This window comes from Echeneis naucrates, chromosome 22 (assembly GCF_900963305.1).
Source record: "Echeneis naucrates chromosome 22, fEcheNa1.1, whole genome shotgun sequence".
NCBI classification, from domain to species: domain Eukaryota; kingdom Metazoa; phylum Chordata; class Actinopteri; order Carangiformes; family Echeneidae; genus Echeneis; species Echeneis naucrates.
The window spans coordinates 312374-384462 of record NC_042532.1 but is presented as its reverse complement, the minus strand read 5'-3'; the positions used below and the strand labels follow the sequence as shown (position 1 = coordinate 384462).

At 41.2% G+C, this 72089-nt stretch overlaps 3 protein-coding genes across 4 annotated transcripts in view; 1 reads left to right on the top strand and 2 right to left on the bottom strand.

Moving 5' to 3' along the window:
• The window catches only part of gpr135 (G protein-coupled receptor 135), a 6504-nt gene extending 4848 nt beyond the window's left edge, over window positions 1-1656 (bottom strand). Inside the window, exons 1-2 of the mRNA XM_029494129.1 lie at window positions 1192-1656; window positions 314-489 (exon numbers count right to left, since the gene is read on the bottom strand). Of these exons, the coding sequence (XP_029349989.1) occupies window positions 314-429 (116 nt within the window). The 5' untranslated portion in view covers window positions 430-489; window positions 1192-1656. The remainder of the gene's footprint in view (window positions 1-313; window positions 490-1191) is intronic.
• A 21197-nt stretch (window positions 1657-22853) lies between these two features.
• On the top strand, window positions 22854-29772 carry jkamp (jnk1/mapk8 associated membrane protein). 2 transcript variants are annotated; one of them, XM_029494401.1, is made up of 7 exons: window positions 22854-22977; window positions 23546-23625; window positions 24122-24276; window positions 24629-24835; window positions 24945-25126; window positions 28084-28160; window positions 28248-29772. In XM_029494401.1, exons 1-7 carry the CDS (start codon window positions 22974-22976, stop codon window positions 28464-28466), a joined length of 924 nt encoding a protein of 307 aa, XP_029350261.1. In that variant the 5' UTR covers window positions 22854-22973; the 3' UTR covers window positions 28467-29772. The 2 variants fall into 2 exon arrangements, with proteins under 2 accessions (XP_029350261.1, XP_029350262.1); XM_029494402.1 differs by lacking the exon at window positions 22854-22977 and having other exon boundaries at window positions 23546-23647.
• Window positions 29773-45012: 15240 nt separating this feature from the next.
• fam241a (family with sequence similarity 241 member A) lies at window positions 45013-59144 on the bottom strand. The gene is made up of 2 exons (XM_029494493.1): window positions 58933-59144; window positions 45013-47731 (listed from the first exon to the last, which is right to left on the bottom strand). The coding sequence occupies exons 1-2, from the start codon at window positions 59077-59079 to the stop codon at window positions 47435-47437; spliced, it is 444 nt and encodes a 147-aa protein (XP_029350353.1). The 5' UTR covers window positions 59080-59144; the 3' UTR covers window positions 45013-47434.
• Between the last annotated feature and the right edge of the window lie 12945 nt (window positions 59145-72089).

The following is a 72089-nucleotide window of genomic DNA, read 5'->3' as shown; positions in this document are numbered from 1 at the left end:
AAGCCTCAGACCTGACTGGTTCAAAATGAAATTCTTAACTGTTCAGAGGAGGTGATACAGTTACACAATAAAATGAGGGGAAAAAAGAATTAAGGATTTACCAAGAGAATGATGGCAGACAGAAGCATCTGAAGGAAATCATCAATAAAATTTTGATAGACATGGGTCTTAATATGAACGGTATAACAAGAGAAAAGGTCTCAAATAAATTTTGCAGAAATAGAAAATAAAATGTGCAAAATACAGGTTGTCTCCTGGTCTTCCATTAGATATTCATACTGACAGGTGAATCAAAGTTAAAAAGATGAATTACCTTGGCACAACAGGTGAGGCAGTGGCCAACTGGTTGGTGAGGACTGGCTGAGATTTTTCAGTTGTGGAGTTGATGGCACCACTGCCCCACAGGGCTGTGCTAACAGATGAGTCCATCGATGACGCACAAAAACAATCCAGCAAAACTCAGCCGTGTACATTTAATGTTTTCTCCATCTTAAAATCCATCAACAGAGAAAATTAAAAGGTAGAGTAATGAGATCTGTATAGTATAGAATATAATGTGATTTGCACCACTAAAGAGAGTCAGTGTGTTTGGGCTATATTCAAAATGCAATATCTCAATACAGTCAAAATTTACAATATTATTGTGGAGGAGGGATATACATTTATGTTTTTTTAGTTTAATCTGTTAGAGACACATACTAGAAATTTTATTTTAATTTATACACTATACATTTGCAGGAAGATTTTATGGAAAATACTTCATATGGCAGGAAATACCCTGTTTGCTATTCGTGAATATCAGCTCACAAATCACATGCAATCTCATATGCAAACAGTGTTTTGTGGCTATAACAGTGAGTATTCCTGTGTGGGAACAGTGTTGATTCTGTGGCACTTTTCCAATAACGTTAATCTTGAAGAGGTCATTGTCTGACATCATGACTGACCCACAGGTCTTCAAATTATGTCAGAAGATATTTTAGCCTTAAATTTCATCTGAATACTTGTGGAAGAATAAATTGAATTCGTTTTTATGCATTTTAGGTCAGTGATTTTGTGGCTACATAACTGTATCTGTTTTATGAGCACTGTAGTTAGGCCTACACGTTATTTAAAATACTAACAATAAAGTCACTGATTTTTTGCTCGTCAGTAAGTTACAATTCACCTGGAAGTCAGGTATTGACTTACCTTGTTTGAAATTTAATCACGGGGGTCGTAACCACATTTTTACGACCGTTCTTCGTAAGAACCACACAGTTCATTTATTCTTTCTTCGGACTTTGTTGCAGTCACTTCTTCTCCACACAAACGAACCTTTTCCCAAATCAATCGTTTCCAAATGGTCAGCTTTGCTCAGAGACCAATGAACCGTTTGCTCCCATTGACTACAGGCTCCATATCCAGGAGAGGAACGACACGTTCGGATCAAAGCACCATACACTGGTTGTCCAGGTTTCGGCTTCTGAAATCCTTAATACGCGGAAAAATAAAGTCGACCCATTTCCTCATGTCCGCCTTGGATCAGCGCTACTGGGTGGAGAAAAACATCTAGACAGTGAGCTCCCGCCCTGCCGATCTGAGAGAAAAAGCTCGCCTTGAGCCTGCTTCACTGTGTGTACCAGTAATCGAAGTCTCAGGTGAGGCAGAGCGTGGGCTGCTCTGTCTTCCTTTAAGGCTGCAGGCCGAGGACCCTCTTCACCCTCTGAAACCACGCCTTTCCGATGAACATGCTCACACTTTTGTATGACGTTTAATCCAGTTACCATGGTAACTGTGGAAAGATTGTACATACATGTCTTTAAAAAATCATATCATGACCAGTCTGCAAAATACACTAATCTAAACTGACTAAATTGTCCCACGTCACTGAATGTACACATACACCACATCCAGAGGGATGTGCCCAGTGGTATCGAAAAGAGAAGATCAGCATCGTGGAGAAGATTCCAAACGCCATCCACAGTGTATGTGAGGATGTGTAATGGACCACCATTACTTCCATGTTATGCACATTAACAGTTTAAATAAAAGATTTTAATCAAACGGAAAATCTACTTTTCATTACCATGTACTTATGACTCAAGACAAACTTAATATTTCATTTAGAATCTAGATGAATCAAGCTTTTAATTAACTCAATTCAATTAATTTACCACAAAGGATGATCGAAATTATTCAGTAATCATAATATTTGTGTGATGTGAAAAGGATAAACTCGCTTTCATGTGCGGGCTAGTACTTAATTGTGCTGGATTATCTCAGGGGTGTCACTACACAGTGCACATGGGATCCTGCCAAGTGTTGTTGACCCCAGCCTCAATTACTCTTCTGCTGAGGGCCTGTTCCTTTCCTGCCATTATAAGTGCCTCTCTGCTGTCTTTCAGTCCAGCATTTTTCAGGAAGTGGTAGGAATTTTTTATACTGGCCACCTCTTTTGTCCTCAGGTGGTATGAATCATGTAGTTGTTTGTCTTCCTGTGATGGTTCTTCTTGTGCCTTCTGTCTGAGGTATTCATTCAGCAGTTTGTCACTTTGGACCATCTCTCTGGTACACTAATGGAGCTTTTCTGTGTCATCCTGGATAGTGGCTCTTCCATGCAACAGTCCTTGGCCTCATTCCTTTCCTATAGTGTGCAGTCATCTCCAGGGCCTAAACCTGTCCCGAGATTTTGTTTGTGACCCTGAAACACATCCAGCACAACCACAAAATCACACACACCTGTCACAGGTGAATGAACATGAACAGACACACACACGCAAGAGATGGACAAATTTATTAGAAACAAATGTCTTACTTTATTTTAACACAATGTATCTGAAAACTATCACTATTTAGTCAAAAAGAAGATAATGTGCACATAATTAAAACTTGCACATAGCAATAAGGAAAGAAAATGAAAACATCAATAAAAATAAAAATATAAAAAATATAAAAAATGTACAAAGAAAGTAAAAAATCTGATACATAACAAGGCTTTTAACTAAATACTAGGACGCCTGATACTTAGTAAAGACAATGACAAATGAACACCAATAAAACTCCAAATATTTTGACAAATAAATAACAAAAATAAATCAATTTGTGTTGAGTGCAATATATTCATAAAAATGTGAAGTCTCAAATGGCATCAATGGCATTAGAAGGCAGTGAACTACTACATGTCTACTACATGTGGCTTGCTCACATTGGGCTAGGGCACAGTAAACCCTGGACAGGTCACCAGTTAGTGATGGGAAACTCTATTCCTTTCACTAACTTGAATTTATATTAATCACTCATTGGAGTCATTGAGTCAGTGCGCATAGAGGCTTCACTTAGTCCTGTTTCCACTGATTTCATGTTTTTAAAACCACTGATTTGAAACAATAACATTATCAACTTCAAGGACATTTTTTATTTAGCGTCCTAATTACCTTTATAAAATATGTAATATAAATATATTACAATACATATTATCTTGTATTTATCTGAGTGAATATGTGTGCATACATGTGCGCAGGGATGGTGATGTGGCCTGGGTGGGGTATATTGTCTTGATTTTTTATTTTTTTTATTTTTTTTTTTTTTGGAAAAGTGCTCTATACATATACATATACATATTATCTCCACCTCTTCTATTTCTCCCTCCTACCCAAACTAGGGTCTGTATCCCCACCCCGCTTTCACTGATGCAGTTGGTGAGAGGTCAGAGTAGTTGACGGTAGTGCTGTGTGATATAGTTGTCTTTGTGTGTGAGGAGCAGTGATGGCTGGCATTAGGGGGTGACTCTGGGATGCCAGTGATCACTATTTAGCCTACTGGAGGTGTCATGGGCCTAACTACATGAAACACTGGTGAAAGGAGGTTCCCACCTGATGACCCCAAAGACAAATTAGCTATCACTGCTCACTGGCCTAGTTAGATATTGTCTGCAGGATAGTTTGCTGTTAGCAGCTGTTAACAGCAGTTTGCTGTAAGGGAGTTAGACACTGAGTCTGGCCCATTTTTTGTCGCACAAGTTCTTGTGTTTACTCAAAATAAAGTTTGATTGGATGATTGATTGATTGTTTGATATAGTGAATAATTTCCTTTCAATGGTCTTCGACTGGACTTACAACTCAAGTAGTGCTGAGTGATTGAATGTGCTACTGCTGAACTGGGAAGGAGAGGCAGAGGACTTTGACTCCAAGTAACGAGTCATGAATAATGAGTTTTACTCCAAGTGGGTTCCGCAAGAGGCGTCATGAATTACAAGTTTGATTCTGAATGGGTTCTTGCAGGAGGATTTAGGATTCATGCAGTCAATGAGTTTGACTCCTCTCAGAAAGAGAGAGGGTCGGGTACATCCTGAACAGGTTGCCAGTCCATGACATGGCAAACAAGGCAAACTCACACTCACATTCAGACCTACAGGCAATTTAGAGTCAACAATTAACCTAAACATGTATGTCTTTGGACTGTTGGACGAAATCAGAATACCCTTAGGAAACCCATGCAGGCATGGGGAGAACATGCAAACTCTGCACAGAGAGGCCCTAGGCCCGAGAACTTTAACCCACAACCTTTTTATTGTGGGGCAACAGCACTAATCACTATGCCCACTGCTTTTCCAAATATAGTAAGCTAATATAGTGATTAATTTCAGACCCTGACATCAGCGTCACACAATTGTGGCCAAACCATAGAGACAGAGGAACAACCACTCACACCTCAGGGCATTCTAGAGGCACCAATGAACGAACCTCTTTAAATTGTGGGAGGAAACCTCCGTACATAAACAGGAGACCCTGGGCAGGTAAATGGAACATAGCAAAAACTCAATTACAAAATACACAATGCTTCTGCAAAAGGCTATGGCACCTCACGTAAGGTCCCTTTAGACGCAGTCGTGTCAAAGGATGTTGTAGAATCCTGCAGTACCTCAGTTTTGATTTTTGCTGGCTCAGTGATGTCAGAGGATGATGTAGAAGCCTGTAGTAAAGCGTGAGCTGGTAATTATAAGGTTCTATCTCCATATAGGGTAGTTCAGAGATATTGAGCATCAAAGTTTTCATATCCCAGCAGATAAAACTCTTCTGTAGTTATGATCTTCTATTATAGCTCAACAAGACCATTACCCAGCATGAACTTATAGGATATCAAATTTCTGGCACATTTGGAAATTGGATTTTTTTAGATGGCCCAAACGGCGATAGAACCTTATAATTCTGAGAGCTCTGATTCTGTTCATAATTATAAGGTTCTATCTCTATTTTCACAAATGTAACCATACATTTTAAAGAATAGCTGTATATAATTATTGATTTGAATTTATGTGTATTGAATGAATAATAATGAATTTATTTATGTGTAGCTAAGCTGCAAGCCAGCTGTATGTGTATCAAATGAACGGATAGCAAGCTAAACTATGTCAATGTTAGCATACAAGCAAACATTTGTAAACTAGCTAGGTATCGCATATGTTTATGTTTTGATAGAACCTTTTAATTTTATGAACAACTCACTAAAACCTTCGAAATTTAAAAAATAACACCACACAGGCATTAACAGACTATTAATGGATGAGATTATGCAAAAAAAAAAAAAAAAAACTCAAATTTATAATTCTAAGCTCACAAAAGGTCAGTTGTGAACTTTGCTGTCTGTTTTAAAAGCAATTAGAGCAGGGGTTAATCTGTACACTGTAATGAATTTCACTGTAAAATTACAATAAAATACTGGCAGCAGGGACGCCAGTAATTTACTGTTATTTACTGTTACAGCATATTACTGTATTTTGGATTACAGTATATGACTGTAGAATAACGGTGGGCGTTGTGGTTATTTTACAACACATCTACCGCAATTAATTGACAGTATAATACCGTTTTTTGGATTGCAGTACATGCCAGTAGGATAACTGTGGGTTATGGTAATTTTACAGTATATGACAGCGTGTTATAAAATCAGCTATTTTTGCATTTAATTTGTACAAATCCTCACCAATTAAAAAAAGTATGCAGGGCAGTCAACATCCAAAAGTCCTACAATAAACACACAGCTTGACTTTCCTAGTAGCTATTTAACAAAGTTTTTTGGATTGCAGTACATGTCAGTAGGATGACTGTGGGTTATGGTAATTTTACAGTATATGACAGCGTGTTATAAAATCAGCTATTTTTGCATTTAATTTGTACAAATCCTCACTAATTAAAAAAAGTATGCAGGGCAGTCAACATACAAAAGTCCTACAATAAACACACAGCTTGACTTTCCTAGTAGCTATTTAACAAAGGTCTTGCCCTCTAGTGTTGATACCTTGAGTGGATCAGAAACACATTCAGCAACAACACGTATTCACCACTGTTCACCTGTCTGTGCTCAAATAAAGAAAAGTAGGAGGTTAAGCTAAAGGCTTAAGTACAGTACAACGAGTGCTCACTCTGACCCTGTTTTCAAGAACCAAGAACCACAACTTGACAGAGCAAAGAACTCATTGTAACACAGTTTCCCAGAAACGACAGCAAAGAGCTTTTACTTATATAACTTATTTCACTTAATAACTTAACTTTAAAGCACAGTAACATTTTCTATTTTCGAATAAATTTTTTAGCAAATTGTCTGAATTGTGTCTGCCTCACTCATCAACATAAGTGTTGAATCTTGTGTGTGTGGGAGTGACAGTCCGTGGCTTTAAATAAACTTGTTTTATTACCGATGTGCAACCACACAGAACAATAGACCCAAGCTAAGGCCTAACAAAAACTAACAAAACCTTATCATTACTGTGCATGCGCACTCCTGTGTCTGCGGTGTCTGCCGAGGCACAAACACCAGAATGGTCTACATCCTCCCTCTTTAGTTTGCGCTTCTATTAGGGAGGCAAAATAAAACCATTAAACATACACAGTGAAGGAAATTGATGACTGCTTTAACTGATTGTATTTATGTAACCTATGGAACTAAGCAGTAATTTCAACAATATTCTGGATATACATTCAACCAGATAAATTATATTTTCATATTGTGAAATGTTCACTTCCTGTATGCACACATCAACAAACAGATAGTGGATAAATCACTTGTGAAAAACTCTGTCCCAAGTTTTCTTATTTTTTTTTTCATATAGTCCTTTAAACTCCAGTGTATTTTCTTGTCTCTTCTTTAATAAAGAGTGTCACTGGTGTGTGTGAGTGGACCTTTAATACCCAGAGTTCAATGTTCATATTTCGGGTTTGGCTTGCAAACCCGTCCTGCCCGTGTCACATATGGTGTGTTAGTGTGTGTTACTTTGGCAGAAGAGCTGACTGCAGGTGTCTGCTGCCTGCTGGTTGAGTGCTGGAGCATCATCTGAGGTGGTTGTGGTGTCTGCAGCTTCTGTGGTGTGGAAGGGCCAATGTTCGGCTGGGCTGAATCAGCCAACTGTCGATCAGAGTCTGCAGCATCGACCTGTGGTAGTGGTGGCTCAGTGACAGAAAGGATATGGTGGCAATTTCTCCTGTAGACACCCCTGTCAGATTGGATGATGTAAGAGCATGGTTCTTTGCACACCACCTTCACAACGCCCAGGCGGTTGTGCCCCTTGGTTGTCTGCATCCTGACGACCTGTCCTTCTGCCAGCGGTTGTAGTGGGTGACTTGAGGCATCGTAGTGCTGCTTTTGAATGACATGAAGAAAATCCCACTGTTAAGCAAACTCTTTGAAGTGTTGACTTGTGTAGTATCTTTCATTATCAGTGAGGGTGTGATGTGCTCCATGAACAGAGAAGTGTCGCTTGAGCATTGTGATCACAGCTGCTGAGGACGTGTTGCGGAGGAGGTCAATCTCAAACCACCCTGAGAATGAGTCGACCAGCACCATGTATTGTTGTCCATGCCACTCAAATACATCAGTTGCAACTGTGGACCAGGGCAAAACTGGAACTGGGTGTGGTTGTAGGGGTTCCTTTTGCTGGTGTGCTCTGGTGCTGTGACAGACTGAGCATGGCAGCATCTCTTCTATAATGTCTCTGTTCATATTTGGCCAGAAAACTGTCATCCTGGCCCTGCACCTGGTTGCAAGCCTGGGTGACCTCTGCGCATGATGTTGATGTATTCTTTGTGTAGGGAGTGTGAAATTACAGTTCTGAGACCTTTAACAATAATGGCATCCTCCATTGCTAGCTCATCTCTGTAGTGAAAAAACAGATGAATGGAGGGGGGGAAGCTGGCACTCTTTGTCAGGCCAGCCGTGCTGAATCACAGTACTGAGAGTCTGCAAGTCTTTCTTGTGCTGTGTGTGCACGTAGCTCCTCTTGTTGGGTAGTTTACATGTAGCTGACAGCCATTACTTCAAACGTGTCATTTGTAACTGATGCTTGGGAACTGCTTGTGTCTGGGGAACATGACAGGGTGTCGGCTAGGTACATTTGCTTACCCTTCTTGTAGATCAGTGTGATGTCATAGGCTTGGAACTGCAGCAACATTCTTTGCAGGCGGGTAGGAGCTGTGTGGATCGTGTGGATTGCTTTAAGATTGTGATGAGAGGTTGGTGATCAGTTTCAACCACTGTTACTTTCCCATAGTTTTAGTCTTTGAACTTGGTGCAGGTAAACACCACTGCCAGTAGCAGGTTTCAGTGTTGGTGAGCGTTTGAGATGCATAAGCTAAGCCCTCCCATCCTGTAGACATGCAGCTCCAAGACCGTAACGTGATGCATCACAAGTCCGTCTGCCTTAATCACGTCATAGTAGGATAGAACAGGAGGATTGGATGAGCAGGCTTTGAGGTGGTCAAACACTTGCTGGTGCTGTGGGAGTCATCTCACGCCAGTTACTTTTTATGTGAGTCGTCTCAGAGGTGCAGCAAGCTTGCTGAGTTTTGGGATGAACTTCCCTAGATAATTCACATGCTGAGGAACCGCTGTATTGCAGGAACGTCCTCTGGGACTGGCATTTTTGTGATCACCTCTGTCTTTGTGGGATCAGCCTTCAGGTCTTCTTTTGTGAACACATGACCCACATAGCAGACTTGGTCAAGGTGGAACGTGCACTTGAGAGGGTTGAGTCTGAGTTTTATCTCACGTGCTCGGTCGAGCACTTTTTTTAAATTTGCATCATGCTCTGCAGTGTCCCAACCTCCAACAATGATGTCATCTACTATGATGGCACATGGATAACCTGCAAACAGCTGCTCCATTGAGTGTTGGAAAACCTCACTCACTGAACTTATGCCAAATGGCATGCGGAGGAATCAATAGCGACCAAAGGGTGTGCTGAATGTTGTGAGCATGGATGACTCATGATCAAGCTTTATCTGCCAGAATGAGCTCTTTGCATCAAGCACTGAAAATAGTGCTGCACCTGACATCGGGCTGGCATCTTCTTCAACACTGTGCATCAGGTAGTGGGGTCTCTTTAAGGCGGTGTTTAAATATTTGGGGTTAATGCACAACCTTATTTCTTGTTTGTCCCTTTTATGTGCGACGACCATGGATGAAACCCAGTCAGTAGGTTCAGACGCCGTGGTTATGATGCCTCTGTGTGTCATGCTGTCAAGCTCTGCCTTAACTCGTTCTTGCATTGCCAGGGGAACCGGTGTGCTGGGTGGACGAAAGGCTGCACTGCTGGATGAAGGGTCATAGAGTATGTGATTGGGAGTTCTCCCAGCTCATCACTGAATGTCTTCATACTTTTAAAAAATGTCTTTGGTAAAGTCCTCATTAGTTTCAGTGTTGATCTGGTGAACATGTGGGCTCAATGTGACAAGTGCCAGGTGCACACATGCGCTGCTGTCCATCCAGATGGCTTGGCAGTGTGACTGAACCAGCAGTCTGTATTCTGCTGCCTCCTAGGGTGGTGGTTTTGCTGCATTTTGCTGTTTGCCCTTTTGAGAGTTGTTAGAAAGTGTCTTTTGATATAACACTGCATTTTGCTCCTATGTCAACTTTCATGTCGATGGGCTTGTTGTGCACTTGCAATGTGAAAAATCCTTCATCTCGGTCCTCTGCCCGAGGATTGACAGTGTCCACGTCAATTAACTTGACGCCATCCATGTAGAAAGTCTCATCTGTGTCAGTGTATTCTGGCTGCTCAGGCTCTAACTGGTGCACTGATTGTCTTTCTTGGTTCCTCTTTGCATGGCTTTTCTTTTCGTGAGCTTGAACATGTGGCATGGACTTGCAGAATTTTTTATAGTGATTAAATTTTTTGCAGTTATGGCATTGCTGGCCAAATGCGGGACATTTGCTTCTCTGTACAACATGACTATTTTCACAATTGCCACAGTTTGAAAATAGCCTTGTTGTTCCCTTTATTTGTTTGGGGTCTGTGTATTGTCTTTTTGTATTCCCAACTGTAGCCTGGTTTAACTGCATCAATAGTGGTAGCTGTCTGTTGGTTTGCTAGGGCCTTTGTGTTCACCTCAGTTATTTCATATATCCGATATATATCAGATTGAAATAGCTTTAGCTAAGGTTAAGTCAGTGTCACGTAGCAAAGTCTTCCTTATGCTGTCATTACTGATCCCACACACTATTCTGTCACATACCAGTTCATCTGTTAGGTCTCCAAAATTTCAGTTTTTTGCCTTAATCTTCAAGTCACTGATGAAATATTCTATTGTCTCACCTTGCTTCTGGTTTTGTGAGTGGAACTTGTGTCTCTCCACAGTTTTGTTGTTTTGAGGGTTGCACATTTCCCGAAATTTGTGTTTCAGACACTCAGGATCCTCTCTGGACTCCGCTGGACTGATGACTGCTCCGGCTTCTCCTGGTGTCCGCACCTCTGCTGCGGAAACAAACAAACGCTCCTGTTCAATGGCTTCCGCTCCTGTGAGATCGGGGAGGATATATGTCTGTGTTTTCGCAGGCTTGTCTGAGTGTCTATGAAGATGTACTCTTGTTCAAATTTCCAGCAATATTCCTGCCGAAAATGAGAGGGTCGGGTACATACCTGTCAAGTATCCCGGATTTTCCCGTATTTTACCCTCCTTTCACGGCCCCCTCCCGTATTAGTCTTTTCCCGTAAATTTCCCGTATTTAACCTGCATTTATTAAAAATAATAATAGTAGCCCGGGGCGAGCCGCCCATTTCCAGTCTGACCTCTGCCACCCGCTACAGTAACTTACTGCATGTACAGTAGGTGGCAGTTGTCGCGAGGTTAGTGTGACATTGCCAGACAAGAGTGACAACAACGCGAGAGAAAAAAATAACGGCTGGGGAAAACAAAGATGGATAATGGACGGCACCGCCATGAAGAAGGCACTCCTGCAAAAAAAAAAAAGAAAAAAAAAAAAGAAAGAAAACCTCTTGCAAATATCAAGATCAATGGGACAATGAGTTTGATTTTCTTAGGCGGAGTAGGCTGGGGGATTGTCACGCCTATTGTAAAATCTGTAATTGCGACTTCTGCGTCTCACACGGGGGACAGAACGACGTCAGCCAACACGCAAATACAGTGAAGCACAAGCGCGGGCTAGAGGCGCAAAAGCATGCCCAAGCGATGTCGGCATTTGTGACCAGAGGCACCACCGAGGCAGACCAGGTCACACGTGCGGAGGTGAAAATGGCGCCATGTTTTGCACCAAGAATAACATTCCTTTCACCTTCCACAACGAGTTCAACAGGAGTGTTGCTGACACGTTCCCGGACTCTGCTGCTGCCCGAAAACTAAGGCGAGTCAATTGATAAAAGGTAAGTTAGCTACCTATCTCACTGGTAGGTCATTATAAGGTTGCTCAAACAGTATAAAATGTGTTTGAATTAGAGGTGCAAGAATTAATAATCAAGTTTTAAACAAATCGTCAACTATTTTGATAAACTATATTCTCTGAATACAGCTTCTTGAATATTTCTGGTTTCTCTGTTCCTTTATGAAAATAAAATTATTATCTATTTGATTTATGAACAAAACAAGACATTTAGGGACATCATCTTGTGGTTTGGGAAACACTGGTTACTATTTTTGTTGCAGCCCCAATTTGAATATTTGAACATTTGAGCATTAATAGTGTATAGACCTAATTGATGATGTGCTGATTACTGGACACTCAACAGGTGCCATTGCAGCGGAACTGGTTGATGTGTTGGCCAAAAAAATGCCTATCTCAGCCCTTTTCATTGATGTGCGATGAATCAAACAACAGAAAAACATATAAAGATTTTTTTCATCCTGGCTAGACTCTATGATGAGGAGACTCTGCAGATCGCTACAAGATTCCTGGACATGCCTACACTGTAAAATGTAATTGTAAATGTATATCTTACTTATAATAAAAAGTGCCCCTAACTCATTTCAGCTTACTCTGTTGACTCTCCTCACTTAAATTTAGTAAAGACAATTTTCTACTGAGGCAAGTAAACAAACTTGTCAGCTGCAAGTTACCTATACTTAGAAGTATGAGTGAGCAAGAAGCGTCTGCAAAACCCGGAGAAACTCGGCATCTCTCGGCAGCATTCGGCATCTCTCGTTGCGCAGGTGCTCACTGACGACAAGTTGAGGCAGTCAAACCTCATTAAGCGGGAAGAGACATGAGAGACGGTTGCTGCGTAGTGTTACGGTAAGTTTAACTGGTTTTATACGTAGCAAACATATAGTCGGTATTTTTGTCATGTAATTTATTCGTTAGTCCAAATTTGGAGGTGAACTTTATGTTTAGCTGACGTGTAAAGATTAAAATTAGCATGTGAAAGCTAAAGTTAACTTTAGCATGTGAAAGCTAACGTTAACCAGCCCTTCACGTAACGATACGCGTGCAAAACTCTGTAAGGAAACTGTACATTTAGAGATAACTGGACTTTCAGTAAACACAGCGCGCTCATTAACGGTTGAAAAAGCAACTCTGCTGATTTTTCAGGGCCACTCTTCAACTCGGCAGCATGTAGGCCTAATTCATTTCTCATCTTACTTAAACAAAAAATGACTTTGTCGTTGTCCATGGCTCCTTCTATATATTCTTTTTAAACACGGCGGAGATGCTTTTAGTTTAACTACAGTTGTTCCTTTCTATACCTACTGGTCACATATGTAGCACATATGTTAGTTACCAGTTTTCCTCTTTCCCTTCATAATAAAGAACACGAAAGTAAAATAATGTTAACTGAGAAGTTTGGACAATTTCCATTCAAAACATAGTAATCCAGGCGAGTGTCATGCTTCAGCCAACTCTGTTTACCTGCGCAAAATCACACCACACAGTGTGACAAGTTGAAAATATTAGACATTGATGTTTTGTTATAAATATTATAAATTCATGTTCTTTCATTGTTAAGCTGTATAGTGAGGATAAAGGTATAAATACATTTAAACTAAAAGTCTTAAAAACAGTTAAAAATCTGTTACATGGTTAAGAAATGATAAAATGTTGTTAAAGTGTTTGCGTTGTTGTTAAAATGTTTGCGTTAGTCTGTTATCGATACAGCATCTTAGAACTGTTATTCTGAGATCGATTGGTTATGGCTCCACCCACTGCCTGGGGAAATTCGCGGTACTTTTCTCATTGTAGTAAAACACTGCTTAGGAAATACCATACTTATCACTCTCGTGATTATTTAATCCCTTTTCAGGTATGTGGTGGGTCATAAACAATGTGAACACACAAAACGTGACAATAAAATTTTGGGAGTTTTTCAGAGGTTGGTAATGTGATATTGAGTATGTTGTACCGACGTTTTGTGAAGGATATTTTGCGCTGAAATAACGCAGCGTTATCCTGTTAAGCGAGTACTCCACCTAGTGTCGAAATTGTGAATAGTATTGATGTTTAAATAAGTTGTGTCTACCGCTCTACTTACCTGTAAACGTATTGTTTGGAAGTTGTTATCTTTATGTAAATTCATACTAGTAAAGCACTGCTTAGGAAATACCATACTTATCACTCTCGTGATTATTTCATGCCTTTTCAGGGGTGTAACAACAGCATATTGGCGTTATCAGCTGTGGCCCACATAACCAATCGTCCTCGTCAGAATAGGAAGCAAAAGCATCATAGGAAATTGAGTCCATATTTCTCATAACAGTAGAAAGCAAAAACTTTTGGATAAAAGAGTGTAGAGATGCAACTATCAACTATTTTCATTATAGACTAATATGTACAGTATTTTATTTTCTGCATTAATCAATTGTTTTTCTCCTGAAAATGTTATTTTTTTTAAAGAAATCATTCTGAAAATGATATTCTGTACAGCCCTAATATGTGCTTGTGCTATGAGTTAATAACAGTTTAACTAATTGGTTTTGTTGTTTCTTTTGTAGGTCGCAGACACCTAGCTATGCATTGGAAGTGTAAGTACTGCTTGTTTTCTTCTGAAAAGAGGGCTCAACTATTCAAGCACTACCGCTTAAAACATGGAAGCTATGCCAGAACTACTCCAATTCCATGCCTCCACACTGATTGTCTGTGTTCATTCAAGTCATTTAATGCCCTAAAAGTGCATCTAACAAGAAATCACTCCCATGAAGTACATAATGGGCAGATGAGTGGAGCTGATGAAATCCCTGTGATATTCCATTGTCCTCTTTGCAATTTTGAAGAACCCTGCACAGAACTAACTTTTTTTTCCCATTTGCGCCAACATCTTAAAAATAAGGAAACTGTGAAGTGTCCATATGAAAACTGCATTTTTGAGAGCAATGTCTACTCAACATTTAATGCTCATAAAAGCAAAGAGCATCGGCTTCCCAGTCAGAAGCGGTTGAAGCCTGACATTGCCTTGCGCAGCACACCTCAGGATTCAGATCCAGATGTGTCACAAGATGTACAAGAAGTTGAGGATTTTTCTAGTGATCCTACAGACCAAGACAAAAATGAAGGAGAAGCTCAAATCGAAAATTTGGATCACTTACAACATGAACTTGAGCATAATTTAGCCTCACTCTTTTTTAAACTACAGACAGTCTTGCATTTATCTGATATGGCAGTACAGGAGGTAATTCAACAGCTAAATCAGCTTGTTCTTCTGTCAGAGCCCCTCTTGCATAATGCCATTCAGCAAATTCTCAATCAACATGGTGTCAGTGACAATTCAGTCGTGAGAAAAATTGTGAATGCTGTCAAAGAGAATAACTTGTTCTTGAAAATGACTTATGCTGGCCAGTCACTCTCCACAGCCAGTAAAAGAGCCTCATATTTTCAGAGAGAATTTCCTATGGTCGTGCCAGTTGAATACAAGCTTGAAAAAGACTTACAATCACTCTCTTATGTGCCAATTCTGAAAATGTTACAAAAACTATTAAACAGAGCTGATGTTCTAGATAAAATTCTCACACACAAGTGCACCGTTGATGGATTCAACACTTACAGAGATGGCACTCACTATCGTGGGAATTATTTTTTTAAGACTGAGACCTTAAGGATCGTGCTTGGCCTTTACATTGATGAGTTTGAGATAGCCAATCCTCTGGGCACTTCCAAAAAGAAACACAAACTGTGTGGTATTTATTGGGTTCTTGCCAATCTTCCCTCAAAACATCGCTCCTGTCTCCACTCCATTCAGCAATATTATGCAGAGCAAGTGCAATCAAACAGCATGGCTATGCAGCTGTCCTTCACCCACTTCTTCAAGACCTGGTGACTCTTGAAAAACATGGTGTCTATGTTGAGCACTTAGGCGAGTGTTTGAAGGGAACTGTGCTCTATGTGTCAGCCGATAACCTGGGTGCTCATTCTTTTGCTGGCTTTCAGGAGAGTTTCACGGTGGATCACCCCTGTCGATTTTGCATGGTAAAGAGGAGTGACATCCAGCAGAGAGAGGTCCGATCAGGAGCATTTGAGTGCAGAACCAGCCAGGATCATGACAGGCAAGTTTCTCAAGTTTTAGAGAATCCAAATCTGGTGAAAGAGTATGGTGTGAAAGGTCCTTGTGTTTTAAGCAACAATTTGGAACATTTCCACACTGTCACTGGGTTTCCACCTGACATAATGCATGACCTCTTGGAAGGTATCATCCCTGTTGAGATGTCTTTGTGCATTAATAACTTGATCTCCAAGAAGTACATCACCCTTGAGTCCTTGAACAAAGTCATCAAACAGTTTCCCTACAAATTCACTGACAGGACTGATCAGCCTCGGATTATCCCAGCCACATTTGCCTCTAGAGGTACGATTGGCGGTAACGGCCACGAAAACTGGGCATTCATAAGACTTCTTCCATTCATGATTGGTTTTAATGTCCCAGAGAATGATCCAACATGGGAAATTTTAATGCTTTTGAAGGACATCTTAGAACTGTCAGCATCATTCAGACTAACAGAAGATTCTCTTGACTTCCTTGATACAAAGATCTCAGAGCACAGAGGTTTACTTTTAACAGTATTTCCTCACTTCACATTGCGCCCAAAGCACCATTTTGTGGAACACTATCCACAGTTGATGAGGATGTATGGACCGCTCAGAGATATGTGGACAATGCGCTTTGAAGGAAAGCATAAATTCTTCAAACAAGTCATTCACTACACAAAAAACTTCAAAAATGTCCCACAAACTCTGGCTGTCCGGCATCAGAGACTGATGGCATACCATGTAGACTCCTCCTCATTTTTCAAGCCATCCATCCAAATGGACAAGGTGACACTTTCTTTGGTTTCATCTTTACCTGAGAATATTCAGAACTTGTTGAAACAGAGGTATGCATCTCAGAACACTGTCCTTGTAGCATCATCTGTGAGCGTTGATGGCATCAAATACAATCCAGATATGATTGTGTCTGTTGGTGCTTGTTCATGCCTACCTGAGTTTAGGCAAATTCACAACATCCTTGTCATTAACAGTGATGTTTTGTTTCTGTGCAAACATATGACATCATGGTATAATGAGCATCTGCGTTCTTATGAGCTATGCAGTCATGTGTCATCAATGTCTGTCAACATGCTCTCTGATCTGAATGACCATTTTCCTCTGGCAGCATACAGAATCAGGGGCAGGACATTTGTTACCCTTAGACATTATATTTTGTGCTGATTGGATGCTGAATATTTTGATGTCAAGTGTCATGAAGTAGCTAAACTGATTTTTTTATTGTATTTTTTTAAAGCCTCTGTAGAATCACAACCAACAATGGAGATGAAGACTACACTAAGGATAATTGTCCATGACAATGACATCAGGAAAATTACACTCTTTGGGAAACCACAGACACTTGACTCACTTGTTGAACAGCTTGAGGAGAAGCTGGGACTTCAGTACAAATTCTCCCTGCAGTATGAGGATCCTGATTTTCATAATGCCCTCGTCAACCTCACTGACATTACAGACCTGCCTGACAAACCCACCCTAAAGGTAATTGCTCTGGTTCCAACTCCCACACCAAGCACAGCCAGCACAGATGACACTGAGCTCCTCTCTGTTTCCTCCCCTGGAAGTCGGTCATCTCTTGCTCGGTCTCCATGGCCAGACACCTTTGAAATTCCTTATTTTCCTGTGGACATCGAATACAGACTACGGCAGGGGAATCTTCTGTATATGAGAGACAAGACATACCTGCAAGTACCCAGGGACATGAAGCACGAGATACTTGAAAAACTTGCAGAGGCAATTTACAGCTTCAAGGCATATCCCTGCGATGAAGAATTCAATGATGTTGCAACTGCACTGATTCAAAAACATCCATGCCTCATTGAGCCAGGCTCTGTCAATGGATGTAACGGGTGGAAAAATAGCTTAAAATTCAAAATGGGAAACTATCGCACCAAACTGCGTCGAGCTGGCTGTACAGATGTGGCCGTAAATCAAGGGAAGAGAAAAGGCCAAGCTCCGCAGAGAAGCATCAAAAGACCCAAACGATTTGAAATCGATTTCCTAACCAATTTCCCTGATGGTGAAGATGAGACCAGTATGGAGTCCAAACGAAAGGAACTTGTAGAGGAGATGAAGAAACGTCGTCCAACTGCTGCTCTGATAACCAAAAACATGGACTCTACTTTTGCCTTGAGAAGACAAGAGTTGGTGAACCTGGAGCCTCCAGTGAAAGACACAATGGAAAGGTGGCCAGCACTCTTTTCCAGAGGCTCAGGCAATTTAAAACTCTTCCTAAAAAACGCTTTTATCCATTTTAGTTCTCATGTAATTCATTATTTGTCATATCTTTAATGAACTTACAGAATTAGCTTCAGTGTCCTGCCAGTGAAAAGTAGTCCTAAGATTTTAAAGATCCCCTCCAAACATGTTTTAAGATGTATATAAAATATTAATATATAATGACGACATCTTGAATACTAATTTGTCATACTTTTCCCATAGATTTGGGCAGAGTTCTGTCGCTTGTCAAGCAAAAACTTGAACACAGAATTCTTCGAAGAACTTGACAAATACACTCCTCGCTTCTTGGAGATTTTCAAGACCAAGGGGGGAAGTGTTGGCCAGAAACTTCAGAAGTATCTGCAACAAGTCACAACAGAGGTAAGTTTCTCAGATACAAAGTAATTCATTTTTTTTATCATGTGGGGAACAAAAAATACAACCCCATTGTGTATGCAGAGCTATTAATTGATTGTCCTTTACCACAGGAGTTATATGTGTTTGTGATTTTTCAGAGTACAGATGTTACTGCGAAGAGAACAGCAGTCCTCCGTGGCCTTCCTGTCATCCTTGGAGATGAAAACACAGACTTTTTCAAGACATGCTTTGTAAGTCGTCTTTATTACTGAGTTTTTATTCCACACCACAGGATGTCCACTCTGGTACCCTCTCAAAAAAGTTACAAATTTACCCTTAAGGACATAAATGTCCCCTCAAAACAACTTCTCTAAAAATGTATCAGATTAATATATTTTTCAGATTTTTTTTCACGGATCATTCCGTCAACCACTGTTCTTTCCAAAAATACTAAATATTTATTGGCAATTAAATAAAGTGTGCTCCAGATTTTTGGAAAAAAAGACAGAAAAAGGCTAATTTTCCATATAAGAAGTGATCGGAGGCTAGAGATTTTTTACGTGGTATCAGACCCTTGGATATGTCAAAGATTAGTAACAAAACTGATTTTGATGCATTATTAGTTTTTTTGTAGTTTAAAAAAAAAACCAAAGACCTCACACTTATACCCATAGCAGACATTTTTGTCCCTTAGACTCCCATTACAACTTTTGATTGCAGGGCTATAACAGAAAAAAACATGCATTCTGCACTAACAGTGCCTTGTCCTCTTCAGAAGGGGCCACTTTGGCAGTTCTTACTGTTCGTCACCAGTTTGCAAAATCTAGATTCTATCCGGGCCTGCTTCTCCTCCACTCAGCCTGCATCTTCCTTCTTGATGCACTGATGACCTATCATCATGAATGAATGAAACAATCTGTTAATTATTTATGCATGTGCCATATTTACTTGAATATCTAATATCAGAATATAGCTTACTTTTAGTGGCTGTTTTGTGTTTTCTGCCATAGAAAATTAAGGTGAAATCTGATATGTAATTGGGGCTGTATTGCTGCTATTGGTTTTAGGACAGCGATGACCCAGGCATGTCTCACATCCCCATTGGAATCATGACCATCGTTCCTGAGGACAAACCGATGTCCCTCGACTCACTGCACCTTCAGTCTTCAGGTACCGCAATCATTTTGGAAGGAAGAATTGTGATGGATGGCCTTGAAAATCTACCACATGCAATGTGCTTGCTCTTTGGACTTACTTACGCCCTGAATTTGGAGTACCCTCAACAACTGAAGAACACCTTTGACTTCATCCAAAGGGTGCTTCTCTCACTTGGACATAAAGCCCTAAAACCAAAAATACAATCACTCAAAAATCTTCTGATGCACTGAGTGAATGTAATCACAATGTGAATGTGATTCAGTTAAAATGGGATTTTATTTTTCAGAGTTGAGATATATCTGCTGTTCATTATTGATGTTAAGATAAATGTAAAGCTTTTTTGACTTGTGGGGCTACAAGCCAAAAAAGGTTGTTTTAACTGTTAGTTAAAAACTGTATTGGAATTGTATTTCATGTCACCTTTACTCAGTGGGTCACCAGAAACGTCTCTGAGGGCCACCATTGACCCACAGACTGTACTTTTAAGAACCACCTGGACCCTATTTTTCCATGTGTTCGGAACAAAAAAGGTTAAAGTATTAAACTTTGTTTTCCATTTAAACTGTTGTCTTTCTTTGTTTCAATAGCTTATCACTTTAAGTTCAGCTTACTTGAACATATCAAGGCACTTGTAAGGAAAACTTATTTTATATTTTATTTTTACGAGTACAGCTTAATTAGCATAACTCACAAGTTTAAGTAGTCAAAACTGACATTTTATAGTCAACCTAACTAATAATTTTGAGTAATCTATACTCAAGTTTACTGACATTATCTGAGTTGTCTGAATTTATATTTCATAGTAAACCTTATTAATGATTTTGAGTTAACTTCACTTATGTTTACTCCCATTATCTAAGTTGTCTAAACAGAGTTATTTTCAGCTTTAACAACTTAAAATGAGTTATCTACTTAACTTGGGAATTTTGAGGCAATCGGTTTCCTGACTTTTCTTAAGTAAAGTGAACTTATTACAATTTACAGTGTACATGCAACGTAGGAAATGCTGAAAATCTGTATGGGAAGCTAAGTGAAGCATTAAGGTAAGGGGAACTGCACTGTGTTGTCAACGTGTTTAGTAGTTTGCATTTAATTATAACGTGAGACATTTTGTGGCATTTTCTTCCTGTTTCCAATAGAAAAAGAGGCATCCCCTGGGATAACTTGATTGCCTTTAATTCTGATAATGCAAGTTTTATGAAAGGCAGACATGACTCAGTCATCAGCAGACTGAAGAACAGCCAGCTCCATGTCCAGGACCTTGACTGCATCTGCCACCTGGTACAGCTGGCCACTGGCTGTGGCATCAGAGCATCACAGGTACCAGTGGCAGACATCCTGGTGGGCAGCTACACTCAATTTGATAAAAGGTAAAGGTGCACATATAGGTCTGCTATTTCTCTCACCTAATGTTTTGTGTGTTACAATGTAACAACACTGGATGTGGCTAACTCATGAACAAGGTAGCCTAGTAGGCCTGCAGTTCATATTCTTTATTTACTCACTCACTCACTAACAGAGTAATTTTCCATCTCTCAGTGCAAAAAGATGCGAAATCTACAAAGAGTTTGTAGACTTCACTGATTTAGACCACCTGAAGCTAATCAGGTACTGCAGCACCAGATGGCTAAGTCTGTTAACCTGCATCCAGTGGGTGTTGAACCAGTGGGATGCACTACAGGTAAGATAGTAACTCCACTCAGTAGACATCTAGTTTACTATGCTACATTTCCATTTTCACCATGTACTACCACCCTGTATCCCTATGTACTGTAGGCCCACTTTAACAGTCATGAGGAGGTGGAGAGGAGTGTTAAAGTGCGTGATTGGTAAGCCATCTGCGTGATCCAATCGTCAAGACCTACTTTCTGTTTCTGAGTGCTGCCCTTAAGCCTTTATCTGAATTTAACATTGCCTTCCAGGTGATTGTCAATGAATGAGTGAATAATAATCTATAATTAAATGTTTGTGCTGATTGTATTATTGTTATTTCACTGTTAATATGTCTTGACCATTGATATTATCTGCAGTCAGAGGGAGTACAAATTCACAGACCCGAAGAGGAGATGTGCAGACTGATGAAGAGGATACTGGGCTACCTTATACCAGCCAGGACAATCGTGAGTGTACCTCTCAGGGAGGTGGAGTATGGAGATGGACATCAGTTGGCTGATGAAGACCTCTTTATTGGAGCAGAAACAAAGGCATTCATGAGAAGTGCAGAGCTCCCTGTGTCAGCCAAGAAGAAAATCTTTCAGTGAGTATATTACTCAGTAGTTATATTATGATATCATCTTTTGACAGCATGACAGCATAGACTGTAGTGTGCCTAAAATATCGCCACTAATGTATTTTTTCACTCTTATGCTGTTTTAAAACTGTGAGAAGCTTCTATGTCGCAGTACTGAGGAAAATGTTATTCATTTTAATGAATAAACAGTTGAAAATGAACCAGGTGAAATAACAAACCCAACCTAATGTATGTTACACAGGTGGTTAAGATAACTTCAAGGCCTACAAAATAACACTAGACACTACCAATTTCACGAGATAAGCATAACATTACCTGCTCTGTTGAACTCCACATGGACTTCTCTGGATGGAATGATGACAAAGCTGTGCTCTCCAAAGTCAAGTTCAGGAATGGCTAGTTAGGCTACATCTTGTCACTCAAAAATGAATAGTTTGAGGAGTTTGATCAATTAAGAAGTGTTATCAGCAAAACAGAAACATAGGACCGCAATCATCAGCAAGATGCTGATGGATAATGACTGGACCTGAGAAGGGACACACGTCTCCACTGCTTGACAGAAAATACTGTATAATGCTGTTAAATTACAGTTTCTCGTTGTTAACTGAGCAATAACTGTTAATTTACATGTAAACATGGCTATTAAACAGTAGTTTACAATTCTTATAAAATACAGTAAAATACAGTTGTAATCCACCGTAAATGCACGGCAATTCAGATATATTCAGATGCATTCACACGAATTGAGGGAGGTGTGTTTATGTGTGGACGGGGAGTATTTACATTTTAAACATGGTATAACAGATGGAGAGACTTAAATAGAACAGAAAATTATACATTTCAATTTGTTAAATAGAGCCACTATCATGACGAAATTATGAATAGATTGACCTATAATTAAAAATACAGGATACATTTCGAACAGGACACATACCTACCGGGAATTCATTTCGTACGAACGAACAAGAGACTCGTATCTATTTGCTACAATATCTTAGAAGAACTGGCTTGATTAAAATAATATATTTTTTCTTTATTTAATTGTATAAGTTTCCTTAGAAAGAACGACAAAATAATAATCTTGGTTCCCACTCCATACTTGGTGGCGGTAATGCTCTATAGCTTTTTTGCCAACCGCCAATAAACCCAACAAAGAAGAAGAAGAGCGAAGCGTATCTTGCTGTTTGTGTTACCTCGTATTCTTGCGTGCCCGGTTCAACTACACTGTAACCCTGCACATCAGTCTTGGGCTATAATGGGTGAGTTAGCATCTGATTTGATGTGATTGTATTTGGCTTGTTAATTAGTTTGACATCCACTGCATGTAATAATCTGGTTTCACCAGGGGCCTGTGAGCTAACTCCATCCTACTACTTCATTATAACAAGAATGGCGTCGCCATATAAATAAACCGAGCCCATAGTCTACATCAGATGAAACTCTCAACGACTTAAACTAGCATTCTTACGTCTGCGGAATTTGAGTAGAGTTTTACTTGTAGATGGACTCTAGGTTCTAAGCTAATGTTATTCTTTCGTGCATTAGCTGCTTTAGCTCAATCAACACGTTCCCCATTATTTGTATTTGTGGGTGTATCATTACACCGTCAGACGTTTTGGTTGGTGGGCACAGCTTTTCTCTCTTCGGCCCCCTTCTGCAGGATATCTCGCCTACTTCACGTCATTGTTGACGAAATAGTTGAACTGGACCGCTAAGTTACAGCAACCACAACGTTCGAAATAGGCGTTTGGGCTGGACTTTGTATTTACTTTTGAACTATTTAAATTAGAAAGTGCCGTTGTGTAAAGTGATTGTGTGTCCTTGCAGCCGTGGCCATGAGTTTAACGTGTCCAGGCCTGTACTGTGGCAGAATGATGGTGAATGGGTCAGTGGAGGGGGAGTGTGGAGTGAGTATTAACGCAGACCCAGGTTAGACCTGCGTTCTGTATGTGTGCACTGTCTGTCATCTGCTCAAGAGAAAATGGCTACTTATTTTGATGTCTGATAGTTCAGTATGAAGTTTTCATTGATTCTTTGTGCTTGATGCCATACGATGAGGTGATGTAAGCAAACTGAAGTGTCATTTATCTGCAGAACTTCTCAGGATGTGAAGCTTCCAATTGGTAAACTCAAATATAAATGTATGGCTGCACAATTAAAAGAAATATAATCAAAGTGGCAGTCTGCCCAATTTTCACGATAAAGAAAAAAAAAAACTTGTTACACATTGTTATTTTAAATTAAGGGTATCCAAGAAAAGAACTTTGTATTTTCTCAGTGATAATGAAATTACACCAACAAAAAAAAATGCATCAATATTAATTATTTTTTTTATTTAAGTAAAATTTGTGAATGTCTTCTGGTTTTAAGAAAATAATGAATTTCCCTGTGCTGTCCTATCAGGTTTGTCCACGTGGAGAGCGGGCCAACTTGCAGAAGATCTGTGAGCGCTGCTCTGAGTCCCCAGAGCTCTATGACTGGCTCTATCTGGGATTCATGGCCATGTTACCGTTGGTGTTGCATTGGTTCTTCATCGAGTGGTACTCTGGAAAGAAGAGGTTGGGTTGTAACCACGAAAACACACACACATACACACAGCTCTCTGAACAAGGTTTCCAGTGTGGAAAAGGAACTCTTTGCAAACTTGATTATTTACAGTCATTAACACATGATGAAAAGAACCAAATTGAAATTCGTCAGCATGTTTACAATATTATACCTGAGGTTTTTATGTATTTATGAGCGACACATAGCCTACCTGTTGATGCTGTCATATCTTTTCCATTTGATGCAGGGTTTGGTCGATACTATGTCTGCTCTGTTGAATGTGTGATATTTTCCACCATATTTAACAGTTTTTCCCTGCTTTGGAAATTACTGTCATATGACCCTCTGTTGTTGTGTGTCCAGCTCCAGTGCTCTGCTGCAGCACATCACAGCCATGTTGGAGTGTAGCGTGTCAGCTGTGGTCACTTTACTTGTCACAGAGCCTGTTGGCTTGCTCAGTATACGCTCCTGTGGAGTGCAGATGCTGTCAGACTGGTACACCATGCTCTACAACCCAAGTCCCGACTATATCAACACCATTCACTGCACCCAAGAGGCTGTGTATCCACTGTAAGCACTGATGGTGTGGAGAAGACTTAGCCAGTTTATCTTCCAACTTCTGTGTACTCACTGTGTAGATATTGTTTCAGTTATTACTTTCTTGTTTTCTCCTCCTCAGTTACACTATTGTGTTGATCTACTATGCCTTCTGCTTGGTGCTGATGATGATGCTGCGCCCTCTGTTGGTGAAGAAGATAGCTTGTGGTCTGGGCAAGTCTGACCGCTTTAAGAGCATCTATGCTGCTCTGTACTTCTTTCCCATCCTCACTGTACTGCAGGCAGTGGGCGGAGGTTTGCTCTGTGAGTTCATGTCTGCTCTGTGAGTGCATGCTTTGAATGCAGAGGCCCTGGGTTAAAACCTCAGCCACAACACAAACCGGAGGTAGGCTTGTGCCGGTCCCAAGCCTGGATAAATGGGGAGGGTTGTGGCAGGATGGGACTTCCGGTGTAAAAGTTTTTGCCAAATCATTACAAAGTTACATGTAGAGCAGATCTAGACCAAACTCTTTAGGAAATTATTTAAAGAGACCTACCAGATCCCCCCACTTGGAGACAGTAGCAAGGAAAAACTTCCTTTAAGAGGCAGAAACCTTGGGCAGAACCAGGCTCAGGGGAGGCAGCCATCTGCCGGGAGAGGGAGGGAGGGAGAGAGAGAGGAACAAATGGGGGGAGGTTAAAGTTGCATAGAGTAGGGAGGAGGAGGGTATTCAAAACAGGTGTAGACAGGAACTTGATGCTGCATGAAATTCATAGAAATGATGCTGTATGGAGTTCATGAGGATAAGGGAGCAGCAGGCATTGATGATTGATGATGATGACAATGATTAATCACCTGCAGGATGAGGAGAGGGAGAGAGAGGAAAGGAGCTGGGAGAGACAGACGTTGGGAAAACAATGTTAGTTAATGCAGTACACATGTCAAGCACTGGGAAAAACAGGGATTTAGGAGAAGCATGGTTATTGATATGTCGGCGCATGCGGGGTGGGGTTGGGAGAAAACTTCTCTCAGCATCCAAGGCCTATAGCAGCATAGCTAACGAGTAGTTGGACTTTAACTTTTTAACTATAAGCTCTGTCTTATAGAAAGGTTTTAAGCCTGGTCTTCAAAATTGCTAAAGAGTCCACCCCCAAGACCAATACTGGAGCCTGATAACTGAGATATCTGCCTCCAGATTTGCTTTTGGAGACTCTTGGAACCATGAGTAAACCTCCATCTAGAGAGTGGTGTGGCCTACTAGGAAAGTTAGGAACTATGAGCTCTCTGAGATATGATGGAGCTTGGCCATTAAAAGCTTTATATGTTTGAAGAAAGATTTTAAATTCTATTCTGAATTTTACTGACAGCCAATGATGAGCAGCTAACACAGGAGAGATGTAACGGTTCCTAATTCCTGTTAATATTTGTGCAGCAGCATTCTGAATCATCTGAAGGCCTTTCAGAGATTTGTTTGGACATCCCGATAGTAATGAGTTACAGTAGTCCAGCCTAGAAGTAACGAATGCATGGACTAGTTTTTCTAATTTTCCTAATGTTTCTCAGGTGTAAGAAAGCTGCCCTACTGACTTGTTTTATGTGAGGGACAAAGGAGTCCTAACCTGGAGTGTGTACGAAAAAGAATGAAATAGAGGGAAACGAGAATCCGAATGGGATCTGTGACTAGTTCAACAAAGAGGTGGTTCTTTTCCAACGGTCCGAAAGTCTGTGGTGTGGTGTATCTCTTGTGTTCTTCGTGGTGGCATCTCCACACTCAATCATTGCCTCCAACTCCTGCTCTTAGCCACACACCTGAAACTCATCAGCCTCATTAAGCCACTGGCGCGTGTACACCTCAGAGACACCTCCTTATCTCCATGGCAACCAGTCAAAACAAAAGTTAAAGAAAAGTGAGAAAGGAAAAAAAGGAAACTACAAACCCCCATATCATTCCTAACAATCCTCCCCCTTACAACAACAACAAAAAAACACCTGGATCCCACATTTTCTTTCTCTTTTATCGTTTTTATATCAATTTTGTCTTAAAACCGATACAACTGACACTTCTGAAGGATTATTTAAAGGAATAATCTAATCAGTCTGGTGACTGCCAGGCAATCACATTGTCCTCGCCTGGCAAGTGCACCACCGTCAGATTGTAGGGCTGCAAAATGAGACTCCATGATGGCGATTCAATTTCTTAGAGAAGTATGCAACAAGCCGATCTATTCCTGACGCATCAGTCTGTAGCAGCACTGCCCCCACTCCCATATCACAAGCATCCACCGCAAGCTTAAAGGGACCAAGACAAACACCGGTTCACTGGCCAGGACGGCTTTAACCATATCCAGAGCTCTCCCACACCCCAACTAAACTTCCTTCCCTTTTTCAGAAAGGTAGTAAGTGGTGTTGTCACAGCTGCAAAGTTGGGAACAAACCGTCTCTAGAACCCACACATGCCTAACAGGCGCATTAGTTTGCACTTTGTTTTTGGAACAGGCAGGTCTAAGATGGCCTGCACCTTGGCTGTTCTGGGTCTCACAGAAGCTTGACCAACCTGGTGACCCAAGTATGTCACCTGCCTCTTCCCAATTTCAAACTTGAGCAAGGTGTTCAAACAACTGCCTCATGTATATCATGTGCTCAGACCATGAACTACTGTAACAACTACAATATCCAGATATGCGACGGTGTTATGCAATCCAGAGGTTTAAATGCTGAAAGGTCGCGGGCACATTTTTCATGCCAAACGGAAGGACCTGACAACGATACAAACACTCTGGTGTCACAAACGCACACACATCCTTTGCTCTCTCTGTTAATGGCACCTGCCAGTAACCCTTCAACATGAACTCTGCATTGCATATCTAATCAGTACAGTCTTCAAGTTTGGGTATAGGATACATATCTGTTTTAGTGACATTGTTCACCTTTCAGTAAACAATGCAAGGACGGACAGTTAAGTCAGGCTTGGGAACCAGGACCAAGGGAGAGCTCCACTCACTTGAGCCTGGTTCAATCACTCAAATTTCTTCCATGTAAAGCAACTCTGGTTCCACCCGAACCCATTTTTATGGGTTAATCCAGTATGGATGTTGTTCAACGGGAGTCGCGTCACCAGTGTCTACGTCATGGGTGATTAGGGTGCTTAAGCCAGGGGTTAACCACTTCATTTAACCACCCCAAATAGGGCAAAAAAAATACTTTGTAGTCCAATTAATTTGAACTGAGTTATAATTAACTTTGTATGTTGAACTGTGCAGTAACTTTCAGTGTGTTTCAGATTATGCATTTCCCTACATCATACTGGTCCTGTCTCTGGTCACTCTAGCTGTGTATATGTCTGCCTCTGAGATACAGGTAACTGCACTCACTGCACTCAATTCTGCACCAGTGTTTACTGGAAGATCATTTTGACCTCTGTGTGTTTCTGTCCATCCTCCACAGTCCTTTAAAAGCCTGGCTGCTAAGAAGAAGCGTTTGGTTGTCTTGTTCAGCCATTGGCTGCTTCACGCGTACGGCATCATCTCCATCTCCAGACTAGACAAGCTGGCTCAAGACCTGCCATTGCTGGCCCTTGTACCTGGTCCTGCTCTGTTCTACATTGCCACAGCCAAGTTTACTGAGCCTAGCCGCATTCTGTCTGAGGGTGGAAATGGACACTGACCTGGCGTTAATGGGGATCCAGCATAGATGAGATTGAACACTCTGGTACAGCCAGATCGTCTCTGGTTTTGTTTTGGTGATTTGTGACCTCTCTGGATCAGTGTGATCAACATTGTGACTGGATGCAATACTCACTATTAATGATGCGCTAGCATATACACAGTGATAATGTTGTATTTTTCATCATGATTGTGTTTGTTTCACATGAACATCTGACTGAACAGCATCTTCTTTCATTACTTTTATGTGTGTTTGTTTTATGTAATACTTGACACTGGCTCCTATAGGCCATAAAAATGTCCAAAGTGATATATTTAAACGTAGTTTTACAAATTCAGTGTAGAGTTACATGGAGTGAATCTGAAACTACCACATACTTTTTTTTCAGGGGTTGATCAAATAATGAACTAGTGATACACCTTCATTTAACTTTGCTTTCAGTCCATGCCACTCATCTTGGAGTCTTTTGTGAATTTTGTAAATTGTCACTACAGTAACTTGTAAATGAAAAGGGATTGTGGTCAGGCTCCTCAGATCACCTTAGGTGGTGGTGCAGACTCTCTAGGCCTTGTGCAAGCTACAGTGACCTCAGCCAGTTTGCAGTTGGTCCTGACTGTTGCAGTGTCCATTTCTCTGAAGGTCTTGACAGTTTTCCATCTGGGACTTTTGATAGATGATAGATTTTGAACATTTCCATATCTTAATCTACGCTGTAGATGGACATGATTTTGCTATATTTGCAGAAAAAAAAATATATTTTTTTTTTAGCATTTATGATTTGTCCACCTTAATGTTACGGTTATTTAAATTCATTAAGTATTTTTTTAGACAGACTCAGTCCAGCACACAGCCTGATGGTTTCAGAAATTTGTAGGATCTTAAGAGTTAAAATTTCACAAACCTGTGTTAGATAAGGGAGACATACATATTGTGATTGTTGTGTGTGTGTTGTCTTAAGGATAAAATGCTAGATGGAAAACAAGACACTCCTGTCTGTGTTACTGTTATTTCTTAATTCTGTAACAGTTTTATCATCATTGACATTAAGTTTTTTCTTTATAAGTCTGTCTTTTATAAATCTTAGCTTTTCAGTGACTCTTGACATCATCCAGTCTAAGCTCTGCAGTGGCTTCATCCTCGGCATCATGAAGTGAAGGGAACTTCTGTTAATTTGAGACTTCAGGTTTTACTTGAGCAAATAAGCATAAGACTTGAAACTGATAGCACACTATATGTATTCAAGATGCCAGTAAAGATGGGTGTATAATGCTTTTGAAAGTACACAATAAAACATTTCAAGAAACAGGACAGAGTTGTAATATTTAGTAGTTGAAGTCAGGGTTAGAAAACCACTTTTATAAGGGCCCCCCTCACCTCAATACAATACCTTTTGCTAGATAATCACTATTTTATTATTTTTTATTTTATAAAAATGTGTTTCTTCTCCATTCTATTGCATTTAATGAAATATGCTGCTAATGAGATGAGAAGGTTGCTGCACATGAAATTTCGTTGTAATTTCACTCGTAATTGCACTTCAAAAAAGGAAAGGTGACGTGATTTCTATGCACTCAGCATGTTGTAGCAATCATCTGATGGAATAGAGAAAGAAAATTCAAGTATGCTTAAATGACAGGTGTAGCACAAGAATGTGTGTATATATATATTAAAATAAAAAAAGGACAATTAAGTGTGCAAGCATCAAGTCACGCAAGTATAGTCACTCCACATATTTCCAATTTGATTTGCTTTCTGATACACGTCCAGGTGCCATCAAACTGGTGGCCACTCCGAGCAACGCATCATCTTTTTCTGTTTCCGGGTCACAGGGCTGCTGGAGCCAATCCCAGCTCGCATTGTCATCCATTTTTAGTTGCAATCTCGCTGTAATCTTCTCATAACAAACCTCATTCACCCTCTGCTGCCACCGTTCCATCTCAGTGGTCTGTGGCTGTAACCATAGTAAATTTTTTCACCTTCACATTTTAGGGCAAAGAGAAAATATGAGAGCCTTTCAGTATGAGAGGGTTCCTTTAATATATTTCCCCACTCCTTATTTTCTGAAGATAGTGTCTAATTTGTAAAAATCTATAATTGTCTTGAACTGATCAATTCTTGAATGAGTTGTTGAAATTATTTTAGGGTTGGTCCATCAAATAGCTGATCAATGAACACCAGCCCCTTGTTCATCCACTTCTTAAAACCCATGTCATTCACAGACAGATGAAATCCTGGATTTATTGTAATTTTGGTAGCTCTTGAGCCTGTTTAAGTTTTTTCCATTCTACCTAACTCATAAATGGTAGGTAACCTAGTGGTCTGGACAAGAGTTCTGCTCCATTTCCACCTGTAGCATATGCTTCACAGTATGATGAATGGTTAAGAAAAATCACGGCTAGAAGTTTCTTTAGTGAGGGGGACTGATTAAACAGATGCACAGAATTAAATGAGACTCAGGAAACGAAGGTTATACAAAAATGGTACCAATGTATTTAGAAAAATTGAAAAACAACCAAATGAATAACCAAATAAACAAAAACAAGCAAATCAGAATGGCCATAGACAAATTCCAAGTATGATCCAGATTGGTCTCACATTAGCACTGTCACCTTGAGATCTTAAAACACTAGTAATTAGCTTTTAGCAACTACTCAAATGAGTGACAGAGATTTCATCTGGGTCTATATTAATACCTCCGACACAGGTTATGATGTTGTTGCAACTCCAACCAAAAAAACAAAACAAAAAGAGTCCATAAAGTCCCAAAAAAAAAAAAAGTCTCAAGAGTCCAAAAGTCAGTCTCAAGGAGATTGGATGGGCAAGGTGTGGGTATGAGGGGAGTGAGAGAGGGGCATGCGGCCACACCAGCAGGAACAGTGTCTCTGGTTTCCTTGTTTCTTCAAGCTCGCTTCCAAGTACAGGGAAACCTGGCCTGTACAAACACAGGCTCATTATAATACATGTGGCTATCGTGATTAAATGACTGTAATTAATATTCAATAAATCACAATTCAATCTCAATAAATTCAATACTTTCAAGAACTCATTCACCCTGGGTTATCAAACATAAGTGCACATTACTCAAAATAAACTGAATTATTTACCATTATACCATTTATCTATTCGTATTAGAAACAAATACCCGTACCGGGAGCGAATAATACTTCGTGGGCCTAACAAGACGAAACACCGGTGAAAGGAGGTTCCCACCTGGTGACCCCAAAGACATGTCATCTATCACTACTCACTGGCCTAGTTAGATATTGTCTGTAGGGCACATAGGGCAGGGGGAAGTTTGTTGTAAGGTAGTTAATCACTGAGTCTGGTCCATTTTTTGTTGCACACATTTTTGTGTTTACACTAAATTCCGGGTCGCAGGCTAGCGTTAGCTGCTAGGGTACCCAAACTAACAATTTATAATTTAACAATTAATAAACATACTTCAATACCACTTATATCATCAGATGGGCTAACATATAAAACAATAGCGAGAGTTCACACAATCAGAGCAGGAACGAGTTATAATTGAAGCAGGCTAAAAACAGTGCAACTCACCAATTCAAGAGATCAACTGCCTTTCAGGCTTCACAACATGGCTCAGCAAACGTGGACACATCAGCCCGCAGCAACTTAGCTCGCTCTGCCCACACCAAACAATTCAGTCGTCAGCTGTTTTACTGCAGCTCCTGCTGCTGCTGTCAGGTTGTACCTTCCGCGTCTGCTCTGATTGGCTTACAAGATCTCGCGGTATGTCACCCATTGCAACAAGAAAACAATGTAGTTTTCCCAGAAATTAAAAAGGGTTTATAGATTCTGACAGACGAATTAATGTTCAAATAAATTACAATAATAACTAATGTAACCTTTGACCTGGGTTACACACCCACAATGTGTCTGTGTCTTCTGTTATCCATGACATTATTATTTTGAGCTGTGTTGCCCAGTAATATTTTTTTCATGTCCAATAAATTTAAGCCCCCATCTTTTTAGAGCTTTGTAGCTTTTTACAACTTACTCTTGCCTTTTTATTTTGCCAAACAAAACTTAAGATCATTTTATCCAAAATTTTAAAAGTGGAACTTGGGATAATTAATGGAACTGACAATGAGGACTAAAGCAGTCGAACCCCTCTTTTAACAGGGAAAAAAATTGAGCACCATTCATTGACTCTGATGCATGATTTTGGGATATTATAGATAATTTTTATCCAATTAATAAAAACTGAGTTAAAACCAAATACTTCTAGTGCTTCAAATAAATAGCCCCATTTCACTCTATCAAATGTTTTTATGCATCCAAACTGATTATTAAAGATGTTTGTTTATTCTTTTGAGTTGTTGATATATTTATGGTTTTTCTTTTATTATTTGCTCCTGTTGCAACGGGATAAAACCTGTTTGATCAGGTTTGATCATCAGCAATTTTCTGAATTCTTTGAGCCAAAATATTAGTCAATATTTTCAAATCATTGCCGACTAATTGGTCCAAATCCTTCACACTTTGTTCAGTCCTTCTCTTTATGTAGCACAGAAATAATAGCCTAAGACCATGTCTGTGGAGGGTCCCCTTTTGATAGGGGTTTTGATAAAACTTTAACTAATATTGGTGACAGCTGTTCTGCAACTTTCTAAGTTTGTTTTAACATGGAAATATTTGATCAGACAAACATCAATACAGAGGTGAAGACAAGGATGGGTAGTTTACCCGGCACTAACCTGTGAGATGAGTAGAAATAAATGAAGAGCACGCAGACAAAGATGTTTAGTGTCTTGTCCCAAAGTTGCTTCTGACATGAGCGTGGAGGTCCACTCCACAAAACAACCCCAGGTGGAACGTCTTTATATGTCACTCATTAAAAGTTCTACTAAGCATATTGTCGTTCTAGGTTAATAGAAAAATAAAGGTTCTGCTAGGCATAGCTCTACAACTAGCTTCCTCTTCTCTTTGGGACCTGCTCTACTCCACACCGGTTTGCCTGGGCCAAGCCCCAAGCCTCCCCGGCCTATTTATACATTACCCACAATCTCTGTATGACTAAGAGTTGCTTTTGCTTCCTGCACTGCCATTCTTGGGTTCCATTTTCTCCCCTTGGTTTGGTTTGGAACCACCTTACTAACTACCACATCTTTACTCCCAGATAACAGGAGCTCTGTCCTAACCTTAGTACATTTAAACTCCTCCACTAGACAAGATACTGGGAGCTGAAGTATTCCTTTCCCATACAGTGCCACAGTGCTTAAACATCTCGGAACACCGAGCCACTTCCTAATGTAAAAGCTTACTAGTCTTTCCATTTTCTCTGCAGCAGATATTGGAATCTCATATCCTGACAGTGGCCATATAAACCTGGGAAATAATCCAAACTGCAAACACCACTGCTTCAACTTTCCTGGAAGTCCTGATTTATCTATTCTATCCAGTCCCTCAGCAACATCCTTCCGAAACTGCACTACCTGTTCTCCGTCATGCAAATCTGCCTTGTACCACTTACCTATTTTCTCTTCATCTATTACAACCTTTTGATCACTTACTCTTCTTCTACCTATTGAGATACTTCTAGACTTACTAGGCTTGATTGTCATACTAGCCCACTTTTTATTAAGTCTCTCAATTTCTCTTTGCCCTAATTGGTGTAAGGGGCATCCCATCCTGCCACCTCTCTCCACCTACAACTCACGCAGAAGCTCTAATGATTACCCCCATTGCTATTGTGAATGGAGAAATTGTACACCCTGCCATAATACCTATTTCTAGCCTCTGCCAACTTGTTGTAAAACCTGCTGTACTTGTACTGACTAAATTAACAACTACTCCAGGCACTCTATAATAATCAAACACCCTCCAAGTAAGGCTATGTAGCACTGAACCAAAGACATTAGAAACTCTAATAATCGACTTGCTCTATTTCCCATTTCATAGTATCACTGTTTTGAAAAGCGTATAGCTCCTTCAGCTTTATATGTTAAAAGATCAGCCAATCTCTGTCTAGTTTGTTTCAGTTCCAGGAGTGTTTCTTTATTTCAGACGTTAATTTATGTTCAGTCTCCAAAACATTAATTTTATCCTGTTCTGTCTGTTTTTTAATTCATATTTATTTTATTCTAGAGGATATTTCTATCATTTTCCCCCGTATAAACTGCTTTACATCTTTCCCACAAAATTGAGGGTGCTACTTACCTTACTTACTTACGTTATTGTCATTTATCATCTGACATTAATATTATTATTGTCTGACATTAAACCAGTCCATGGCGCAAAAAAGGTTGAGGGCCGCTGTCCTATAGTACCAACAATCATTACATATCTACCTTCAGCATCCTTAATGATGTTTGTCAGGGACAAATAGGACTGATTTATGGATGAGTATAGTTACTCCTTTTTTCTTACCATATGATGCATAATACATTTGGTTCACCCACTTCCTCTATAAGTTTTTTTTTTTATAATTGTCTTTCTTTTAATGGGGTGGTTAAGGCCCTGTACATTATAAGATCCAAATATTATAAGCCTGTGTGTTATAAGCCTAACTGTGTTCTTGTCTCAGTTGACGTAATTCTGCAAGGACTGCAGCATGTTGATCTTCATTATACCCTGCACCTGGTGATGCCATTGTTTCACTTGTATCGCTTCTGTTCCTCTTTGCTTTGCATGAGCCTCTTGTCATTGCCTGTGTTGTCTTGATATTAGTTTTAATGTTGTTTCTCTAAGTTGTCGTTCTCGCGCTGCTACCATCAGCATGCCACCACTGAAATTCCAAAGATTATTTTTCATATTTGTTAAAAACAGCATTCCTGACTGTTGTTATACAGTTTAAAATTGACAAATGAGGTATTTTTTGCTGCTGAAGACATACCCCTGCTCTCTGCTAGCTGTAGCAGAGAGCCTTCCACCTGCTATTGCTTGGACCTTAGAGCTTGGACTTCTATTAGCTATAGCTTAGCGTCACCTGCTACTACAGCTTGGACCTCTGCTAGCTATAGCTTGCCTTCACCTGTTATTACAGCCTGGACCTCTGCTAGCTATAGCTTGCCTTCACCTGTTACCACAGCCTGGACTACTGCCGGCTATAGCTTGGCCTCACAATCTATTACTGCCTGGGCCTCTGCTAGCACTGTCTGTCTTCACTTGCTATTATAGATTGGTCTGTTACTAACAATAGAGTGGCCTTTACCTACTACTGTTGACCAGATTTTTTTATTGGAAGCCCCAGAACGAGCAGGTGAACTCTTCAGTTCACACTTGAAACAGTTAAGCAGCGCAGGACTTGAAGTGACGGAATTCCCCCAGGATCTCAGCCAGTAAGAGCCCTAATATCTGGAAAAGTTTCACATTTATCTTCTTGGGCTGGGCCTGCCCTGTACAGAGGCTGGACTTTCATGCAACCAAATATAACTGGCCAGTTACCAGGGTCATGGACAGGCCAACCACTGTCTATGTTCTTAGAAAGTGTTAAACAATTTGTGTGAATGTTGTTGTCGGCATGTATCTACTGCAACAGACCTACCACAGCTGATCGATAGAAAAGCATCATCTTCGTGATGTGATGTCTTAAAACAAAGCCAATTATAACACCACTACAGCCTGGACCTCTGCCAGCTATAGCTAGACCTTCACCTGCTATTACAACCTGAATAAAAATTAAAAAAAAAGTCCAACCCAGCCTGTCGCAACAACTACTGCCCAGTAGCACTCACCTCTGTGGTGATGAAGTGCTTTGAGAGGCTGATCAAGAACTTCCACTGCACTTCACTGCCCTCTTTGATTGGCCCCCTTCAGTTCGCCTATTGCCCAAATAGAAGCACTGATGACGCCATTAGCCAAGTCGTCCACTCCACCCTCACCCAAATGGACAGTGGGAAGGGGAACTATGTGCACCTGTTGTTTATTTACTACAGCTCTGCATTTAATACCATAGTTCCTCACAAGCTGGTCACTAAGCTCAGGGACCTGGGGCGAAACTCCTCAGCCTAGGTCCAGTGCTTTTTGACAGACAGACCACAGGTAGTGAGGATTGGAAAACATACCTCCAACTCACGTACCCTCAACATCGGTGCCCCCCAAGGCTGCGTCCTGAGTCCTCTGCTCTACTCCCTCTAAACCCATGACTGCAAAGCCAATCACCCCTCCAACATCATTGTCAAGTTCACAAATGATTCTGTGGTGGTAGGCCTGATCTCCATCAGTAGACAGACAACATATCTGGAGGAGATGGATGCACTGTCGTCATGGTGTCAGAAAAACAGAGGTGCTTGTTCACAAGTGCATTTCACTGAGGGTATACCTGTACATCTACATATGGCAAATAAAGACTCTTGAATCTCTGCCAGCTTTAGCTTGGTCTTCACCTGCTACTACAGCCTGAACCTCTTCCAGCAATAGCTTAGCCTTCACCTGCCAATACAGCTTTGACCTCTGCCAGCTATAGCTTGGACCTCTGCTAGTTATAGCTTGGAAGTCTGCTAGCTATATCTATGCCTTCACCTGCTCCTACCCCCCAATCTCTATCAGCTATTGTAAGGTCTCCACTTGCTTCTATAGCTTGGATCTCTGCCAGCTATAGCTTGGTCTTCACATGCTACGAATGCCTGGACCTCTGCCAGCTATAGTTTGGGCAGCTGCCTTCCATAGTTTCGGGTGAGCATATCACCCAAAACTATTGGATTTGGTGGAGGGACTTTGGATTTGCTGTCATTGGGGTTTCTCAGGGCTAGGATTGAGTAGTGGGAGGAATCTCTTTTAGGATATTGACTGATGGCCTGTATAGGCCCAATAAAAAGATATTCTTGCACTATTCCTCTCAAACTCCGATAGGATGACAGGGAAGGAGATGGATAGTGACAGCATATGGCATAGTGGGCAGATGAAAGGAAAGATAACGAGTAGGAAGAAGTGGTGAGCAGGGGAAGAGGAAGGAAGGCAAGTGGCCACTACCATCCACTACCCCATAACCCTCGAAAGGAAGCCAAAAGGGGTAGGACTTTGTAATCGTACCTAGAAATTGGGACACCACTTGTGACATCACTGCATAGTTTACGCTTGCATTTGTCATGCTTTGGTTGATAAATAAACCAAGAGGTACATGAAGAAGAATACAACATCTGTTGTCTCTTGTGAATTTTTTGTTTTCTTTTCTCTGACTTCTCGACATCCTCTCACACTATGGGGATCACAGACTGGCCCTTTCTCAGGAAGTCAGCATCGGAAAACCCTCGATGTTAAGGGCTAGATTCATAGTCCCTACCCCTAAGTGAAAAAAGGAATTTGGACACCACTACCCTCGTGGGAACATGCAAAATTTAGGGGTAGGGGTGTATTGGGCCTAAATGTAGTCATCAGATTTGGGGGGGTGAAGAAATTTGAATGAAGCTAACAAAAATGATTTGAAGAAAAGTTGGGGAAGTGAAGTATGCAAAAGTTCTGGGTGATGGAAACTAGTTAATAGGGTGCAATACTGAAAAGCAGATGGAAAAGGCAATGGAAATGAGTTGTGCTGAAAAAAATCAAGGCATCCAAAGTAGTAAGAAGGGGCCAGCAAAGAGGAGGTGGATGCAAGGGGGTAATCTTTGGAATACTTCTGGGTATTAGGATACAGGAATTGATTGAAAACTTGAAATTGTGGACTAGATCAAATCAAATCAAATCAAATCAAATCAGATTTATTTGTATAGCGCCAAATCATAACAAAGTTACATCAAGGCACTTTACATATAGAGCAGGTCTAGACCAAACTCTTTATAAATTTATTTAAAGAGACCCAACAGATCCCCCGATGAGCAAGCACTTGGCAACAGTGGCAAGGAAAAACTTCCTTTAAGAGGCAGAAACCTCGAGCAGAACCAGACTCAGGGGGGGCGGCCATCTGCCTCGACCGGTTGGGTTGAGAGAGAGAGAGAGAGACAGGCAGGCAGGCATTGGAGGGTGGGGGTGTAGACAGGAACATGTTGTTGTATGAAGTTCATGGAGTTGAGCTGTAATACAGAATTCATGCTATATGGGACCAGCAGGTGTTGCAGGAACATGGGATGGAGATGAGTCACCACCTGCAGGATGAGGACAGAGAGAGAGAGGAGAGGAACTGGGAGAGACAGAGACTTTGGCAGAACATGGTTAGTAAATGCAGTATAAATGCTTAGAACTGGGTGAAACTGTTTTTTTTTTTTTTTTTTTTTTTTAGATCAGTCGTAAGTGCTAAAAGAATGGTGAGGGGAGCTAAGAAACTGGAGACTGAGACTGTTTTAAAAGTTTGATACAAAGGTGTATCCAGAAGAACCATTCTTTGGGTTCATGAAATACAGAGTCAGGGAGTTCATACCAAAGCCAATGTGCTGCTATTTTTGTCAAGAGTTTGGGCATCTGGCAAAAGTATGCAAAGGAAAGTGGCAGGATCCTATTGCTTCTATGTTTTCCCACCCCTTTCTTTGGTTGTCTTGTTTGTGTCTGTCTGGAGCTGGGTGGAGCTGGAGCCACTAATTATCTGATCACCTGCAATCAATGGAGCATCATCAGCCATCTCCTCACCTCGTCCATAAAGTCCTGGTTTAGTCCTCCACCTGTTGCCAGATCATCTGCTGACCATACTGGTATAGTGCTGTGGTTCTCTTCTTTGGTTCAAGAATTACCTCGTATCAACTGACTTTGTTTCCCTGTCTTCAGCTCCTGGATCCATTGACTCACCTGCTCAGTCTCCTGTAATCTGTACTCCTCACTGTACTCTACCAGCCCGCCGGCCTGGATCATGTTTCTACCTGGCCGCCTATTGAGCCACCTCAAGAAATGGGACCCCCCCCTTCAGTGGATAGTGAATGGTTTGTGCTGGCCTCTCCCCCTATTGCTGCACCATTAGATCCCCCACCACCTCATACCTCTGTTCTCTCAACTCAGCCAGCGGTGACAGTTCCATTGTCAAGTCAGCATCAGCAGAATGAACCAACTGGTAATGCTGATGTCTCCCCAGGTAACAATGGGGTATCACTGAGAAGGACCACCCGTGCCAGCTGGGAGGCACCCAAACCTCTACCACCTACCACAGGCAGCAGGAGTAGAGGGATAGGGGCTACAAACTCCCAGGTACCTGTGCCTCATGTTTTTAAGCCTTGGTAGTAAACGCTCATTGTCAAGCCGACGATTCAAAAACCGGGGTTAGATCATGGTGAGGACTATTTTCCCCACAGTCCCTGAATAGCTCCAGGCTTGTCCCCTCCGTCATCCCCTAACTAAGGTCTCATTTAAGGCACCTGTCTCCCTTTGTCCTGTCCCTTCCTGCAATGTGGACCCCCTACAAACCAAACCCACTACAGAAGACAAGCCCCTCTCACTTACCACTGCATGAAAGGCTGCTGGCCCTGAATGCATCCATGGGCGTGTGGTATGTGCCCATACCAGTTTGCCTACCGCTGCAATAGTAACATAGAGGATGCAGTCTCGATTGTGCTCACCCATATGGAGAGAAAGAGGAAGCATGTACAATCCCATTCTCATCGACAGGATGGCTGTCAAACGTGTCTCCAGCTTCAAGTTCCTGGGGACCCACATCTCAGAGGACGTCTCCTGATTTTTTTATTGCTGTGTGATTGACAGCATCCTGACAAAATACGGGAACTGCTCTGCTGCAGACCGCAAGGCGCTACAGTGAGTGGTCAAAACTGCCCAGCGTGCCACTGGGACGTCACTCCCAGTCATTGAGGACGTCCTGAGGAAATGCTGCCTACATCAAGCTTGCAGCATCCTCAAAGACTCCTCAAAGACTCCTCTCTGTGGTGACTTGTGGTTTTATTTTGGAAGACTGTTGCCGGAGTTCCTTTTCCTGTCTGTGCTGTGTGTGTGTTGCTTACCTTTCCCCAGAGGCTGCTCCCTCCCCACCCGCCCATGGCGCTGAGGCTGATTGCACTCACCTGTTGCCAATCAACATCTCCAGGCCCATAAGACAGCTGCAGACTTCAGCCTCAGTGCCAGAGTATTATCGCCTCTACGCAGTGTGTCTCCCTCCGTGCCTCACACCAGTTCCCAGACCAGCACTCTCTTCCACCTTTTAATTTCAGTCTGGACTCCGGACTGCCTTTGTTCCTGTACTTTGTGTTACAATAAAACCTGTTCAACCATTCCACCGGTTCCACTTGGCCACTTTTGGGTTCGAAACCTCCACCCCGTCACACTCTCAGCCCGCTCAGGTGTAACCTGCCAGTTATCAGTTGGCAGCATCCCACTCTGCAGTTCTGAGCCTGTAGTGAATGTGTGTTTAACTAATGTTTCAGCAGCAATGTAGCACTGACGTCCAAGACAAATTTCACACAAGGGACAATAAAGTTGATTTTGATTCTGATCAATGTTTATCATTCATTATGGTCAACATGAATGATTACAGGTTTTTAAAAGAACAAATGCAGCATAAAGACAGTAAGCAAGCAGTGAATACAGCAAATTTTAACATCAGTGGGGCAACCTAATTCAAAAATCATCAATGATGGTGGTGCTGTTTGAGATAGTTGTCTTTGTGTGAGGAGTGGTGATGGCTAGCATTAGGGGGTGACTCTGGGACGGCAGTGTTCACGGTCTAGCCTTCTGGAGGTGTTGTGGGCCTAACTAGATGAAACACCGACGAAAGAAGGTTCCCCAAAGACATGTTAGCTATCACCGCTCACTGGCCTAGTTGGATATTATCTGTAGGGCACATAGAGCAGTTTGTTGCTAGGAAGGTAATCACTGAGTCTGGTCCATTTTTTGTTGCACAAGTTTATTGTGTTTTCTCTAAATTCTAAATGTGCATCTCCTGAGATTAGATTTAAAATCCTCCTTTAGTTTCTCCAACACAACAAAACATTAATATTCAACCTGATTCATCAGCTGAAGAATAAAACCACTTTCATATTTTTTAAATAGTTATGGGGAAATATTTTGCAGCAAATATTTGATATGTACAAATAAATGTTAGGGTAATTATGCTTATTCTGAGTACATCTATTAATATTTTGCAGGAAGTAAAGTCAAATATGAGATATCATGGAATAAAGAAGTGAAAAATTTCCTATTATATTGCAATGGAGGCCAGGCGACCTTGATCTTTTCTGCAGTCGCACACAGCATTTGCAACAGACGTTTATGGTTACAACCGATGAAGCTCAAATAAAATGAACGAACCCATCACAAGTAAGACCAAGACAAATTCTGGTGTTAATAACAACATTCTCAAAAGCTAATTCATATTGGTAAACATTGAGCAATATTCGTAACATCAGCATGCAAAAAGATGTAGCATGTAAACAAACCACAGTTAAGTTACAGCACCACTCAGTATTTCTACAAATATTCATAATGAATGACTGGGACATACAGTGATATGACACTACTACAGTGTCTCAGTTAGGACCCAGCCAATGAAGCTGTGGTCTTATGCAGATGTAGTAGACTAGGGGGGTATTCCAAGTAGGAGGTTCAACAAACTCTGTCTATCCATGAACTCTGAGATGAGGAAACTCTGAGTATCTGGTCCCAGAACAGCTGATCTGAGTTGGCTCAATCAACTCTGAGTTGTTCACCTTGAGTTGCGAGTGTGCACAACCACTATAAAAAGCCATCATCAATGGAGCCCCGATACCACAAGTCACCATGACAACCGGAAAAAAAAAAAAGATCCAGTTATTTCAACCCAATGGAGTTGGAGGTCTTATACAGGCTTACGGAGAGGATGAGCACATTTCACCATAAATGTAACACGACTGCAGCAGTGAAGGAGAAACAGCAGTAGAAAAACTTACTACCCAGTCAACGTGTAAGTTTGGATGTACTCTTCGATTGATTTAACCGTAAGAGCTTACAGTTATAAATATAAATGGGAATAAAATCAGATTTTCATTTAGGTGCAGTCCATCAGGGGAGAAGCGTACTTGGAAGCAGTTAAAAATGAAATATCAAAACATCATTCAAAAAGGTAAGGGATATTTTGCAGGGCAATGTATGCACCTCACTTTAATTTATTTTTTTTTTTTTAATTAGCTTAAGCTATTAAACAAAGTAAATATTAATGTAAACCCCTAACAAAATGTTTTAATGTCATCTCATTTAATAGCCCACTGAGTAGATGAACACATCATACAATGTTTACCCATTTTTATTGAAGTAATTCAAAAAGTGACGATGATAAAATCTAGTAATTTAAAAAAAGAGTAACATTTGAATTCTGCTTAGCCAAAAGAAAGAAGGAAGAGGCCCGAAAAACAAGTGGAGCTGCCACCACCACCTCTGACAGAGGCTGAGGAGCTCAGGGCATCCCGGGGTCACCTGCCAGGACACAAGTGCCTACATCAGACGTAAGTAGAAACTTGTGTCTTTTAAAAAATAAAACTTATATATATATATAAAACACTTCTTGTATATAAGCCCCCCCCCAAGAGTTGTCATCTGCTCGTTCAGCCTCCAACTGCACCTATTAAAACACCCAGCAGCTGTAAGTATTCCAGACTCAGATCTTGTGTTCTGAAACAGAATCTTTTCGTGCGTGCATGATGATGGTGGTCTGTCTGCTGCCACAGGGAGAGCAGCAGAATGAAAATCATTTAAAATAATAGAATATATGATTTCTAAATCAGTCACCTGCAATCCTGTTGAATTCCTCTTAGATGTTTCTTACAGGTTCATGGCCCGGGAACACCACCATCATTGGGAACAGCCATTTTAGTGCAAGAGTTACTTTTTTCACAGCTCTACACACTGTTGCCTTTCCAAAGTGCTCTGCATCCCTGATGTTGTAAAGAAAATTACTGTTTGCAAAAAAAAAAACTTGCCATGCATAAAATTTGCTGTGATGTGAGCACACATCCACGGTGTGCGAGGTTGATGATATATGGCAGGAGAATGTTATTGAGATAAATGACAGATACTCCTGGACAGGACATTTAATCTCTCACCACATAAAGCATTTCAAATTACTTGGCCTTCGATATCAATCGGATTGGGAATGAATGGGCAATCCATGTCCAACAGCTGTCTTTGTATGGGAGGAGACAGTTAGAAAACCTGCCAGCGAGCAGGTTATGTTCATGGAGTCTGTTACCATGGTGATTGACTCAGAGTTTCAGATACCCCTCTTTCTGGAACCAATAACTCAGTTTCCCTCATCTCAGGGTCACACAAGGACACTTTCAAAGACCAAGCTGACAAAGCAGAGTCAATTAAACATGCTGTGTCCAGGTATGACAAACAAGCTACAATGCACGGGACAGTAGCATTTGCATGTTGTTTGTTTTTGTATTTTGTGTCTTATTGTTGAGAAGAAAACTTCACACTGGCACTCCATTTCACAAAGGTTGCCGACCCCTGTTGTAGACCATGAAGCCAAGACCAAGCTGAAATCGGGTGGTTTGGCAAACAGAGGATTTCTGCTGTGTGAATTTTTTCATTAGACTTTTTGAGCTTAATGTTCTTGGTTTTCCACTGTTGCTGTTTAAACACAATACTGGCAAAAGTTAGAACCTGTTCCTGTTGTTTGTCAACACTATATTTCTACGACTGGCGCATTGAATTCCAGGCCCACAATCCACCTTTTGTATACTTTGTTGTCCATGCAAATGAGAATGCCTCTGAAGCAGTCTTTGAACTTTGAAAATGGATAGTCGATTGCCATCATTGTGACATAATTGGTTTTTCAAGATTGATATACACTCCTGTACAAAATCTTAAGACCAAAATTACAAGAATTTGCATTTTGGACTGCTGGATCTTAAGAAGGTTCTAAGTAGAGCTTCAAAATGCAAAAAGACGAAATGGGAGCAAGAGAATAAAAATTTTGAGCAGGCAATTTATTGAAAACAACGATTTAACTGAAAGTGACGCTATTCTCCTGGAAGAAGTCCTTTGTCAGGCGGGCATCGTGAACTGCAGCATTTTCCTGCTGAAAAACCCTGTCATCACCACAGACGAGGGCCCTCAGTCATGAGGGATACCTGCTGCAACATCTCCAAATAGCCAACTACTGTTTGACGCACCTGCACAACCTGAAGCGCCATTGTTCCATTGAAGGAAAAGCACCTCAGATCATGATGGCACCCCCTCCACTGTGCCGTGTAGTGAACATCTCGGGTGGCATCTCCTTGTCATTCCATTAACATTGGAAGCCATCAGGACCATCAAGGTTAAATTTTTTCTCAGAGAATAAACCTTTCTTCCACCTTTGAATGTCCCATGTTTGGTGCTCCCTTGCAAAGTCCAAAGGGCTGAAAGTTTAAGGAGACATGGCCCTTGAAGATGTTTTTTGTTTGTGAAGCCCTTCCCACGCACATGCCGTGAGTGATTACTCTATCAAGATCAATGATAATTAGTCCTAAGCAAATCTTAAATGCATTCAAGAGGAATAGAATTCACCAGTCTGACAGCCTCTTTGTATAAGCTGTGTTTGAGCCTAATTGTTCTGGTCTGGTCTGTAGCCCCTTGCCTGAGGGGAGGGGTCAAACAGTCCATAGGCTGTGATCATGAGGGTGATACTGGGGACAGACAGCAGAGTGAAGAGAATGAGTTTGAGGATGGCAAATGACAAATGACACAAACAAAATAGAGCCCAAATGGAGCAGATGTCTTCAAAACAATCCCAACAAAACAACAACTTGCTACATGTGACAAACACATCTGTAAGGAGCACACGAACAATCACATACTGTGATCTTATCAGTTAAATTTGAAAGTAGCATTTTGAAAGCAGACACGAATCAGAAAATACAACAGAAATCCAAAGTTAATTTTCTTAAGAAGCACTTTGCGTTTGCTATTCAAATAAATAAGATAAATTTAGATTTTACAAAAAATAAATGACTTTTTACCTTTTTACTAAAATAAATCTGTATCAGTCAATTTTGATCTGCGACAGCACAGATGTCACTATGGTTAATAATTATTTAAAAGAAATTTGTTTTGGAAGTTTGTTCTAATATTTTTATCTAATCAGACAGCATAATAACCCATTGTCTTCACAATATTAAACATCTTTAAAACTGAAAAAAGAACCCCAAAAAAATAAAAATAAATAAAGACAAATAAAAAGCCATATATTGTAAAAGGAAAGTTCCAAGGGGACAACAGAATAATATAAAAGACTGTTTGCATGATATCAATGCATAATAAGTTATCTATGAAGTGAAAAACTAAATTAGATGATAGTCACTGTTTATTGTGGGCTGAGTTAAATCAGTCAAATTTGACCCACCAACACCAAAGGCGTGGGCAGCTTTCTGACAAATTAAGATGATTAGAGACACATGACATCAATGTGTTAATTCTTTGGATAATACAGAATCCAAAGATTCCAGACTTTCACTGATTCAAGTTTATCTGACAAACCACTAAAGGTTGGATAAGGCACCCTACTGATCTCAACTGTTACTGCGAAAACACTGCTGTTACTCTTCAGCACCTGTACCAAAATAAGTTGGTTTATACATGGAGCACAAAGCCAGCGTCATGTATTCCAGCTGCACTGCTTTTCCATTGTGGCTCATACGTGTTCATGCCAGTCTGCTGCATTGCTTCTATTGTAAGAAGACAGCAAAATTTTGAATTATCATCATTATAAATGAATTCAGATATTTAAATCAATCCAACCACTTCCACGGTTGGCACATCCTAGTGTGATCATGGGTTTAGAACCTAGCAACACCTAAGTCTGAGAAGGCTTTTGTGAGATGTTTACACAGATAAGTTTGGAGTTAATTCCATCAATCCATCCTTCCATCTTCTACCGCTTTTCCGTTTCTGTGTCATGGGGGGTGCTGGAGCCAATTCCAGCTAATGTTCCCTTTGTTTCACAAAGACAAACAGAGACGAAAAACCACTTACACTCAGACCTACGGACAATTTAGAGTCACCAATTAACCTACACATGGTAGACATGCATATCTTTGGACGGTGGGAGGAAACCAGAGTACCCGGAGGAAACCCACGCAGAAAGGCGCCAGGCCAGGAACCACATCTGCATCAGCAACAGCACTAACCACTATGCTGCTGTGCTGCCTGGAGTTAATTTATTCATTATGTTAAGATGTGTCTAATGGTCTAAAGGTAGTTTAACATACAAACAAACCCCTAAAAGACAATAACTTCTCATGAAACTACCCAAATCTCTTCGGATTGTTACCATTAGAAAGCTGATCTGACTTCGCAAAGGTAAATCAATGCGTGCGAGGCGTCCTCCGATGGGACAATCACTGTTCTGTTGCGCTGCAGGATACACAGACACTGGAAACATGCAAACAAAAGTTTTAAAATGCTTTGACCCATCTCATGAAAATAAAGCCCACCACTCCCCCAAAAATTGCTTGAACTAAAGTTAAACAAAGAAACCACGATTATGTCAAGTTAGACAATTATGAAATAATTGTTACAGGCCTACTTGAGGCCTTTACTTTCTCCTCAGGAAGGCCAATGACTTCTGAATATTTGAATAATCATTAAATTATTTAAAAAAATCTAATACGACTGGTCTTGTCTAAAAAAAAAAAATATATATATTCCCTTATTTTTAGTTAGCACTTTCTGTACGGTAGTACAACATTTGTAACAGTGCTGAGATGGGCTTGATGATACTATAAAAGCAGTAAAAACATGTGAAGACTATTACAGTCATCAAAAAGTTCTGTGAGGAACTCAAAAATAAATGAAACTGAGGTTCATTGTAAACTGTGAGGTAAAGATAGCATATCACAAGTCTACAATAACTACGTACAGTAATTTAAGAGTGCAGCACCTGGACAACTCTGCCCTTTTCAGAGAGGAGCTGCAAAACAGACAATCCCGACCAGCCTTACTATATAAGCTTTTATCCACAAACCTGCAGAGGTATCAGCCTCTATCAGCCTAGCTGTCTGCACAACAGCACACTAAAGCATAATATCCACTGTATATTTCAATCCCTCCATCCATTTGAATGCAACCCAGCATATCACATTATCAGAAAAAGAAAACAGCAGGCCATGCTGACCACCAGCTCTCTACTTCTGGATGTAGATAATGATGATGCACAGAGTTCCCACAAGGCCCAGGGCCTGAATACCCAGAAACCAGAGGAGCAGCCAGAAGAACACAATCACCACTGGCTCAACTATCTTGTCCCCAAAGTGCATCTGACTGAAGCCCATCCCCCGAAGGCACTTGTTGAGCATCCCAAACAGGGTTCCCATCCGCTCCAAGTCGTCCAACCGTGGCTCTCTGGTGGTGGGGTCATCCACGTGGGGCCATCTGTCATTAGGATGACTGCGCAGTCGAGGTGGAGTCTGGCTGCCATGTTGCTGTGGAGAAACAAAGACCCAGTTGTGATGAAAACTGGTCCTGTGCTCATGAACACCCAGATTTATCATATTAGTGCAGTGTGTGTGAGTGTGTATGTGTTGTCCAATTGTGTGAAAGGACAGGTGTGTGAACCTTTCACTAAAGTAATCTAGAAACTGTCTGTCAGGGAGTTGATCTGTAATTTGTTCATTCTTTAAAGAATCAATCTAATAAATATTGAGTATATATTAATTAGATTAATACTATTATATTGAGAAATCATCAGTTCTTTTATGTATGAAATTAATGTGCATATGTGGTATGCGGTGTGTGAGTTTAATAATGATAATAATAAGCCCTCAAGTCTACAATGCACAAAGACAAATGAAGACAAATGAAATTGTGTGTGTGTGTGTGTGTGTGTGTGTGGGGGGGGGGGTTCCGTGATGGCGGTGAGCTGAGCAGGCCCTTTTGCCAGAGCTCCTTGCCACTTGGTGCTAATTTTCTTTTTATCCTGACAACACCCGGGTGCTATAGGCTATTTCTGTTAGGAACATAGCAGGCTATGCCCATGAAAAATTTTTGGCCACAGTCACATTTTCAACAAAATGGGAAGAACCAGAGGGAATAAAGACAAAAAGGACGCCCCGTCCGACACACAAGATGGAGACTAGGCTGAAGAAGCCGCTGATGGGCTCGACCTTTGCTAAAGCTGTGAGCGTAATGACTTCCAACATCACTAAAGTCATTGATGAAAAACTTAACCCTCTGGCCAAGACCATCCACAAGCATTCTACAGGGCTAAAGGCCGCTAACAAGTGGCTTGATGAAGCAGAGGCTAGGCTACTAGCAGTTGAAAACTCCAACACAGCACAAGAGCCGAGAATTGTGGAGCTAGAGAAGCAGGTCAGCACCCTCACGGAGAGCTTGGACATGGCCAAGAACTACAGCACAAACATTCCAGACGTTGGCTTGGCGGAGGATACAGAAACTGGGCAGCTGGTAGAGAGACATTGCTGCCTCGTGTCCTAAAGATGACCACAAAGGCTGGCTGCATAAAGCTAGAGAGAGTCCATTGCACTCTTGCTCTGAAACCAGACCCAAACAGGAGCCCCAGGTCAGTGCCGCCACAATTCCACACATTCAGAGACAAACAGAGGATGATGGAAGCAGTGTGCCAGGTGAGCCAGGACGGTAGCTTAACATACAATGATCCAGGGTCTCTTTTTACAGTGACTTCTCTTTCATGGTGATAAAAAAAACGCAAGGCATACGATGCGGTGAAACAGCAGCTGTGAGAGTGAGGGATGTAAAACTGTTCCCAGCTAGTCTGCAGGTGATGCACATCTTCAAAAACCTTCAAAAAGAGGTTTTCCACCCCGGAGGAGGTGCACACTTTCATTGACTCCCTGCCTAGATAAATTTGCGGAGCACGAAGCTCCATTTGTCTGGTTTAGGACACGTTTTCTGCAACAGCAGCAGTTTTCACACTCTGGTTGGTAAATCATGCTCCTTTCTCGAGATTTCGCCTACTCATGAACACGCTGAACATTTTGATCACATTTACTCCTAACGTGTCTAACACGTCTCCACCTTTTTTCGTTCATTCCCACAGGGAGGACTTTTTTCATTTTCTTGGTACGCTATTCATCATATACTGTCAGTTTGCTCTTAGTGAGTTTGAAAGGAGTTTGTATGATGAACAGTCCGTTTATTTGGGGAAAGTCCCTTAGTTTGTTTTTCTCTGTTATACATTCATTATGCTTGTTTAGTGTAGTGTAGTGATGGTCCCTCGTGCGGTAAGCGTGTTGCGTGTTGCGTCATTTCCGGTCACTGGCGGTTGTGCTCTCTATTGTGCTTGTGTTGTTTCCACTGTTCTTCTGCTATTATTTCCTAATTCACTCGAGTAATCAGGCAGAAAATTATTTTCACACCAACACCAGGTTTTAGAAGTCAATATCTCCCCTTTCTCCAAAGTTTATAACCGTTTCTGTTCCTCCGCTAATCAAACTACCCGATTAGCAATGTCCTCTAGCTCTCTGTCTCCACTCTCTGTTCCTCCTTCTCCTCCTCCTCTCCTCTCCTGTTCTCTGTGCCTCATGTGTAGTTATTCTTCTGCCTCCTTTTATGATAGCCCCTCTTGTCATAGATGTAGGATGATGGTAGAAATGGAGGCGAAGATTAATGAGTTAGAATCCCGGCTCCGCACTTTAGCTAGCCCAACTTATGCTAGTGTAGCTAGCCCTGTAGCCGGTGCGGACAAAACCTAGACGAGCTCATACAGCAGCTAAGATAGTTTCCTCCCCCCCCGTTGGCTCCCGAGCAGCCGGGATCTAGTCAGGGCGGCTGGGTGACTGTCCGAGACAAGAGGCATAGTCGTAGGCAGCAGCCCCCGGTTCACCACCGACCAGTTCACGTTTCCAACAGGTTCTCCCCTCTCAGCGACACACCCGCTGAAAAGCCGACTCTAGTGATTGGTGATTCTATTCTGAGGAACGTGAAGTTAGCGACACCGGCGGCCATAGTGAAGTGTATCCCGGGGGCCAGAGCAGGCGACATCCAGTCTTATCTGAAACTGCTGGCTAAGGGTAAACGTAAATATGCTAATATTGTAGTTCACGTCTGCAGTAACGACACCCGACTTCGCCAGTCGGAAGTCACAAAAATTAATGTGGAATCGGTGTGTACTTTTGCTAAAACGATGTCGGACACTGTAGTTTTCTCCGGCCCCCTCCCCAATCAGACCAGTGATGACATGTACAGCCGCATGTCGTCATTTAACCGCTGGCTGTCGAGGTGGTGTCCCGAAAACAGAGTGGGCTACATAGATAACTGGAAGTCTTTCTGGGGGAGACCTGGTCTAATTAGGAGAGATGGTGTCCATCCCACCGTGGACGGGGCCGCTCTCATTTCTAGAAATATGGCCGATTTTATTAGAAATCCAAAACCCTGACAATCCCGGGTCGAGAACAGGAGGCAGAGCCGCAGTTTAACACGCTCCTCTGCGCCTCAGTCAGAGCGGTCATCTGCCGAGAATAGAATAGAGTCTCTGTCTATGTTTAGGTCTATAGAAACTGTGTCTGTCCCCCGACGACCTAAATTTAGAAAAGTTAATAAACCCAAATTAAACAAAACAGGAGCTAAAAACAAAAACCTAACTGTAATTAAAACAGCCACAAATTTAGTCTCAAATAACACTGCGATCAAATGTGGACTGTTGAACATTCGATCATTATCATCAAAATCTCTGCTAGTTAACGATCTCATAGCTGATCACCATATTGATTTATTTTGTATAACTGAAACGTGGCTGCAGCAGGATGAGTATGTTAGCATTAATGAAGCTACACCCCCAACTCATGTTAACTTTCATATCCCTCGTACCACAGGTCGAGGAGGTGGGGTGGCTGCAATATTTCAGTCAAGCCTATTAATCAACCCCAGACCAAAATCTGGCTGCAGGTCTTTTGAAAGCCTCACTCTTAGTCTCTCCCACTCGGACTGGAAAGGTGAACAACCAGTTCTGTTAGTTACAGTATACCGTCCACCTGGTCCGTACTCAGAATTCCTATCAGAGTTAGTACTTAGTACAGATAAAATCATTATTCTGGGAGATTTCAATATACATGTTGATGTAGAAAGCGACAGCCTTAGTTCTGGGTTTCTTTCCCTACTAGACTCAATTGGCTTTTCCCAGCATGTGAATGAACCCACTCACTTTTACAATCATATCCTTGATCTTGTTCTAACTTATGGCATTGAAATTGACAAGCTAACAATTCTTCCCCAAAATTCTCTCCTGTCTGACCATTACCTTATTACATTTGAGTTTACTTTAATGGTCTCCACAGCATTGAGGAATAAATTCAGCTATAGAAGATGTTCATCTGAAGCTGCTGTGGCTAAATTTAAAGAGAACATTTGGTCATCATTCCCAACAATGCCATATCTAAATTTAAATGAGGATTTCTCCCATATGCAGGTTGATGACCTTGTGACTAGCACTATGGCCACACTGCGTTCGAATCTTGATAATGCCGCCCCTCTCAAAAAGAAAGTATTCAATCTGAGGAGGATGGCTCCCTGGTATAGTTACCAAATCCGTACCTTGAAGCAGACATCAAGGAAATTAGAAAGAAACTGGTCTCACAGAGCCTGGAAAGATAGCCTAAAAACGTATAAAAAAGCTCTCCGCAGTGCTAGAAGTTCATATTACTCAGCACTCATAGAAGAAAACAAGAACAACCCCAGGTTTCTCTTCAGCACTGTAGCCAGGCTGACAGAGAGCCATAGCTCAGTTGAACCAGTGATCCCCTTAGCTCTAAGCAGTAATGATTTTATTAGTTTTTTTTTCAGACAAAATTCTCACGATCAGAGAAAGAATTTATCAGCTCTTGCCTACGTTAGATAAAAATCCCCTTCTGAAGACGGCAACTGCTGAATCAGCTGCGGCGCCTCTTTTACATCTGGAATCATTCTCACCTCTAAATCTCTCAGAGCTAGCTTCTATAGCGGAGTCCCGCAGGGTTCGGTACTTGGACCAATCCTCTTTACGCTTTATCTGCTTCCTCTAGGCAACATTATCAGGAAACACAGCATCAATTTCCACTGCTACGCAGACGATACTCAGCTGTACCTATCAATGAAGCCAAATGAAGTCAGTCAGATAGTCAGACTGCAGGCATGTCTTGAAGACATAAAAGTCTGGATGACTGGAAATTTTTTACTTCTCAACTCTGACAAAACAGAAGTTATTGTACTCGGTCCTAAGCACCTCAGAAAAATACTATCTAATCATCTCATCAGTTTGGACGGCATTACTTTGGCCTCCAGCTCCACTGTAAGAAACCTTGGAGTAATTTTTGACCAGGACATGTCCTTTGTCCCTCACATAAAACAAGTTAGTCGGGCAGCTTTCTTCCACCTGAGAAACATTAGGAAAATCAGAAACATCCTTTCTCAGGATGATGCAGAAAAACTAGTCCATGCATTTGTAACTTCTAGGCTGGACTACTGTAACTCATTACTATCTGGATGTCCAAACAAATCTCTAAAAGGCCTTCAGTTAATTCAGAACGCTGCTGCACGAATATTAACAGGAACTAGGAAAAGAGATCACATCTCTCCCGTGTTAGCTGCTCTTCATTGGCTGCCAGTAAAATATAGAGTAGAATTCAAAATCCTTCTTTTAACGTATAAAGCTCTTAATGGCCAAGCTCCATCGTATCTCAGAGAGCTCATAGTTCCTTACTGTCCTAGCAGGCCACTCCGCTCTCTTGATGGAGGTTTACTTGTGGTTCCTAGAGTCTCCAAGAGTAAATCTGGAGGCAGATCGTTCAGTTATCAGGCTCCTCTTCTATGGAACCAACTCCCAGCATCGGTCCAGGGGGCGGACTCTTTAGTAACTTTCAAGACCAGGCTTAAAACTTTCCTGTATGACAGAGCGTACAGTTAAAAAGTCCTCTACTCTTTAGGTATGCTGCTATAGGCCTAGGCTGCTGGGGGAGGGACTGAGCTTCTCTCTCTCTCTCGCTCTCTCGCTCTCTCGCTCTCTGTCTCTCCCTGTCACCCTCTCTCCCTCTTTCTCTCTAACTCCCTCCTTGCATGCGCTGATAAAAACCATCTTTCTTAAAAAAAACAAAAAAACAAAACAGTTTCACCCAGTTCTAAGCATTTATACTGCATTTACTAACCATGTTCTGCCAAAGTCTCTGTCTCTCCCAGTTCCTCTCCTCTCTCTCCCTGTCCTCATCCTGCAGGTGGTGACTCATCTCCATCCCATGTTCCTGCAACACCTGCTGGTCCCATATAGCATGAATTCTGTATTACAGCTCAACTCCATGAACTTCATGCAACAACATGTTCCTGCCTACACCCCCCCCCTCCAATGCCTGCCTGCCTGCCTGTCTGTCTCTCTCTCTCTCTCTCTCTCTCTCTCTCTCTCTCTCTCAACCCAACCGGTCGAGGCAGATGGCCGCCCCCCCTGAGCCTGGTTCTGCTCGAGGTTTCTGCCTCTTAAAGGAAGTTTTTCCTTGCCACTGTTGCCAAGTGCTTGCTCATCGGGGGATCTGTTGGGTCTCTTTTAATAAATTTATAAAGAGTTTGGTCTAGACCTGCTCTATATGTAAAGTGCCTTGATGTAACTTTGTTATGATTTGCCGCTATACAAATAAATCTGATTTGATTTGATTTGATTTGATTTGTGTGTTTAGCTCAGGACATGACATGTGTACAAGACTTGTGTGGGGTATCAGCATGGCATTTTCCATTCTGCTAAATGTAATACATATCTGATAATGTGGGTCATGGGATGCTTATACAGGATGAGCGCAAGTGTAACTGGCTCTGACTTTTTATCCTGCCCTTACATCAAATAGTACCTTATGGCCATGACTGATAAACATAACATTAAGATCTGTTCTTGGAACATCCGTGGCCTCCAAAAACCTGCCAAGAGGACCGCAGTACTATCATTTTTGAAAAAGGAAGACGTTTCTATTGTGTTCCTACAGGAGACTCACCTGGAGGACAAGGATAATGTTAAATTGCAAAGGAGTTGGGGGGGGGGGGGGGGGGGGGGGGGGCTGGCAGGTCTTTGCTACTTCATATTCTTCTCTCAGTTGGGGCATAGCCATTTTCATTAGTAAAAAGCTGGCATGTAGATCTCTTGATTGTGTTAAGGACAGCCAGGGCCGGTATATAATTATTAAAGGAATACTCGCAGAAAATGAATCTATACTATCCCTCAGCCTATTCCCTTGATTTTCTTTCCAAGGCTTCTGCAGCTTTTTTATGGAACAGGCTTCAGGGCAATATTTTGTGGCAGGATAAACTTCAGTCTAATAATTCTCCCCCCTCTAAACAAGCACGGGTGCTCACTAATATATATCATGATATTGAATACTCTGATGTGTGGAGACAGCTTCATCCTACTGATTCAGAGTTCACTTTTTTTCGGCCCCACATAAAAGCTATACGAGAATTGATTACATTTTTGTCCCCTCCTCAAAAATGTCTCTTGCATTATACTCCTTAGGCAACATTGTGTTATCTGACCATGCCCCACTTTATTTAGTATTTATTTGTCACAGTGCTGGAGATTTCAACTTTTTCTCCTTAAGGATAACAGGTTTATTTCCTATTTTACTTCTGAATTTAAGATTTTTTATTCTATCAACTCACCACCCACAAATAATTCCCCTGTCCTCTGGGAGACATGTAAAATATTCTCTTGTGGACTGATTATGTCTTTTGTTGCATCAAAGAGACATTGGAAGAATCTCAACTAGCTGAATTGGAGAAAAATCACATTTCTAGTCCGAGTCCTGATTTGCTTAATGTACTGTTATTCCCACGTGCTGCATTGAATACTTTTCTGATTCAGGACTCTGAACAGTCCCTTAAATTTTCCAGGCAGAAACTATATGAGTTTGGGGACAAACCTAGAAAATATCTTGCCAATCTTGTGAAGAAGACGGCAGATTCTCCAAATATAGTCTCTATTACTGCCTCTAATGGTGTTAGCTCGTTCGATACAAGAACCATTAATAAACACTCATTTTATTCCAACCTATATAGTTCCGAACAGCCTGACAATGCCCTGACCCTTATGTGTCAGTTTTTTTTTGCAGATTTAAGACTCCCCAAAGCTACGGATGATCAAAAATTACAACTAAATGCCCCAATTACTCCACAGGAAGCGCTACTTGCTTTGAAATCTATGTCGTCCAGGAAGCCCCCAGGGCCAGACGGATTTGGATGCAAGTGCTATAAGGAGTTTAGTGGTATTCTCGTCGATCCTCTGTTGTCTATGCCCAACCATTAATTTGAAAATGGGATCCTACCTCAATCCCTTGGTGAGGCCAACATTTCTCTCATCCTTAAAAAGGAAAATGCCCAGAGAGCTGCACCTTATACGGGGCAATATTCCTACTTGGCCAGACACTGCTTTCCAAAATTCTGGTCTTACGCCTGGAGAAGGTTCTGCCCCATATTGTCAAGGAGGACCAAACTAGCTTATCGATCTATAGCTCTGGCCAGTATTTTGTGCAAAACCCTGGAGAGGACCTTATTGAATAGTTAGAACAGTTTGTCCTGACATCTGACAACCAGTTTGGCTTCAGACTTAGACATGGGACAGATATGTTTATTTTGGCTCTAAAGGAGATTTTAGATCTGCATAACAGGCATAATTCCACAATGTTTATATGTTTTATCGATGCCTCTAAAGCTTTTGATCATGTAAACCATGAAAACTTATTTTATAAATTGCACAGTAGAGGAGTTCCCAAATATCTGATAAGGATTCTGGCTTTTTGGTATGTTCACCAGGCAATGCAAGTAAAGTGGGGTGACTTGGAGTTAGGCAGGGAAGCATTCTGTCTCCCTTCTTATTTAATATTTATATGGATGACCTATCAAAACTGCTTAGCAGATGTGGTACAGGCTGCATGGTTGGTAACATCATCATCAACCACTTAATGTATGCAGATGATTTAGTTATCTTTTCTCCATATAGTGCTGGTCTTCAACAGTTACTGAGGGTTTGCTTGCAATATGACACAGACTTTGATATTAATTAAATTGCTAGAAAAAGTAACATAATGACTGTGAGGAGTAAAGAGGATAGTCATTTCCTGACTTCTGTCTGTCTGTCTGGCACTGTTCTCAAAGTATGTAATAAGGCTAAATATTAAGGACACTATATTACTGATGACCTGTCCGATGATCGGGACATTTACAGGCAGTGTCGTGCTATGTATGCGCAAGCGAATGCACTGATTCTAAAGTTTGGTATGTGCTCTGTACAAGTGAAGACTACACTTTTTAAGGCTTATTGTACCCCCCCCCCCCCCCCCCCCACATGTATACTGCCCACTTGTGGCGTTGCTATAGAAGGAGCAATATGCAGAAACTTAATGTAGCATATAATGATGGGCTGCTGCTCAAGGTGCCACGATGGAGCAGCGCAAGCCAATTGTTTGTCAGTGTTGGTGTGCCCACCTGTTCTGCTGTGCTGTGTAATCTGATGTACAGATGCAGGTTGTTGGACTCTGTGAACACCAACTGGCATCACACCTACAGGTGATTGCAACCTGGCACAACTGTGATCCAGCCTTGACTTGGCTTGATATTGAATCCTCTTAGTCAAAGTGTCCCTTATTGAATCTACTGTTTATGAATAATCCTGAATTTGTTAAAACCCTTACCATATTACTACCCTACCCTTCGCTCTATAGAAGGCCACGCTTACTTGTCATCTCCTCTCAATCCCATCCTTGATAACCTGTACTACCTGCCAGGCTGTAAGGACCAGAGCTTTAAAATGTGGAACACCCATGGCTGAAGAAAATAGGTGATCTATTTAAAGGCCAGATTTTACTATCCTTTCAGCAACTGCAACAGAAATTTGGCTTATTTAATCAAGGTGACTTCTACAGATATTTGCAAATTAGAGATCTTATAGTTAAAGACACCACCCTAATGACTAACATCACTTCATGTGTCGAAAGATTAGTAAGAAATACATTACTCCTTTTTTTTTTTTTTTACAGAGCCCTAAACTCTAATTCTCCTCTTATCTCACAAACCACCAAGCAAGCTTGGGAGGAAGATCTAGGCGTTGCTATAGATGATGCTGACTGGCAGGAAGTCTGGTCTCAGGCCTTGAGCATTTCTGTACATAACCAGTTCAGAATTGTACATTGCACGCATATAACACCTGTTGTCAAGAAAAAAAGGGACACTAATATTTCCCCACTTTGCTGGAAATGCAATTCTGAGACTGGTAATTATGTTCACTGCCTCTGGTCATGTGTGAAGTTACAAAGGTCTAGTACTGTGAATAAAATTACTGCTATCTTTGGTGTCTCAATATGGATGGACCCTATGTGCCTGATACTTGATCTCCCGGATGGTCAGATTACGGACAGTAAACAATATAGACTTTTCAATGTCCTGAATTTTGCTGTTAGAAAGAACATTCTACTCTTCTGGATCAAGAATGTCGCTCCAACAAAAAAACATGATCAGCCTAGATCTTTGCACTTTGTTTCAAGTGCTCACTATCTAACAAGCCTTGCTATGTTTGTATACTCTGTATTGATTCTCATCTGAATACTGCCTTGTCTTGTTGCAAGAGATTGAAAGGGAGGAGGCTGGATGGAAATCGTATCATAGTGTTGCTAATTTTATATATTGGTTCAAAAATAAAATTTGTTTAAATTATTTTTTTTATTATATTAGTACTTTTTTAATCTTTTATGAACATTTTAATAATACTGAACTTAGGGTCGAATAATATTGAGGTGATTTGCCCAAATTGCAGCTTATATTCTCTCATGCAAAACTTTTCATCCAGTTTGAATTAAATGTAATTTGTACTAGTTAATAAAATGCACAGTCCTCCACCAATGAATTTGTGAGATGTGGTTTTATCGCAGTTTGCCCTTATGACTGCACAGCCATCAAACCTGATGTCCATGCTGTTGTCATTGAGACCTGTGTCCTGAAGCTGAATTTCATTTTAGCAAAGCAACTTAAGGGTTAACTCTGGGTTTTCAGTGCCATATAGGTGGTTTGTTTTCATGTTAATTTAAGAACTGCAGCCTTGATAAATATATGTTTTTAGGAAAGGATTTTAAAAAGGTATTAAACGGTTTTTATTAAAATCTAAATCTCTTTCACCCCCCCCCCCTCATATGAGAAACTATCTCATCTGCACCCCAATTCTGGCGAAGAGCAAGCATTTTAATTTAAGTTCCTTAGCTGTCCCGCAGCTAAACAGAGATCTACGATGCCATGAGCAGAGGAGAGTCAACATTTTAAAGTCGTTTATTTCTCGCTGCTCTAATCTATAACATAATAATTAAATCCTTCCTTCATTATTAACATACTTGCCTACCAGCTTCGTATATCACGACTGCGATCTTTTTTGATCCTTAATGCCCATAGGTCGCATTATAGAGACGGTTTGTGAAATGAAACATTTAAATGTCAGATTTTCTGAATGTGTGGCTCACGCAATTGCGTTATCTGAGGAGCAACACTGAACTGACTGGAACAGAAATCGAAGCGGTAGTTAAGTGAGAGGTCTTCATCACAGGACACCTGACTAAGCTGAGTTTGACCACAAAGCCCAATTGGGTCTGAGCCAGTGTTAGCATGACATGAACTACGGTGCTACAGCTAGCTTAAAGACGTGACTTGACTCCTGCCTTACCCGGTGTCGCTGGTCGTGGAGTGCTGTCAGCCTCTCTCCGTGGGCAGGCTCAGCCGCGAACCTACCTCCTCTCTGAGTTACTGACTGGGGTTGCTCAAATTGGCCTTGATGAACAACAGGGTTTACAAACGACGTCACAGCAGACATTTTAGAAACCGGTCCGCTAGCAGCAACTTTCCTGAGTAAAACATGCGAGTGTAGTGTCGCCTCAACGTCCGCCCTCAAGATTTCGCGAGAGCTGAACATCAACAGTTCCAGACGTCTATAGTGTAAACAGCGCCTTCACAGGCCGGGGTAGTAGATACAGCAACACGATGTAATATACAGTATATGTATATTGTGTCGTTTTAAAGAAGGCATTTTTAAGACCAAATGTGAGCTAAAACACACAAATATTGATCAACTCTTCTGAAAGCAAGTTTTCAATAGACAAATGACAGAGAATTCCACACAGGCAAATATAATCTTACAAAGACAAAACATTGACACTAAATACACACAATGTGTACTGGTTCCAAGATACAGGTGTAACACATGATTGTCTATAAAACAAATCAAAATCAAACTTAACCATAGGTTCAAACATAAAGAGTCAACATAGTCATAAGAAATAGCCCGTTTAGCCAGACCATCAAAGTACTTTTCAACAAAATAAAATAAAACAACTAAAAATCTTCATGAAATAGCTGCATGGGTGTGGGAGTGGTGCTAAATTTTTGTCCTCCAGGGCCAAAATAGCTCAGGCAGGACCTGATTGTGTGAATTGCTAGTCTGACCTGGAGATGGAGGATTACATGTCACTTGTAAGAAGTGTAATCCCAGTTTATCTGAGATTCAGTTTAATTCTGCACTGTGGATACCACTTTAAACTATAGGGTTTGGGGAGCAGGCACTATAAATGACTTGTCAGAATGAATTGCTGTTTTGAACAATGTATCTGCTGGGCTTGCTTCACATTTTAGTCACATCACTTCACATTTCTGCTGGCAATCAACCCCTGTCCATTTATATGCAACTGTACACATGGGAACAACAAACCTGCAGAACTCAGGTTGAGTGACACTTACATCATTCATCAGTCTGTTTCTTTGTTCAACTCAGTGTAGCATATTATTTTAAGAACTCTGGGGTACAATTTCAACAAATTTTAGTTTCCCATATTGCAAAAAGTGGGTGCGATCATATGGTTTGCCCTTTCACATTACTGGAACATGACATCATGTTTATTACATCATGATGAAACATAAAAGGAATTCTCCATTAAGGAATGCATGATAATTTAACCCTTTATGGGGCATTCATTGAAATACTTTGAAATTCAAAATTTTGACCTTGGAGTGTTATTGAGGACAGAACAAGACATCATTTCTATTTTGACAAAAAATATTTTTCATTGACAATATTAAGGTCAATGAAATTACCATTTCCGATTGCTTGCCCTGAAGTAGTAAAAAAATGTTATAAACATATATATAAAAAAATACAAGAAAATCATATATAAGGCAGTCAGAATCACAATCAGAATCAAAAATAATTTATTGATCCCCAAGGGGAAATAGCTTTTTGTTACAGATGCTCCCAGTCAAAAAGTCTTACGAAGTAGGAATGTATAAAGTATATCAACAAAGTTTAAACATAAGTATGCATATAGAATAAAAATTCTAACACTAAAATATAAATGTCCATTTACATTTGCTCTTGTATGTACAGAGATAAATAAGGGAGCAGGTTATTAACATTTGAATAGAACATGGATTTAATAACATTAGAATATAATTTAAAGCTTTACAATATAAGTGCTGACACAAAGTCAATAGAACATGAATTTAATAACATCAGAACATAATTTAAAACTTTACAACATAGGTGCTGATACAGGCACCTGTCAACACTCACATTATAATTAGAACATTGGGCCATTTTTTCATGGTAAAACAAAGCAGTTACACTCACTGTTCATGCAAAGGTGGACTTCGCAGACCCTTCAGACAACATTTGACCTCAGAATGTTGCCTTTTCTGCTGCAATACTTGCAGGTCTGCTGTTTGGCATGTACAGGGGCATGGAAGATCAAAGCACATGCTCCCATTTGGGGTATGGCTGGAGTGTCCCCGGACAGGCTGAGGGACGTCATCACTGCTGTTCAGGCTGTCAAAAGATGAGGATGAGCTTCTTCTGGAGATAGACTGAACTGATCCCTTGCTGCTGGCCCCCCTGTACACCTGCATTCTGAAATCTTTCAGAGACCAGGCATTCACACCAAGGGCCTTGCAGTCCTACTTGTACACTAACCAGGCATTTGCTATGCTGACATCAATGATGCATGCAAACAGACGCATAAACCACCTCTTCGACTTCATGGGGGTTCAGTAGAGGTGCACAAGCATGTCACTCTTATGAATACTCCCCATTTGGGCATTGTAACTCCTGACAGCTGGACAGCTCACAGGCTCCTTTGTCTTGGTCTTGCTGCAGTACCTCAAGATCGAGGCTCTTGGCTCCCCCATGTCTGTAGACAGCAAATGCATTTGGGTCAGTGCCACGTATCCTTATTTGTGAGGCGTTTGATTATTATAAAGTGCCTGGAGTAGTTGTCAATTTAGTAACAACATATTTCCAGGTTATCCAGGTTATCAGACTATTCTTGAGTACAGCAGGCTTTATAACAAGTTGGCAGAGGCTAGAAATAGGTATTATGGCAGGGTGTGCAATTTCTCCATTAGCATTCACAATGGCAATGGAGGTAATTATTAGAGCTTCTAGGTAGGTTGTAGGTGTCCCCCGACCACCTAAATTTAGAAAAGTTAATACACCCAAATTAAACAGAAGAGGAGCTAAAAACAAAAACCTAACTGAAATTAAAACAGCCACTAATTCAGTCTCAAATAACACTGCGATCAAATGTGGACTGTTGAACATTCAATCATTATCATCAAAATCTCTACTAGCTAACAATCTCATTGCTGATCATCATATTGATTTATTTTGTATAACTGAAACGTGGCTGCAGCAGGATGAGTATGTTAGCATTAATGAAGCTACGCCCCCAACTCATGTTAACTTTCATATCCCTCGTACCACAGGTCGAGGAGGGGGGTGGCTGCAATATTTCAGTCAAGCCTATTAATCAACCCCAGACCAAAATCTGGCTGCAGTTCTTTTGAAAGCCTCACTCGTAGTCTTTCCCACTCAGACTGGAAAGGTGAAAAACCAGTTCTGTTAGTTACAGTATACCGTCCACCTGGTCCGTACTCAGAATTCCTATCAGAGTTTTCTGAGTTTATATCAGAGTTAGTACTTAGTACAGATAAAATCATTAGACTGGGAGATTTCAATATACATGTTGATGTAGAAAGTGACAGCCTTAGTTCTAGGTTTCTTTCCCAGCATGTGAATGAACCCACTCACTTCGAGAATCATATCCTTGATCTTGTTCTAACTTATGGCATTGAAATTGACAAGCTAACAATTCTTCCCCAAAATTCTCTCCTGTCTGACCATTACCTTATTACATTTGAGTTTACTTTAATGGGCTCCACAGCATTGGGGAATAAATTCAGCTATAGAAGATGTTTATCTGAAGCTGCTGTGGCTAAATGTAAAGAGAACATTTGGTCATCATTCCCAACAATGCCATATCTAAATTCAAATGAGGATTTCTCCCATACGCAGGTTGATGACCTTGTGACTGGCACTATGGCCACACTGCGTTCGAATCTCAACAATGCCGCCCCTCTCAAAAAGTATTCAATCTGAGGAGGCTGGCTCCCTGGTATAATTCCCAAATCCATGCCTTAAAGCAGACATCAAGGAAATTAGAAAGAAATTGGCGTTCCAGTAAGTCAGAAGAGTCTCACAGAGCCTGGAAAGATAGCCTAAAAACATATAAAAAAGCTCTCTGCAGTGCTATAAGTTCATGTTACTCAGCACTCATAGAAGAAAACAAGAACAACCCCAGGTTTCTCTTCAGCACTGTAGCCAGGCTGACAGAGAGCCATAGCTCAGTTGAACCAGTGATCCCCTTAGCTCTAAGAAGTGATGATTTTATGGACTTTTTGACAGATAAAATCCTCACGATCAGAGACAGAATTTATCAGCTCTTGCCTACGTTAGATAAAAATCTCCTACTGAATACAGCAACTCCAGAATCAGCTGCAACGCCTCTTTTACATCTGGAATCATTCTCACCTCTGAATCTCTCAGAGCTAGCTTCTATAGTTTCATCATCCAGACCGTCAGCCTGTCTATTAGACCCAGTACCAACTAGCCTCTTTAAAGAGATCTTTTTTTTAATTGAGCCTTTCATTCTAGATTTGATTAATATGACTTTATTTCTGGGTTATGTACCTCAGGCACTTAAGATTGCGGTCATCAAACCCCATCTTAAAAAGCCTAATCTTGATCCAGATGTACTATGAACTATAGACCCATATCGAACCTTCCATTTATTTCTAAAATCATTGAGAAAGCTGTAGCAAAACAACTACACGAGCATCTGGATGGGAACAGTTTGTTTGAAGAGTTTCAGTCAGGATTTAGAGCCCATCATAGCACAGAAACAGCGCTGGTTAAAGTTTCCAATGACATTCTCATGGCTTCAGGCAATGAATCAGCCTCCATACTTCTCCTTCTAGCTCTTAGTACTGCATTCGACACCATAGATCATACTATTTTACTACAGAGACTGGAACATGAAATTGGAATTAAAGGAACTGAACTAAGGTGGTTCAAATCCTACTTATCAGATAGACATCAGTTTATTCATGTTAACAGCTTCTCCTCATGTACTGTAGTCAATCATGGAGTCCCACAGGGTTCGGTACTTGGACCAATCCTCTTTACACTTTATCTGCTTCCTCTAGGCAACATTATCAGGAAACACAGTATCAACTTCCATTGCTATGCAGACGATACTCAGCTGTACCTATCAATGAAGCCAAATGAAGTCACTCAGATAGTCAGACTGCAGGCATGTCTTGAAGATATAAAAGTCTCGATGACTGGAAATTTTTTACTTCTCAACTCTGACAAAACTGAAGTTATTGTACTCGGTCCTAAGCACATTAGAAAAATACTATCTAATCATCAGTCTGGACGGCATTACTTTGGCTTCCAGCTCCACTGTAAGAAACCTTGGAGTAATTTTTGACCAGGACATGTCCTTTGTCCCTCACATAAAACAAGTTAGTCGGGCAGCTTTCTTCCACCTGAGAAACATTAGGAAAATCAGAACCATCCTTTCTCAGGATGATGCAGAAAAACTAGTTCATGCATTTGTAACTTCTAGGCTGGACTACTGTAACTCATTACTATCTGGATGTCCAAACAAATCTCTAAAAGGCCTTCAGTTAATTCAGAACGCTGCTGCACAAATATTAACAGGAACTAGGAAAAGAGATCATATCTCTCCTGTGTTAGCCGCTCTTCATTGGCTGCCAGTAAAACATAGAGTAGAATTCAAAATCCTTCTTTTAACGTATAAAGCTCTTAATGGCCAAGCTCCATCATATCTCAGAGAGCTCATAGTTCCTTACTGTCCTAGCAGGCCACTCCGCTCTCTAGATGGAGATTTAGTTGTGGTTCCTAGAGTCTCCAAGAGTAAATCTGGAGGCAGATCGTTCAGTTATCAGACTCCTCTTCTATGGAACCAACTTCCAGTATCGGTCCGGGGGGCGGACTCTTTAGCAATTTTCAAGACCAGGCTTAAAACTTTCCTGTATGACAGAACTCATAGTTAAAAAGTTAAAGTCCTCTACTCTTTAGCTATGCTGCTATAGTCCTAGGCTGCTGGGGGAAGGACTGAGCCTCTCTCTCTCTCTCTCTCTGTCTCACCCTGTCTCTCCCTGTCACCCTCTCTCACCCTCTCCCTCTTTCTCCCTTCCTCCGTCTCACTCGCTCTCCCTTGCATGCGTTGATTAGAACCATCCTTCTTAAAAAACACAGTTTCACCCAGTTCTAAGCATTTATACTGCATTTACTAACCATGTTCTGCCAAAGTCTCTGTCTCTCCCAGTTCCTCTCCTCTCTCTCCCTGTCCTCATCCTGCAGGTAGTGACTCATCGCCATCCCATGTTCCTGTAACACCTGCTGGTCCCATATTTCATGAATTCTGTACTACAGCTCAACTCCCCACCCCCCAATGCCTGTCTCACTCTCTCTCTCTCGCACTCTCAACTCAACCGGTCGAGGCAGACGGCCGCCCCCCCTGAGCCTGGTTCTGCTCGAGGTTTCTGCCTCTTAAAGGAGATTCTTCCTTGCCACTGTTGCCACGTGCTTGCTCATCGGGGGACCTGTTGGGTCTCTTTAAATAAATTTATAAAGAGTTTGGTCTAGACCAGGGGTCGGCAACCCGCGGCTCTTTTATCCTTATACTGCGGCTCTGAGTGGCTTGGGAAAATAAATTACTTAAAAAAAAAAAAAAAACTAAGTATTTAATTGAAGTGTATTTTATTTGTGTTAGTTCTTTAATATTTTAGTTCTCAATTGGAAGATTATTGTGATCTTGACATATTAGAATAAATATATTTTATTGTTTTTCGTCGCTCAAAATAAACATCATACTCGCGAAAGCTGGTATACCCGCCAAAACGCCGTCCATTTGTCGCGACTTTCAACCCCAGCAAGGCCAAGTATGGAGAAATGTAAGAAAAGAAAATATCTGAAGAAAATAGAACATTCAATGATGCCTGGGCAGATTCATTTGCATTTACCTCTGATGAGAGTGGCCTACCAGTATGCCTAATTTGTGGAGAAAAACTGTCTAACAATAAACGGTCATATGTCGCAAGATATTTCAACAATACACACAGAGCCTTTGCTGAAAAATATCCAGAGGGAGAAGAGAGAAAAAAAGCTGTTTCAGAACTGATGCGGAAGGCTGATATGACGAAAAATCACTTCAAGAAGTGGGTGAAGTCTGCAAATTCAACTACATATGCAAGTTCTGTGGCCGCTCAGGAAATAGTCAGGCATGGGAAACCGTTCACAGATGGAGATTATATGAAACAGTCATTCCTTAAGATTTCAGAACACCTATTCGCAGACTTTAAAAACAAGCATGAAATTGTGCAGAAAATCAGAGAGATGCCTCTCTCTGCGAAGACTGTCAAAGACAGAACCATAAAAACGGCAGAAAATATCACAAAACAGCAAATTAAAGACATCAATTCAGCTGCAGCGTACTCAATCGCCTGTGATGAGTCCAAAGACAAAAGTGACATTGAACAAATAGCGCTGTTCTGCCGATATGTGAACTCTGCTGGACCACAGGAAGAAATGGTTGAGCTGATACCACTAAAAGGCCAAACACGGGGGGAGGACATCTGTGAGGCTGTGCTTGTTTACAAGTCAAAGAAATACAAACAACCCACCTAGTGTCAGTGGCTACTGATGGGGCACCGAGTATGACTGGAGCGCACAGGGGCTTTGTGGCCTTGCTGCAGAAGTCACTGGATAGAAAGCTGCTCACTTTCATGTTTTCATTCAGATTGTCAATAAAATAATGGCAAAAGGTTTAAATCACCGCCAGTTCCGTTCATTACTGGATGAGGTGGACAGCACATACTCTGATCTCCTGCTGCACAACAGAGTCCGGTGGCTGTCTAGAGGAGAGGTGCTGAAACGTTTTGCTGCATGTCTGGGAGAGGTGAAAACTTTCATGAGCAGCAAAGGGCTCACCTTTCCTGAGCTGGAACAGCCAGAGTGGCTGGAAAAGCTGCACTTCATGGTGGACATGACAGCGAACCTGAACAACTCTTCAGGGGAGAGGAGGCACAGCGCTACACATGCTGGAGGAGGTGTTGACACTGACAAAACTGACAGTTTTAGCCAGAGATTTACAGAGAGGCACACTGTCTCACTTCCCCTCTTTAAGGGAGTTCAAACAAGCTCACAAGGTGATCAATTCAGAGTATTTGCAGTCTGCAATCACCACAATGCAAGCATCATTTGGGAAACGATTCCGTGAGTTCAGTGAGGAAAAAACCACATTGTCCTTCCCCGTCACTCCCCTGAACATCGATCCATCCCTGCTAAATGTGACTGCATTTGCAGGTGTAAGTCAACCTGATCTGGAGCTGGAGCTGGCTGACATAGCTGACAAAGACATGTGGGTGTCCAAATTCAAACGCTTGACAGAGGACCTTGAAGATGTTGCCCATCAGAAGGCCACTCTTGCTCAGAATCACAAATGGAGTGATATTGAGAACCTTCCAAGACCAGACAAACTTGTGTTTGAAACATGGAATGCCATCCCCAACACCTACATGAACATGAAGACATATGCCTTTGGAGTCCTGTCGATCTTCGGATCCACATATGTATGTGAGCAGCTATTCTCCACCATGAACTACATTAAAAACAAACACCGCTCACGCCTCACAGATGACAGCTTACAGTCCTGCGTAAAGATGAGAGTGACTTCGTACAGCCCCAATTTGCAGACGCTGTGCGCAGAGGTTCAGGAGCAGAAGTCCCATTAACCACGTAAAATAAATATTTATGCAGATATTTTGCAAATATTTATTTTTCATTGTTTAGTGACACAGTTCTTTTTTCCCCAATTTATTTTTTAAATTCAGGTCAAGGCTCCGCTACATGCTCTGAAAGCCCAAAGGCGATATAAGGATGATGGCTCACGGCATTTTTTTGCTTTTGTTTGCTACATGGATAATTTAAGTTCAGCTTTTTAATTTATTTGAAAGAGACATTCAGACATTGTATTATTTTTTCAAGAATTCAAAATGTTCAAAATGTGTTCATTACATAGATAAAATTAAATTTTCTCTGTAGCACTTCGTGGATTTCATAAGCAACACACTTTAGTTGTTTATACAAAGTGTAAAGGGAAGAAAAAGCAATATATACAGTGTTATCTTCATTTTAGATAAGATGATAGCCCATCTTCAAAAGGGTAGTCAAAGCACTAATAAGTGTATGGCTGGGGTGAACTTCGAAGCATGAAAGGGAAGTTGTTGTTGTTTTTTTGAATATTTTTTCTTTCTATTTAATAAATGCGTTCATAAATAAATTCATTTTAGATGTCAAAAAGTATTTGCAGCTCCCAGTGTTTTCTTTTCTGTGGAAACCGGGTCAAATGGCTCTTTCGGTGTTAAAGGTTGCCGACCCCTGGTCTAGACCTGCTCTATATGTAAAGTGCCTTGATGTAACTTTGTTATGATTTGGCGCTATACAAATAAATCTGATTTGATTTGATTTGATTTAGGTGGAGAGAGGCGGCAGGATTGGCTGCACCTTACACCAATTAGGGCATACATGGATGATATGACGTTGGTAACTACAACAGTGCCACGTATGAAAAGAGCACTTGAGAGACTTAATAAAATCTTAAAGTGGGCTAGTATGAAAATCAAGCCTTGTAAGTCTAGAAGTATCTCAATAAGTAGAGGAAGATTAAGTGATCGAAGGTTTGTAAAATATGACAAGGAAATTCCAATAATTTGAGAAAAAGCAGTAAAGAATCTAGGTAAGTGGTAAAAGGCAGATTTGCATGACTGAGAACAGGTAGTGCAGTTTCGGAAGGATGTTGCTGAGGGACTGGATAGAACAGACAGGACTTCTAGGAAAGTTGAAGCAGTGGTGTTTGCAGTTTGAATTATTTCCCAGGTTGATGTGGCACTGTCAGGATATGAGATTCCATTATCTACTGCAGAGAAAATGGAAAGACTAGTAAGCTTTTACATTCGGAAGTGGCTCGGTGTTCTAAGATGTTTAAGCACTGTGGCACTGTATGGGAAAGGCATACTTCACTTCCCTGTATCTAGTCTAGTGGAGGAGTTTAAATGTACTAAGGTTAGGACAGAGCTCCTGTTATCTGGGAGTAAAGATGTGGTAGTTAGTAAGGTGGTTCCAAACCCAACCAAGGTGAGAAAATGGAACCCAAGAATGGCAGTGCAGGAAGCAAAAGCCAATCTTAGGCATACAGAGATTGTGGGTAATGTACAGATAGCCTGGGGAGGCTTTTTGGGGAGGGATTTTTGATAGGGGCAACATATGATGTATTGCCAACTCCCTAGAACCTAAAACTCTGCGTAAATGGAGACCCGGAATGTTTGTTGTGTTCAGGTACTGCAACTCTAAAGCACATCTTGTCAGGTTGTAAGGTTAGTCTGTCACAAGGACGGTATATGTGGCGACATAACCAGGTTTTAAAACACTTAGCTGCAGGCATTGAAGATATACGGAGGCAGGCAAATTTAGGAGAGTCTAAAACAAAGACAGTTGCAATTCAGTTTGTTCAAGAAAAGTTAATAAGATAAGGAGGCAAGGTAGCTTAGAGGATGCTGGTTACTGGAAGATGCAGGTAGATTTGGGAGGAAAGCTTGTTGTTCCCCAGGAAATAGCCTGTACGAAGCTAAGGCTTGATACAATTTTGAGGTCTAGGAGTAGAATGAGAGTATATTTCATAGAGCGGACTGTGCCGTGGGAGGATTCAGGTGAAGAAACATATGAAAGGAAAAAGCTCAGGTATGCAGATCTAGGTAAGGATGCTGAGCAGCGAGGATGGAAGGTTAGGATTTGTCCAGTGGAAGTAGGATGTAGAGGGTTTGTAGCAAGATCTGCTGTTGCTTTGTTGAAGGAGTTAGTAGGAAGGGGACAGAGGGTGAGGAAAAGAGTGAAGGAAATGTCAGATGAGGCAGTGAGATCCAGTCAGTGGATTTGGGTTAGAAGAAGTAATAATAGCTGGGGGCCCAGCAGGGGGAGCTCTTAAGATAGACAGACTATAGGGAGAAGCTGAGGAAGAAATCCAGGAAGGGTAAGTGTATTTAAATGGAGGGTGTGGCCTGTTTGAGCCTCTTTGAGACCATGTGGTTAGTTCAGGTGAGTTGGCCTGTGTTGGTGTGTTGATTTTGTTTGAATATAGGATTGTTCAGGTGAGTTTAGTTGCTGAATCTGCTAGTGTAGCTTGTATTGCCTCCACCTCCTGCACCCTCTATACTTTCATGCCCCCTACCCAAACCAGGGTCTGTATCCCATCCCTACTTTTATCTCCACCTCTTCTAGTCTACTTCCACTGGACAAATCCTAACCTTTAGCTCTAATAATTACCTCCATTGCCATTGTGAATGCTAATGGAGAAATTGTACACCCTGCCGTAATACCTATTTAATACCTATTCTGGCCTCTGCCAACCTGTTGTAAAACCTGCTGTACTTAAACATAGTCTGATATCCTGGAAATATTTTCTTACTAAATTGACAACTGCTCCAGGCACTCTAAAATAATCAAATGCCTCCCAAATAAGGCTATGTGGCACTGACCCAAATGCATTTGCTAAGTCCAAGAATATCACATGCAATTCTCACTCTTGGCTGCCTGAATGCCAAATCATCCTAGCGTGCTCTAAACACCCTGTGAAACCTGTTATTCCTGCCTTCTGTACTGAAGTATCTATTAAGCTATTCCTTTCTAAATAACTAGCTAGTCTCTGTGCAACTACACTAAAGAAAATCTTCCCCTCTACATTCAGGAGAGCGATCATATGGAACTGATTCAGCTCTGAAGACTCCTTCTCCTTAGGAATAAGAACACCTCCTGCCCTACGCCATGCTCTGGGAATAGACTGTTTCTTCTAAACTATTCTTAATTGCCTCCACAAAAACTTTAGGATATCAGGTGCGCTCTTACAGACCTGGTAGGGGACTCCATTTGGCCCTGGGGCCAAAGAAGCCTTCGCACGCCTGACTACCTCCTCAACCTCTTTCCACCTAACATCCATTTCTTGATCTATCTCCCCTAATGGTGGCATGTCAGGTGGAAGTCCTACTACTCTATTCTGCTCAGAATCTGAATATGTATTTCTCAGGTACTCTTCTACTTCTATCTTTGTCGCTTTAAGCTGCCCTCCCTTTTCCTGGTTAAACAATCCTTTAACAAACTTGAATGGGTCCCTGTAAAATGCTGTTCTTACATATTCTTTCGTTTTCCTCTTTTTCCTAAGATGTTCGGCCCTTCTGAGCACTGCTAGCCTACTTCTCAACCCCTCTTGCAACACATTAATTCCCTCTCTCTCTTCCTCTGTAGCTTTTTTCCACTGCTTTCTTAATTGTCTTCTTTCTTTAACTAATTTCTCAATTTCTCTTTGCTGTCTAGACTTAGCTACCTGTACTCTTTCTTTCTATCTTGCACCCCGAATCTTTCGACACCATAGAAGTAAACTATGTCTCCCATTTTCTCTAATCTATCACTTGCGTCTCCTCCTATCCTCTCCTGATATCCTTCGAACTGTGGTTTTCTACCTGTCGCTGGATCCCATCCGACTTATTCAATTGACTTCTTAAAAAGTTCAATCAATGCATCAATGCGGCCACACTGCCCTTCCTTTCCCACACATCTCATTCTTCCCTGATGCACTCGTAAGGCCTCTAACTGATGTTACTTTCTGCCAACCACAAGGATAAACCTGGAGCATCTTTCCCTCTAATCTACCATTTTTATTCTCTCCAGCCACACTCACAATGCCCTTCAAACTATTCTGTCCACTACTAGTCCTAGAGAATAGGTCCGTGCCCCTATCCTTCACTGAGTCACGCATCCAACTCAGTCTTATCCATTCCAGTATCTGTTACCATGTAGTCTGCCTATGAGTCATCTTCCACCCCTGCTCTCGCTGAGCCTTGGGGTGTTTTCCTTATCTGACTTGTAGCTCATGCTGGTTGTGACAAGGCTGTTATGCCTTGCCACTGCTACCTTGGATTGCTAGCCTACAGCAGCACCTTCGGGGTCTTTGCCGCCTGTCAGCTGTCTATCCAAGCTGTCACATGGTCTTTCCCTTGTTGTCAGCTGCCCTATTCACAGCAGTCACTAGCTATGCTAGTTTGGAATTTAGAAAAAACACAAGAAACTTGTGCGACAAAAAATGGACCAGACTCAGTAATTACAATCCTAGCAACAAGCAAAGTTTTACAGGTTCTGGGTCTCTCCTGATTGGTCAAGTGCAACAATGACGTTTTCTGCTATGACGGGTGACCTGTGCTGATTGGCTGGGTGAAAAACATATGCTTTTTCACTGTCACTGAGAAGTGGGAGGAGCAGGAAATGTAGTTTGTACGGAAGTTACCAAAAACAGTCACTTGCTTCATCAAATTAGTAACAATATATAATTATCATTTTTAACTTCACGATGAATTATAACACCA

Coding starts and splice junctions, on each gene's coding strand:
- fam241a (XM_029494493.1), bottom strand. CDS start 59,079: ATGTCTGCTGTGACGTCGTTTGTAAACCCTGTTGTTCATCAAGGCCAA. Junction 47,732..58,932: donor TCCACGACCAGCGACACCGG/GTAAGGCAGGAG, acceptor GTTTCTCCACAG/CAACATGGCAGCCAGACTCC.
- jkamp (XM_029494401.1), top strand. Junction 25,127..28,083: donor AGTGGGCGGAGGTTTGCTCT/GTGAGTTCATGT, acceptor AGTGTGTTTCAG/ATTATGCATTTCCCTACATC. Junction 28,161..28,247: donor TGTCTGCCTCTGAGATACAG/GTAACTGCACTC, acceptor CATCCTCCACAG/TCCTTTAAAAGCCTGGCTGC.